The sequence below is a fragment of the Scyliorhinus torazame genome, unplaced genomic scaffold (assembly GCF_047496885.1).
Source record: "Scyliorhinus torazame isolate Kashiwa2021f unplaced genomic scaffold, sScyTor2.1 scaffold_567, whole genome shotgun sequence".
NCBI classification, from domain to species: Eukaryota; Metazoa; Chordata; class Chondrichthyes; order Carcharhiniformes; family Scyliorhinidae; genus Scyliorhinus; species Scyliorhinus torazame.
The window spans coordinates 57,940-129,301 of record NW_027308294.1 but is presented as its reverse complement, the minus strand read 5'-3'; the positions used below and the strand labels follow the sequence as shown (position 1 = coordinate 129,301).

At 54.7% G+C, this 71,362-nt stretch overlaps 1 long non-coding RNA gene across 1 annotated transcript; it reads right to left on the bottom strand.

The window, feature by feature from the left end:
- Positions 1–11,547: 11,547 nt before the first annotated feature.
- LOC140406494 (uncharacterized) lies at positions 11,548–24,842 on the bottom strand. Its single transcript, XR_011939170.1, has 4 exons — positions 24,191–24,842; positions 22,460–22,645; positions 12,408–12,550; positions 11,548–11,604 (listed from the first exon to the last, which is right to left on the bottom strand). It is a non-coding gene; the product is annotated as an uncharacterized lncRNA (long non-coding RNA).
- Between the last annotated feature and the right edge of the window lie 46,520 nt (positions 24,843–71,362).

Sequence of the window (71,362 nt, the reverse complement as noted above, 5' to 3'; positions counted from 1 at the left end):
TTGGGGACAGTGGGGAAGCGAGGAGGGGTGGGGACAATGGGGAAGGGAGGAGGTGGTGGGGACAGTGGGGAAGGGAGGAGGGGGTGGGGACAGTGGGGAAGGGAGGAGGGGGGTGGGGACAGTGGGGAAGGGAGAGGGGGGTGGGGGACAGTGGGGAAGCGAGGAGGGGGTGGGGACAGTGGGGAAGCGAGGAGGGGGTGGGGACAGTGGGGAAGGGAGGAGTGGGGTGGGGACAGTGGGGAAAGGAGGAGTGGGTGGGGACAGTGGGGAAAGGCGGAGTGGGTGGGGACAGTGGGGAATGAGAGGAGGGAGTGGGGACAGTGGGGAATGAGAGGAGGGGGTTGGGACAGTGGGGAAGGGAGGAGGGGGTGCGGACAGAGGGGAAGGGAGGAGGGGGTGGGGACAGTGGGGAGAGGGGGGGTGGGGATAATGGGGGAAGGGAGGTGGGGGTGGGGACAGTGGGGAAGGGAGGAGGGGGTGGGGACAGTGGGGAAGGGAGGAGGGGGTGGGGACAGTGGGGAAGGGAGGAGGGGGTGGGGACAGTGGGGAAGGGAGGAGGGGGTGGGGACAGTGGGGACGGGAGGGGGGTGTGGACAATGGGGAAGGGAGGAGGGGGGTGGGGATAGTGGGGAAGGGAGGAGGGGGTGGGGACAGTGGGGAAGGGAGGAGAGGGTGGGGACTGTGGGGAAGCGGGGAGGGGGTGGGGGACAGTGGGAAAGCGAGGAGGGGTTGGGGACAGTGGGGAAGGGAGCAGTGGGTGGGGACAGTGGGGATGGGAGGAGGGGGTGGAGTCAGTGCGGATGGGAGGAGGGGGTGGGGACAGTGGGGAAGGGAGGAGGGGGTGGGGACAGTGGGGATGGGAGGAGGGGGTGGGGGCAGTGGGTTAGGGAGGAGGGGGTGGGGACAGTGGGTAAGGGAGGAGGGGGGTGGGGGACAGTGGGGAAGGGAGGAGGGGGTGGGGACAGTGGGGGAAGGGAAGAGGGGGTGGGGACAGTGGGGAAGGGAGAAGGGGTTGGGGACTGTGGGGAAGGGAGGAGGGGTTGGGGACAGTGGGGAAGGGAGGAGGGGGTGGGGACAGTGGGGAAGGGAGGAGGGGGTGGGGATAGTCGGGAAGGGAGGAAGCGGTGGGGACAGTGGGGAAGGGAGGAGAGGGTGGGGACTGTGGTGAAGCGAGGAGGGGGGTGGGGACAGTGGGGAAGCGAGGAGGGGGGTGGGGACAGGGGGGAAGGGAGGAGTGGGTGTGGACAGTGGGGATGGGAGGAGGGGGTGGGGACAGTGGGGACGGGAGGAGGGGGTGGGGACAGTGGGGGAAGGGAGGAGGGGGTGGGGGACTGTGGGGACGGGAGGAGGGGGTGGGGGACAGTGGGGAAGGGAGGAGGGGGTGGGGCCAGGAGGATGGGGGTGGGGGCAGTGGGTTAGGGAGGAGGGGGTGGGGACAGTGGGGAAGGGAGGAGGGGGTGGGGACAGTGGGGGAAGGGAAGAGGGGGTGGGGACAGTGGGGAAGGGAGGAGGGGGTGGGGACAGTGGGGAAGGGAGGAGGGGGTGGGGACTGTGGGGAAGGGAGGAGGGGATGGGGACTGTGGGGAAGGGAGGAGGGGGTGGAGACAGTGGGGAAGGGAGGAGGGGGTGGGGACAGTGGGGAAGGGAGGAGGGGGGTGGGGACAGTGGGGAAGGGAGGAGGGGGGTGGGGACTGTGGGGGAAGGGAGGAGGGGGTGGGGACAGTGGGGAAGCGAGGAGGGGGTGGGGACAGTGGGGAAGGGAGAGGGGGTGGGGACAGTGGGGAAGGGAGGAGGGGGGTGGGGACAGTGGGGAAGGGAGGAGGGGGTGGGGACAGTGGGGAAGGGAGGAGGGGGTGGGGACAGTGGGTAAGGGTGGAGGGGGTGGGGACAGTGGATAAGGGAGGAGGGGGTGGGGACAGTGGGGAAGGGAGGAGGGGCTGGGGACCGTGGGGAAGGGAGGAGGGGCTGGGGACAGTGGGGGAAGGGAGGAGGGGGCTGGGGACAGTGGGGAAGCGAGGAGGGGGTGGGGACAGTGGGGGAAGGGAGGAGGGGATGGGGACAGTGGAGAAGGGGAGGAGGGGTGGGTCAGTGGGGAAGCGAGGAGGGGGTGGGGGACAATGGGGAAGGGAGGAGGTGGTGGGGTCAGTGGGGAAGGGAGGAGGGGGTGGGGACAGTGGGGAAGGGAGGAGGGGGTGGGGACAGTGGGGAAGGGAGGAGGGGGGGTGGGGACAGTGGGGAAGGGAGGAGGGGGTGGGGACAGTGGGGAAGGGAGGAGGGGGGTGGGGATAGTGGGGAAGGGATTAAGGGGTGGGGACAGTGGGGAAGGGAGGAGGGGGTGGGGACAGTGGGGAAGGGAGGAGGGGGGTGGGGACAGTGGGGAAGGGAGAAGGGGGGTGGGGACTGTGGGGAAGGGAGGAGGAGTTGGGGACAGTGGGGAAGGGAGGAGGGGGGTGGGGACAGTGGGGATGGGAGGAGGGGGTGGGGACAGTGGGGACGGGAGGAGGGGGTGGGGACAGTGGGGAAGGGAGGAGGGGGAGGGGACTGTGGGGACGGGAGGAGTGGGGTGGGGACAGTGGGGGAAGGGAGGAAGGGGTGGGGACAGTGGGGAAGGGAGGAGGGGGTGGGGACAGTGGGGAAGGGAGGAGGGGGGGTGGGGACAGTGGGGAAGGGAGGAGGGGGGTGGGGATAGTGGGGAAGGGGAGGAGGGGGTGGGGACAGTGGGGAAGGGAGGAGGGGGGTGGGGACAGTGGGGAAGCGAGGAGGGGGTGGGGACAGTGGGGAAGGGAGGAGGGGGTGGGGACAGTGGGGAAGGGTGGAGGGGGTGGGGACAGTGGGGAAGGGTGGAGGGGGTGGGTCAGTGGGGAAGTGAGGAGGGGGGTGGGGACAGTGGGGAAGCGAGGAGGGGGTGGGGACAGTGGGGAAGGGAGGAGGGGGTGGGGACAGTGGGGAAGGGAGGAGGGGGTGGGGATAGTGTGGAAGGGAGGAAGGGGTGGGGACAGTTGGGAAGGGAGGGGAGGGTGGGGACTGTGGGGAAGCGAGGAGGGGGTGGGGACAGTGGGGAAGCGAGGAGGGGGTGGGGACAGGGGGGAAGGGAGGAGTGGGTGTGGACAGTGGGGATGGGAGGAGGGGGTGGGGACAGTGGGGATGGGAGAAGGGGGTGGGGACAGTGGGGAAGGGAGGAGGGGGTGGGGACTGTGGGGACTGGAGGAGGGGGGTGGGGACAGTGGGGAAGGGAGGAGGGGGTGGGGCCAGTGGGGGACGGGAGGAGGGGGGTGGGGGCAGTGGGTTAGGGAGGAGGGGTTGGGGACAGTGCGGAAGGGAGGAGGGGGTGGGGACAGTGGGGAAGGGAGGAGGGGGTGGGGACAGTGGGGAAGGGAGGAGGGGGTGGGGACAGTGGGGAAGGGAGGAGGGGGGTGGGGACAGTGGGGAAGGGAGGAGGGGGTGGGGACAGTGGGGAAGGGTGGAGGGGGTGGGGACAGTGGGGAAGGGAGGAGGGGCTGGGGACAGTGGGGAAGCGTGGGGACAGTGGGGAAGCGAGGTGGGGGTGGGGACAGTGGGGAAGCGAGGAGGGGGTGGGGACAGTGGGGAAGGGAGGAGGGGGTGGGGACAGTGGGGAAGGGAGGAGGGGGTGGGTCAGTGGGGAAGCGAGGAGGGGGTGGGGACAGTGGGGAAGCGAGGAGGGGGTGGGGACAGTGGGGAAGGGAGGAGGGGGTGGGGACAGTGGGGAAGGGAGGAGGGGGTGGGTCAGTGGGGAAGCGAGGAGTGGGTGGGGACAATGGGGAAGGGAGGAGGTGGTGGGGACAGTGGGAAGGGAGGAGGGGGTGGGGACAGTGGGGGAAGCGAGGAGGGGGTGAGGACAGTGAGGAAGAGTGTAGGGGGTGGGGACAGTGGGGAAGCGAGGAGGGGGTGGGGACAGTGGGGAAGGGAGGAAGTGGTGGGGACAGTGGGGAAGGGAGGAGGGGGTGGGGACAGTGGGGAAGCGAGGAGGGGCTGGGGACAGTAGGGAAGGGAGGAGGGGGTGGGGACAGTGGGGAAGGGAGGAGAGGGTGGGGACAGTGGGGAAGGGAGGAGGGGTGGGGACAGTGGGGAAGCGAGGAGGGGGTGGGGACAGTGGGGAAGCGAGGAGGGGGTGGGGACAGTGGGGAAGGGAGGAGTGGGTGGGGACAGTGGGGAATGGGAGGAGGGGGTGGGGACAGTGGGGAATGAGAGGAGGGGGTTGGGACAGTGGGGAAGGGAGGAGGGGGTGGGGACAGTGGGGAAGGGAGGAGGGGGTGGGGACAGTGGGAGAGGGTGTGGGGATAATGGGGAAGGGAGGAGGGGGTGGGGACTGTGGGGATGGGAGGAGGGGGTGCGGACAGTGGGGAAGGGAGGAGGGGGTGGGGACAGTGGGGAAGGGAGGAGGGGGTGGGGACAGTGGGGAAGGGAGGAGGGGGTGGGGACAGTGGGGAAGGGAGGAGGGGGTAGGGACAGTGGGGACGGGAGGGGGTGTGGATAATGGGGAAGGGAGGAGGGGGTGGGGATCGTGGGGGAGGGGGTGGGGACAGTGGGGAAGGGAGGAGAGGGTGGGGACTGTGAGGAAGCGAGGAGGGGGTGGGGACAGTGGGATAGCGAGGAGGGGTTGGGGACAGTGGGGAAGGGAGCAGTGGGTGGGGACAGTGGGGATGGGAGGAAGGGGTGGAGTCAGTGGGGATGGGAGGAGGGGGTGGGGACAGTGGGGAAGGGAGGAGGGGGTGGGGACAGTGGGGAAGCGAGGAGGGGGTGGGGACAGTGGGGAAGGGAGGAGGGGGTGGGGACAGTGGGGAAGGGAGGAGGGGGTGGGGACAGTGGGGAAGGGAGGAGGGGGTGGGTCAGTGGGGAAGCGAGGAGGGGGTGGGGACAATGGGGAAGGGAGGAGGGGGTGGGGACAGTGGGGAAGGGAGGAGGGGGTGGGGACAGTGGGGAAGCGAGGAGGGGGTGAGGACAGTGAGGAAGAGTGGAGGGGTGGGGACAGTGGGGAAGGGAGGAGGGGTGGGGACAGTGGGAAGGGAGGGAGGAGGGGTTGGGGACAGTGGGGAAGCGAGGAGGGGGTGGGGACAATGGGGAAGGGAGGAGGTGGTGGGGACAGTGGGGAAGGGAGGAGGGGGTGGGGACAGTGGGGAAGGGAGGAGGGGGTGGGGACAGTGGGGAAGGGAGAGGGGGTGGGGACAGTGAGGAAGCGAGGAGGGGGTGGGGACAGTGGGGAAGCGAGGAGGGGGTGGGGACAGTGGGGAAGGGAGGAGTGGGTGGGGACAGTGGGGAAAGGAGGAGTGGGTGGGGACAGTGGGGAAAGGAGGAGTGGGTGGGGACAGTGGGGAATGAGAGGAGGGAGTGGGGACAGTGGGGAATGAGAGGAGGGGGTTGGGACAGTGGGGAAGGGAGGAGGGGGTGCGGACAGTGGGGAAGGGAGGAGGGGGTGGGGACAGTGGGAGAGGGGGTGGGGACAGTGGGGAAGCGAGGAGGAGGTGGGGACAGTGGGGAAGGGAGAGGGGGTGGGGACAGTGGGGAAGGGAGGAGGGGGTGGGGACAGTGGGGAAGGGAGGAGGGGGTGGGGACAGTGGGGAAGGGAGGAGGGGGTGGGGACGGGAGGGGGTGTGGACAATGGGGAAGGGAGGAGTGGGTGGGGATAGTGGGGAAGGGTGGAGGGGGTGGGGACAGTGGATAAGGGAGGAGGGGGTGGGGACAGTGGGGAAGGGAGGAGGGGCTGGGGACAGTGGGGAAGGGAGGAGGGGCTGGGGACAGTGGGGAAGGGAGGAGTGGCTGGGGACAGTGGGGAAGCGAGGAGGGGGTGGGGACAGTGGGGAAGGGAGGAGGGGATGGGGACAGTGGAGAAGGGAGGAGGGGTTGGTCAGTGGGGAAGCGAGGAGGGGGTGGGGACAATGGGGAAGGGAGGATGTGGTGGGGTCAGTGGGGAAGGGAGGAGGGGGTGGGGACAGTGGGGAAGGGAGGAGGGGGTGGGGACAGTGGGGAAGGGAGGAGGGGGTGGGGACAGTGGGGAAGGGAGGAGGGGGTGGGGATAGTGGGGAAGGGAGGAGGGGGTGGGGATAGTGGGGAAGGGATTAAGGGGTGGGGACAGTGGGGAAGGGAGGAGGGGGTTGGGACAGTGGGGAAGGGATGAGGGGGTGGGGACAGTGGGGAAGGGAGAAGGGGGTGGGGACTGTGGGGAAGGGAGGAGGAGTTGGGGACAGTGGGGAAGGGAGGAGGGGGTGGGGACAGTGGGGAAGGGAGGAGGGGGTGGGGATAGTCGGGAAGGGAGGAAGGGGTGGGGACAGTGGGGAAGGGAGGAGAGGGTGGGGACTGTGGTGAAGCGAGGAGGGGTGGGGACAGTGGGGAAGCGAGGAGGGGGTGGGGACGGGGGGAAGGGAGGAGTGGGTGTGGACAGTGGGGATGGGAGGAGGGGGTGGGGACAGTGGGGACGGGAGGAGGGGGTGGGGACAGTGGGGAAGGGAGGAGGGGGTGGGGACTGTGGGGACGGGAGGAGTGGGTGGGGACAGTGGGGAAGGGAGGAAGGGGTGGGGACAGTGGGGAAGGGAGGAGGGGGTGGGGACAGTGGGGAAGCGAGGAGGGGGTGGGGACAGGGGGGAAGGGAGGAGTGGGTGTGGACAGTGGGGATGGGAGGAGGGGGTGGGGACAGTGGGGATGGGAGGAGGGGGTGGGGACAGTGGGGTTGGGATGAGGGGGTGGGGACAGTGGGGAAGGGAGGAGGGGGTGGGGACTGTGGGGACTGGAGGAGGGGGTGGGGACAGTGGGGAAGGGAGGAGGGGGTGGGGCCAGTGGGGACGGGAGGAGGGGGTGGGGGCAGTGGGTTAGGGAGGAGGGGGTGGGGACAGTGCGGAAGGGAGGAGGGGGTGGGGACAGTGGGGAAGGGAGGAGGGGGTGGGACAGTGGGGAAGGGAGGAGGGGGTGGGGACAGTGGGGAAGGGAGGAGGGGGTGGGGACAGTGGGGAAGGGAGGAGGGTGTGGGGACAGTGGGGAAGGGAGGAGGGGCTGGGGACAGTGGGGAAGCGAGGAGGGGGTGGGGACAGTGGGAAGCGAGGAGGGGGTGGGGACAGTGGGGAAGGGAGGAGGGGGTGGGGACAGTGGGGAAGGGAGGAGGGGGTGGGTCAGCGGGGAAGCGAGGAGGGGGTGGGGACAATGGGGAAGGGAGGAGGGGGTGGGGACAGTGGGGAAGCGAGGAGGGGTTGAGGACAGTGAGGAAGAGTGGAGGGGGTGGGGACAGTGGGGAAGGGAGGAGGGGGTGGGGACAGTGGGGAAGGGAGGAGGGGGTGGGGACAGTGGGGATGGGAGGAGGGGGTGGGGACAGTGGGGAAGGGAGGAGGGGGTGGGGACAGTGGGGATGGGAGGAGGGGGTGGGGACAGTGGGGAAGGGAGGAGGGGGTGGGGACAGTGGGGATGGGAGGAGGGGGTGGGGACAGTTGGGAAGGGAGGGGAGGGTGGGGACTGTGGGGAAGCGAGGAGGGGGTGGGGACAGTGGGGAAGCGAGGAGGGGGTGGGGACAGGGGGGAAGGGAGGAGTGGGTGTGGACAGTGGGGATGGGAGGAGGGGGTGGGGACAGTGGGGATGGGAGGAGGGGGTGGGGACAGTGGGGTTGGGAGGAGGGGGTGGGGACAGTGGGGAAGGGAGGAGGGGGTGGGGACTGTGGGGACTGGAGGAGGGGGTGGGGACAGTGGGGAAGGGAGGAGGGGGTGGGGCCAGTGGGGACGGGAGGAGGGGGTGGGGGCAGTGGGTTAGGGAGGAGGGGGTGGGGACAGTGCGGAAGGGAGGAGGGGGTGGGGACAGTGGGGAAGGGAGGAGGGGGTGGGACAGTGGGGAAGGGAGGAGGGGGTGGGGACAGTGGGGAAGGGAGGAGGGGGGTGGGGACAGTGGGGAAGGGAGGAGGGTGTGGGGACAGTGGGGAAGGGAGGAGGGGCTGGGGACAGTGGGGAAGCGAGGAGGGGGTGGGGACAGTGGGGAAGCGAGGAGGGGGTGGGGACAGTGGGGAAGGGAGGAGGGGGTGGGGACAGTGGGGAAGGGAGGAGGGGGTGGGTCAGCGGGGAAGCGAGGAGGGGGTGGGGACAATGGGGAAGGGAGGAGGGGGTGGGGACAGTGGGGAAGCGAGGAGGGGTTGAGGACAGTGAGGAAGAGTGGAGGGGGTGGGGACAGTGGGGAAGGGAGGAGGGGGTGGGGACAGTGGGGAAGGGAGGAGGGGGTGGGGACAGTGGGGATGGGAGGAGGGGGTGGGGACAGTGGGGAAGGGAGGAGGGGGTGGGGACAGTGGGGATGGGAGGAGGGGGTGGGGACAGTGGGGAAGGGAGGAGGGGGTGGGGACAGTGGGGATGGGAGGAGGGGGTGGGGACAGTGGGGAAGGGAGGAGGGGGTGGGGACAGTGGGGCAGGGAGGAGGGGGTGGGGACAGTGGGGATGGGAGGAGGGGGTGGGGACAGTGGGGAAGGGAGGAGGGGGTGGGGACAGTGGGGATGGGAGGAGGGGGTGGGGACAGTGGGGAAGGGAGGAGGGGGTGGGGACAGTGGGGAAGCGAGGAGGGGGTGGGGACAGTGGGGAAGCGAGGAGGGGGTGGAGACATTGGGGAAGGGAGGAGGGGCTGGGGACAGTGGGGAAGCGAGGAGGGGGTGGGGACAGTGGGGAAGCGAGGAGGGGGGTGGGGACATTGGGGAAGGGAGGAGGGGGTGGGGAAATTGAGGAAGGGAGGAGGGGGGTGGGGGATCTTTTCACATCCTGAGTCTCTCGTTCTGTGTCCCAGTCTCTCTTCAGGAACAGAATTTCTCAAAGTCAGCAGCGGCGATGTGGGGCAGAGCCGATTTCTCACAGATAAAAAGATGATCTTTTCCACAATTGTCGTCATTCCAGCCAAATGTACCGTCCATGATAACTTTACGGATTGTGACACAGTCTTCACTATTGTGAAAATTATCTGGTTGGCTGAACTCCCAAAAAGAAGAACTGGGGAATATGGAAAAAATAATATCCATTAACATCACACACAAATCTTCCATAAAATGGAAAACGTTCCAACAGCCTTACATCAATCTCAAACTAATCCCACTGCCCCACCCTCTGCTCATAGCCCTGTAACAATCCCAAATTAATCGCAATGTCCCACTCACTCCCATTGTCCGGTATCAATTCCAAACAAATGCGAATTGTAGGAGCGTTTCCAAGGATTCAGTATTGAGATAGCTTTTATGTGGGGTTCCTCCCTCGTAGCTACAACTCACAGCTCACCTGAACACAGAGATCTGCAGATACATCAACTCCGGTTACGATGGCTTTATTTTTCCAAGCTTTGTCCATGTATGTGGGAGAGTGATCTGGATCAATGCCAAAGTCACTCTGCCTGACACTGGTACAGTTACACCAATTATATAGTTCTCCAAAAATCAATAGCCCACCCCAGTTGAACTTTTCATATTTTTATATTGGTCAGTAAAATTTACGTTAAGCAAAATTCTGACTGTGATCAGCTCTTGGTTTAACCCCATCCTACCACCTGTTGTTTACTAGGATACTGTATCCATTATAAAGTTGTTTTTCTGACATTCCCATCTTATTTATCGCAGCCAGTTCCTGCACACCTCATTGTTCATTTAGGGGCAGAGTGCTAAAGTTGATTCCTCTGAACACCATGGATTGTCTAAAATAGGATATTGGGGGCACTGATAAGAACTGTTTACTGAGCTGACTGTGTTATTGCTGACCACACTATTTCTGTCTAATCCTGTTTGTCTCATAAACATGGGCAAGTTAGCTAGCTTAAGTCCCATCATGCATTGTGGCCACTGTTTGTAGCAAGAGTTTGAATGCTTATTACTGCTATGTCTTAAAAATACATCTTTAATGTTTAATAATGATTTCTGGGTATACTTTCTATGATTAATCTTAAACCTTAATAAACTAATTTGTGTAGAACTCTTCTAGTGTTATCCTAGCTATTCAGTTTTAAGGGGTCTCATCTCCGGACACCCCCCTTCACCAATGTCCCGCTTTCTTCCCATAGTCTGGTATCAATCCCCAAATTAATGCCACTGCCCCCACTCACTCCCCTTAGCCATGTACCAATCCCAATCTGATCCCAATATTCCACTCTCTCCATAAAGCCGAGTATCAATCCCAAACAAATCCCACTGCCCCACTCTCCACATTGCCCTCATTAATCCCAAACAAATCCCACTGCCCCACTCTCCCCATTGCCCTCATTAATCCCAAACAAATCCCACTGCCCCACTCTCCACATTGCCCTCATTAATCCCAAACAAATCCCACTGCCCCACTCTCCCCATTGCCCTCATTAATCCCAAACAAATCCCACTGCCCCACTCTCCACATTGCCCTCATTAATCCCAAACAAATCCCACTGCCCCACTCTCCACATTGCCCTCATTAATCCCAAACAAATCCCACTGCCCCACTCTCCACATTGCCCTCATTAATCCCAAACTAATCCCACTGCCCCACTCTCCACATTGCCCTATATAAATCCCAAATTAATCCCACTGCCCCACTCTCTCCCCATAGCCCTCATCAATCCCAAACTAATCCCATTGCCCGACTCTCGCTATTGCCCTGTATCAATCCCAAATTAATCCGACTGTCCCACTCTCTCCCCATAGACCTGCATCAATCCCAAACGATTCCCGCTGCCCCACTCTCCCCATTGCCCTGCATCAATCCCAAATTAATCCCACTGCTACACACTCTCCCCAAAGTCCTGTGTGAATCTCCTAACTAATCCCTCTGCCCAGCTCTCTCCCCGTAGACCTGTATCACTCCCAAACTAATCCCATTGTCCCGCTCTCTCCCCATAGCCCTGTATCAATCCCAAACTGATCCCACTGTCCCGCGCTCTCCCCATAGCCCTGTATCAATCCCACACTAATCCCTCTGCCCAACTCTCTCCCCATAGCCCTGTATCAATCCCAAACTAATCCCACTGTCCCGCTCTCTCCCCATAGCTCTGTATTAATCCCAAACTAATCCCTCTGCCCAGCTCTCTCCCCATAGCCCTGTATTAATCCCAAACTTATCTCACTGTGGCTCTCTCTCCCCAAAGCCCTGTATCAATCCCAAACTAATCCCACTGTCCCCCTCTCTCCCCATAGCCCTGTAGCAATCCCAAACTTATCCCACTGTCCCACTATCTCCCCATAGCCCTGTATCAATCCCAAACGAATCCCTCTGCCCAGCTCTCTCCCCATAGCCCTGTATCAATCCCAAATTTATCCCACTGTCCCGCTCTCTCCCCATAGCCCTGTATCAATCCCAAACTTATCCCACTGTCCCGCTATCTCCCCATAGCCCTGTATCAATCCCAAACTAATCCCTCTGCCCAGCTCTCTTCCCATAGCCCTGTATCAATCCCAAATTTATCCCACTGTCCCACTCTCTCCCCATAGCATTGTATCAATCCCAAACTTATCCCACTGTCCCGCTATCTCTCCATAGCCCAGTAACAATCCCACACTAACCCATCTCTCCTGTTTTCTCACCTCACTGTGCTTCCATCCACCCATTTCCATCTCCCTTGCTCAGCATGAACTGTTAGTCCAATCCAATAATCTCCGTTCTTCCCCTTGATGGATTCGATGATAAAATTCTGCAGCCAAAATAAAAATGGAATTTGAGCAGATTTTGTTACAGCCTCAATTCACACAGCTCTGTATCTCTGTATTCACACTGTACTTACCTGTGTCGTATGTCCTGGGAGTGTTTGATGGGGACAGTGGAGAGGGAGCTTTACTCTGTATCTAACCCCGTGCTGTACCTGTCCTGGGAGTGTTTGATGGGGACAGTGTAGAGGGAGCTTTACTCTGTATCTAACCCCGTGCTGTACCTGTCCTGGAAGTGTTTGATGGGGATAGTGTAGAGGGAGCTTTACTCTGTATCTAACCCTATGCTGTACCTGTCCTGGGAGTGTTTGATGGGGCACTGTGTAGAGAAAACTTTATTCTGTATCTAACCCTATGCTGTACCTGTCCTGCGAGTGTTTGATGGGGACAGTGCGGATGGAGCTTTACTCTGTATCTAACCCCGTGCTGTACCTGTCCTGGGAGTGTTTGATGGGGACAGTGCGGATGGAGCTTTACTCTGTATCTAACTCCGTGCTGTACCTGTCCTGGGAGTGTTTGATGGGGCACTGTGTAGAGAAAACTTTATTCTGTATCTAACCCTATGCTGTACCTGTCCTGCGAGTGTTTGATGGGGACAGTGCGGATGGAGCTTTACTCTGTATCTAACTCCGTGCTGTACCTGTCGTGAGACTGTTTGATTGGACAGTGCCGAGCTAGATTTACCCTGTATCTAACCCCGTGCTGTACCTGTGAGTGTTTGATGTGGACACTGTAGAGGCAACTTTACTCTTTGTCCAACCCTTCTGACAGGTGCTGGCGTCATTCTCACCTGTTCTTCTGGTGTATTTATGATGGCGAGGTGTGAGTTTAGGGATTCACATTCTTGTTCTGAGTTGTTCCAGTCTCTTTTATCCGTTGAGAATTTATAGCATTTTTGGCTTTGAACTTGTCAACCACTCGGACATTGATTCTCTGGGAATAATAAAGAATTCAATCAGTGAGCTACATTGGAACAGAGAAGGTCATTCAGCCCTTCTCGAGGCTATTACACAGGAACAGGAGGAGACCATTCAGCCCATCTCGAGGCTGTTACACAGGAACAGGAGGCCATTCAGCCTCTTTCGAGTCTGTTACAGAGGAACAAGAGACGCCCGATTGATTTTTTTGGGGGGGAGAGAGTTCCTGGCTTCTGCTCCCTTTCATGTGAAGAAGTAATTCCTGACATCACCCCTGAATGTCCCGCCAGATACAAGCTCTCCAGGTATGGACCGGAGGCCACCTAGCCAGATCTCGTTAATGACTACACATAAAAAATGACCCAAAGCAGGGCCAGGTGTGGTTGGTTGTCCCAGTGAGGACTGGATTGGGAAGAGAGTTACTCCCATGGGCAGAATATTGTAGACAGCTCAATCCATCCTTGTTCCACTCCCACTGGCTTCCTCCAGTTACTAAAATTGAGATGTTCAAAATAGCGAGGGTGCTGGACAGAGTCGACGGGGAGAAACTGTCCCCGCTCGTAAAAGGATCCGGAATAAGAGGGCACAGATTTAAAGTGATTTACAGAAGAAACAAATGTGATGTGAGAAAGCACTTTCAAGTGGGTCGAGTCTGGAATGCATGGCGTGGGAGCGTGGTGGAGGTAGGTTCAATCGAGACATTCGAGGGGGCGTTAGATGATTACTTGAGTTGAAACAATGTACAGGGTTACACTCCCACAAACTGCACGGTGATATCGCCCTGGGGAACTGAATTGGGGCAGTTAATATCTGACTTTTCAACTTGAGCAGATCCCCAGGCAATTGCGCTGTCGACCATCAAACTGGACGCGGCAGGATGACCTCCGACCCCTGTCAAGCCTGCCAACTGCCGGAACCTCAGAACCCGTGCCTCCTGACTGAATCATTGTCCACGCCTCCTCCTGTCATACCAGCCTCACTCTGAGAAAGACATTCAACAATCAGCCAACCTCCCCTCCCCCTCGGAACGAACATTTCCAGTTAACTCATGATTCTGGACTCTGGACACGTGTAAATCTGACATTCGTGTTTTATTGCTGTGGTGCCCAGAATCCTGTTCCTTTTCCCACAATTCCCATTTATTGTGTGTGTGTAAAATGGGATGGAATGTGTGAAAAAATAAACCAACTCTTTCATTTACAGCTTGCCTCGAGTGTGCGATGCAAGTTATGAACAGAGGATTGGAAACTTTCCAAATTAAGGGTTGGGGAAAATATGTGACCATTTATAAAGGGGGAATAAGAATTTTTTTAAACTTCTGTTTACAGATGGGTAGAGAGCAGAGAAATTAGGGGGGTTTAAATTGACCCCCACCTGTCCATGACAAATACTTCCGACTGTGAGACTGATTCATCTCTGCATGCCTTCCTCATTGTGAAAGTTATCTCTAATGGAAATGTCAATTATCCAGCATCTATCCTCAACCTGCTGACCTCTCCGAAGGAATACACTGTGGTATTATAGGTATTACGGTACCTGATAGGCTAAAGCACCATTGGTGGAAACTGTATGCTTTCTATTGGTTAGAATGTATGATAGCTCCGCCCTGCTAGGCGGGGTATAAGAACCTGTGCCATCACAGCAGCCTTCATTCTGTACCTGAGCTGCTGGGGTAAACATCTAGCTTATTAAAGCCTTCAGTTGGACTACAACCTCGCTTTAGTGGTCATTGATCGTGCATCAATTTAATAAGCTAGTTTTTTTAAGAAGAAAGGATGGAGCTTCGAATCAAGCCGGAGTGTCTGCAACTCAGCCCCCACGCGGCAAACTCAGCGGCAATCTTCAAGCACTGGCTGGCGTGCTTTAAAGGGTATCTCGGGACGGCCAAAAACGCACCCACGGGAGAGCAGAAACTGCACGTCCTGCACTCAAGGGTGAGCCCGGAGATTTACACCCTCATCGAGGAAGCGGAAGACTTTGATGCAGCAATAGAGCTGCTAAAAGGACAGTATATTCGCCCGGTAAACCAGGTCTACGCCCGGAACCTGCTTGCAACAAGGCGACAAACCGCTGGGGAATCACTGGAGGAATTCTACCATGCACTCCTGGTGTTGGGGAGAAACTGCAGCTGCCCGCAAGTTTCGGCGAGCGAACACACGGAACTCTTAGTCCGGGACGCTTTCGTGGCAGGTATGCTGTCCTCCCAAATCTGCTAGCGACTGTTAGAAAAAGACACCCTGGGTCTCAGGGAGGCACGGGCCCTTGCAGGCTCTCTGGACGTGGCCTCCAGGAACGCCCGCGCTTATGTTCGTGACTGCGATGCAGCCGCCTGGGCAGCGTGGAACACCTCCGCGGCCGACCCCAAGACTTCCCCCACGGGCCTGCAAGGCGGCCTGGCAACCCCGAGGGGCCCCGCTGCTACTTTTGCGGGCAGGCCAAGCACCCCCGCCAGCGCTGCCCAGCAAGGGATGCGGCAAAAAGGGCCATTTCGTGAGGGTATGCCAGGCCCGTGCGGTTGCCGCGGTCTCCGGCGGTGAATGCGGACCGCAACCACAAACTCTTCCACAACCCCGTGCGGCCAGTGGTCGCCGCCACCTTCATAATCTAGGGCCACGTGCGGACCCCGGGCGCGGCCATCTTGTTCTGCGGACGCCACATTGGAGGGATGGGCGCCGCCATTTTGTGCACCCCCAGCCATGTGTGACCAATGGGAGCCGCCATTTTGGGTGAACCCCCAGGACCCCAGCTCAGCTGACCACGCACTGCCCGAAGAGAACTCTCAACTGCTGCGATTAGCCTCGGTGACTCTGGATCAGTCTCGGCCTCGAACACTCTCAATTGCTACGACGACCGTATTCATCAGCGGGCACGAGACGTCCTGCCTAATCGACTCTGGGAGCACGGAGAGCTTCATACACCCTGACACGGTAAGGCGCTGTTCTCTCCTCATCCACCCCATTAATCAAAAAATCTCCCTGGCCTCCAGTTCACACTCTGGAGATAAAGGGGTTTTGTGTAGCAAACCACACAGTCCAGGGAAGGGAGTTCAAAAATTTCTGTCTCTACGTCCTTCCCCACCTCTGCGCGGCTACACTCCTGGGTTTAGACTTCCAGTGTAACCTTCAAAGTCTGACCTTCCAGTTCGGCGGCTTCGCGACCCTTAAGGTCAAACCGCCTTCCCTGTTTGCGAACCTCACCCCGGATTGCAAACCCGTCGCCACCAGGAGCAGACGCTACAGTGCCCAGGACCGGACCTTTATTAGGTCAGAGGTCCAAAGGCTTTTGAGGGAAGGGGTCATTGAAGACAGCAACAGTCCCTGGAGAGCTCAAGTAGTAAAGACCGGGGAGAAGCATAGGATGGTCATCGACTACAGTCAGACTCATCAACAGGTTTACGCAGTTGGACGCGTACCCTCTCCCCCGCATATCCGACCTGGTAAACAGGATCGCGCATTATAAGGTCTTCTCCACGGTGGATCTCAAGTCCGCCTACCATCAGCTACCCCTCCGTACTAGTGACCGCAAATACACTGCCTTCGAGGCAGATGGGCGGCTCTATCACTTCTTAAGGGTTCCCTTCGGTGTCACCAATAGGGTCTCGGTCTTCCAGCGCAAGATGGACCGAATGGTTGGCCAGTACGGTTTACGGGCTACATTCCCGTATCTCGATAATGTCACCATCTGCGGCCACGATCAGCAGGACCACGACTCCAATCTCCGAAAATTTCTCCAGACCGCTAAAATCCTTCACCTTACATACAACAAGGATAAATGCGTGTTTAGCACCGACCGTCTAGCCATTTTCGGCTACGTAGTGCGAAATGGAGTTATAGGCCCCGACCCTGAACGCATGCGCCGCCTTATGGCGTACCCCTCCCTCACTGCTCCAAGGCCCTGAAACGTTGCCTCGGGTTTTTTAGCTACTATGCCCAGTGAGTCCCCAACTACGCGGACAAGGCCCGTCCCCTGATCCAATCCACAGCTTTTCCCCTGTCGATAGAGGCCCGCCAGGCCTTCAGCCGCATCAAAGCAGACATTGCAAAGGCCACGATGCACGCCATCGACTAGTCCCTCCCCTTCCAGGTCGAGAGCGATGCGTCCGACGTAGCTCTGGCGTCCACCCTCAACGAAGCGGGCAGACCTGTGGCCTTCTTCTCCCGTACCCTCCATGCTTCCGAAATCCGCCACTCAGTCGAAAAGGGGGCCCAGGCCATAGTAGAAGCTGTGCGACATTAGAACATAGAACATTATAGCGCAATACAGGCCCTTCGGCCTTCGATGTTGCGCCGACCTGTGAACCACTCTAAAGCCCATCTACACTATTCCCTTATCATCCATATGTTTATCTAATGACCATTTGAATGCCCTTAGTGTTGGCGAGTCCACTACTGTTGCAGGCAGGGCATTCCACGCCCTTACTACTCTCTGAGTAAAGAAACTACCTCTGACATCTGTCCTATATCTATCTCCCCTCAATTTAAAGCTATGTCCCCTCGTGCTAGACATCACCATCCAAGGAAAAAGGCTCTCACTGTCCACCCTATCCAATCCTCTGATCATCTTGTATGCCTCAATTAAGTCACCTCTTAACCTTCTGCTCTCCAACGAAAACAGCCTCAAGTCCCTCAGCCTTTCCTCATAAGGGGCGTCATTCTCCGACCCCCCAGCGGGTTGGAGAATGGCCGTTGGCCGCCGTGAATCCCGCCCCGCAGGTTGCCGAAGTCTCCGGTACCGGAGATTAGGCGGGAGCGGGATACGGGCCGCGCCGGCTGGCGGGCCCCCCCGCTCGATTCTCTGGCCCGGATGGGCCGAAGTCCCGCCAATAAATTGCCTGTCCCGCCGGCGTAAATTAGAGTAGCTATTTACCGGCGGGACAAGGCGCCGTGGGCGGGCTCCGGGGTCCTGGGGGGCGCGGGGCGATCTGACCCCTGGGGGTGCCCCCACGGTGGCCTGGCCCGCGATCGGGGCCCACCGATCCGCGGGCGGGCCTGTGCCGTGGGGGCACTGTTTCCCTTCTGCCTCCGCCACGGCCTCCACCATGGCGGAGGCGGAAGAGACTCCCTCCACTGCGCATGCGCGGGAAACTGTCAGCGGCCGCAAACACTCCCGCGCATGCACCGCCCGGAGATGTCATTTCCGCGCCAGCGGGCGGGGCAACAAACGCCGTTTCCGCCAGCTGGCGGGGCGGAAATCCCTCCGGCGCCGGCCTAGCCCCTCAATGTTGGGGCTCGGCCCCCAAAGATGTGGAGCATTCCGCACCTTTGGGGCGGCGCAATGCCCGTCTGATTGGCACCGTTTTGGGCGCCAGTCGGCGGACATCGCGCCGTTTGGGGAGAATTTCGCCCAAGATCTTCCCTCCATACCAGGCAACATTCTGGTAAATCTCCTCTGCACCCTTTCCAATGCTTCCACATCCTCCCTATAATGCCGCAACCAGAATTGCACGCAATACTCCAAATGCGGCCGCACCAGAGTTTTGTACAGCTGCAACATGACCTCATGGCTCCGAAACTCAATCCTTCTACCAATAAAAGCTAACACACCGTACGCCTTCTTAACAACCCTCTCAACCTGGGTGGCAACTTTCAGGGATCTATGTACATGGACACCGAGATCTCTCTGCTCATCCACACTGCCAAGAATCTTACCATAGCCCAGTACTCTGTCTTTCTGTTATTCCTTCCAAAATGAATCACCTCACACTTTTCTGCATTAAACTCCATTTGCCACCTCTTAGCCCAGCGCTGCAGCTTATATATGTCCCTCTGTAACTTGTAACATCCTTCCGCACTGTCCACAACTCCACCGACTTTAGTGTCATCTGCAACTTTACTCACCCATCCTTCTACGCCCTCCTCCAGGGCATTTATAAAAATGACAAACAGCCGTGGCCCCAAAACAGGTCCTTGTGGTACACCACTAGTAACTGACTCCAGTCTGAACATTTCCCATCAACCACCACCCTTTGTCTTCTTCCAGCTAGCCAATTTCTGATCCAAACTACTAAATCACCCTGAATCCCATGCCTCCGTATTTTCTGCAGTAGCCTACCATGGGGAACCTTATCAAACGCTTTACTGAAATCCATTTCAGTTACAAGTGGAGTACCACAAGGATCTGTTCTGGGGCCGTTGCTGTTTGTCATTTTTATCAATGACCTAGAGGAAGGCGCAGAAGGGTGGGTGAGTAAATTTGCAGACGATACTAAAGTCGGTGGTGTTGTCGATAGTGTGGAAGGATGTAGCAGGTTACAGAGGGATATAGATAAGCTGCAGAGCTGGGCTGAGAGGTGGCAAAAGGAGTTTAATGTAGAGAAGTGTGAGGTGATTCACTTTGGAAGGAATAACAGGAATGCAGAATATTTGGCTAATGGTAAAGTTCTTGGAAGTGTGGATGAGCAGAGGGATCTAGGTGTCCCATGTACATAGATCCCTGAAAGTTGTCACCCAGGTTGATAGGGTTGTGAAGAAGGCCTATGGAGTGTTGGCCTTTATTGGTAGAGGGATTGAGTTCCGGAGTCAGGAGGTCATGTTGCAGCTGTACAGAACTCTGGTACGGCCGCATTTGGAGTATTGCGTACAGTTCTGGTCACCGCATTATAGGAAGGACGTGGAGGCTTTGGAGCGGGTGCAGAGGAGGTTTACCAGGATGTTGCCTGGTATGGAGGGAAAATCTTATGAGGAAAGGCTGATGGACTTGAGGTTGTTTTCGTTGGAGAGAAGAAGATTAAGATGAGACTTAATAGAGGCATACAAAATGATCAGGGGGTTAGATAGGGTGGACAGTGAGAGCCTTCTCCCGTGGATGGAAATGGCTGGCACGAGGGGACATAGCTTTAAACTGAGGGGTAATAGATATAGGACAGAGGTCAGAGGTAGGTTCTTTACGCAAAGAGTAGTGAGGCCGTGGAATGCCCTACCTGCTACAGTAGTGAACTCGCCAACATTGAGGGCATTTAAAAGTTTATTGGATAAACATATGGATGATAATGGCATAGTGTAGGTTAGATGGCTTTTGTTTCGGTGCAACATCGTGGGCCGAAGGGCCTGTACTGCGCTGTATCGTTCTATGTTCTATGTTCTATATACACCACATAAACTGCTTTACCCTCATCCACCTGTTTGGTCACCTTCTCAAAGAACTCAAGAAGGTTTGTGAGGCACGACCTACCCTTCACAAAACCGTGTTGACTATCTCAAATCAAATTATTCCTTTCCAGATGATTATACATCCTATCTCTTCTAAACCTTTCCAAGATTTTGCCAACAACAGAAGTAAGGCTCACTGGTCTATAGTTACCAGGGTTGTCTCTACTTCCCTTCTTGAACAAGGGGACAACATTTGCTATCCTCCAGTCTTCTGGCACTATTCCTGTAGACAAAGATGAACGAAAGATCAAAGCCAAAGGCTCAGCAATCTCCTCCCTAGATTCCCAGAGAATCCTCGGATAAATCCCATCTGGCCCACTTTCCAGAATTGCTAACACCTCCTCCTTGTGAACCTCAAGCCCTTCTAGTCTAGTAGCCTGAATCTCAGCATTCTCCTCGACAACATTATCTTTTTCCTGTGTGAATACTGACGAAAAATATTCATTTAGCACCTCTCCAATCTCCATGGACTCCATGCACAACTTCCCGCTACTGTCCTTGCCTGGCCCTACTCTTACCCTAGTCATTCTTTTATTCCTGACAATGGAGGCATTACCTGGCCAGCAGGAGATTCACTTTCCTCACGGACCAACGGTCGGTTGCTTTCATGTTCGATAATGCACAGCGGGGCAAGATAAAAAACGACAAGATCTTGCGGTGGAGGATCGAACTCTCCACCTACAGCTACGAGATCTTGTATCACCCCGGGAAGCTAAACGAGCCTCGTGACGCCCTGTCCCGCGGCACATGTGCCACCGCACAAGTGGACCGCCTCCGAGCCCTCCATGAGGACCTCTGCCACCCGGGGGTCACTCGCTTTTTCCATTTTGTCAAGACCCGCAACCTGCCCTACTCCATCGAGGAGGTCAGGACAGTCACCAGGGACTGCCAAATCTGCGCACTTCTACCGACCTGATAAAGGCTTCCCGTCCCTTTGAACGCATCAGCAAGGACTTCAAGGGCCCCCTCCCCTCCACCGACCGCAACACGTACTTCCTGAACGTGATTGACGAGTACTCCCAGTTCCCATTCACCATCCCATGCCCCGACATGACCACAACCACCGTCATCAAGGCCCTCCATAGCATCTTTGCACTATTTGGGTTCCCCGCTTACATACACAGTGATAGGGGGTCCTCCTTTATGAGCGACGAACTGCGTCAATTCCTGCTCAGCAAGGGCATCACCTCGAGCAGGACGACCAGTTACAGCCCCCGGGGTAACGGACAGGTAGAGAGGGAGAACGGAACGGTCTGGAAGACCGTCCTACTGGTCCTACGGTCCAGGAACCTCCCAGTCTCCCGCTGGCAGGAAGTCCTCCCGGATGCCCTCCACTCCATCCGGTCACTGCTTTGTACAACCACCAATCAGACACCCCACGAACATCTCCTTGTCTTCCCTAGGAAGTCCTCCTCTGGGACCTCGCTCCCGACCTGGCTGGCAGCACCCGGACCATCCTGCTCCGAAAATACGTTCGGGCGCACAAGTCAGACCCGTTCGTCGAGAGGGTCCATCTGCTAACCCCCAGTACGCCTATGTGGCGTATCCCGACGCCCGACAAGATACGGTCTCCCTACGGGACCTGGCGCCTGTTGGAACCCCACGCACATCCCAGCCACCAGTCCCACCCTCCCCTCCACCGCAGCATCTTACAGGCGGATCGGTCCTTCCTCCGGCCCCGTCTAGGCCCCCCCCCCACCCACCGGCGCCCCCCACAGGCGCTCCCTTCCCAGGTCAACTGTTTTCCCACCAGCGCCGTCGATGGGTGCCGAAGCTGCCATGGAGATCGAAGCCACGCTCCCGGAGTCACAGACGCCCGAGCCTCTACCAGAGTCACCACCGAAGCTCCGACGATCGCAGAGGATGACCAGGGCCCCCGATCGACTGATTGCTTCATTTTAATTGTAAACTGTAAATATAAACCATCAAATGTACATAGCTATCAGAATTGTAAATAGTTATTAAACACTGTACGGCGGTATTACGGTACCTCCATAACTAATTATACCACGTTGCCATGATTTGTAGTTTCAGGCCACCACCCCCGCCGGACTCTTTTTTAACAGGGGGTGAATGTGGTATTATAGGTATTACGGTACCTGATAGGCTAAAGCACCATTGGTGGAAACTGTATGCTTTCTATTGGTTAGAATGTATGATAGCTCCGCCCTGCTAGGCGGGGTATAAGAACCCAGCAGCCTTCATTCTGTACCTGAGCTGCTGGGGGAAACATCTAGCTTATTAAAGCCTTCAGTTGGACTACAACCTCGTTTTAGTGGTCATTGATCGTGCATCATACACCATTGGATTTTTGATACTGAACTTTGGACTGGCAAGAAACAGTAATTATTTTCACTGGGGTCTTTACCCTGTATCTCTTACATTCTCTATTCATCCCCTCCCCCATCCGCTGTCTTTTATTGTGTTAGCCGAGCAGCAGGCAAATTTGCAACCCTTCGCCAGTGTTGGAGTTTGCCCAAATAAACGAACCCTCTGAGTTCATCCTATTTCAGGATTCCGATGGGATGATTGCCAGGAAATTAGAACACCCCAAAAATGTTGAGGTTGCCCTTAGGAAGGAGGGAAGCGAAAACACATTTATCTCCATGGGTGGCTGCTCAGAGACGATATTAGGGCTATTATGAATTTTAGAAAAAAAGGTCTCTACGTAACAGCTTTGAGAGGCAGTTGGGGGGAAACAGGGTGTCCGGAATCCCAGAAAGGAACAAACTGTGGGAGGTGCACTGGGAAAAGGGGAACTGTTAGCTTGTACGCACCTGGTAAGATTCGGAAGGTATTGCAGAGCATGTTTACCCTCTCGCTGTTTTGGGCAAGAGTCGCGGACACATTCTGGAACTTTCCCTTCAGCATTGTCTGGTTCCACAGAGACTCAGCAAATGCCCTGTTCAACTGGCGTTCGATTGCATTTTGACACGCGTCTAACTTCTGGTTCGATAGCAGAACTGAGGGATGGAGAAAGAGGGAGAGAGAAGAATGTAGGATATATCAGTGTGTCACAATGAGGGATGTGGGATATATCAGAGTGTTACAGTGAGGGGTGTGGAGTATATCAGAGTGTTACAGTGAGGTGTGTGGAGTATATCAGAGTGTTACAGTGAGGGGTGTGGGGTGTATCAGAGTGTCACAGTGAGGGGTGTGGGGTATATCAGAGTGTTACAGTGAGGGGTGTGGGATATATCAGAGTGTTACTGTCCTTAAGCCATGAAATAAATCATAAAATGTTGAAATCTAACTACTTTTTTGTATATTTATTCTTTGAATCCTGCCAACAAATGGCAGCTACATGTGATATGATTCAAACATTTTTGCGGTATCTTCTGTTAATTCCCAATATCTTTTACTCAACAAAATCAATTCCCTCACTCTTGTTGGTGTTGAGCAACCTCATCTCGCTGTGTCCCCATCAACTTTACACTAATTCTGTGAATCCTGTTTCAGCTGACTCATCCAACCTGAACAGTAACTCACCCGTGAAGGTGTCCTCACTGGGCTCTGAGATTCTGGCCTCTGTTACTCACGTCAGATATTACATAGAATTTACAGTGCAGAAGGAGGCCATTCAGCCCATCGAGTCTGCACCGGCTCTTGGAAAGAGCACCCCACCCAAGGTCAACACCTCCACCCTACCCCCATAACCCAGTAACCCCACCCAACACTAAGGGCAATTTTGGACACTAAGAGCAATTTATCACGGCCAATCCACCTAACCTGCACATCTTTGGACTGTGGGAGGAAGCGGAGCACCTGGAGGAAACCCACGCACACACGGGGAGGATGTGCAGACTCCGCACAGACAGTGACCCAAGCCGGAATCGAACCTGGGACCCTGGAGCTCTAAAGCAATTGTGCTATCCACAATGCTACCGTGCTGCCCCCAATATATCCATATCTGTGGTAACTTGTTAAAAAGGTGTCAAATCTCCTCTCTCCTACCTTGTTATCATCAGTCTGTGTGTGTGTATAACGCTCTGAGAATCTATCCCGGGTTTGAATGAGTAAACTATAGCTCTAATACTGCCCTAAAGAGAGTTTGCTGCAAATCACTTTAACATAAGGGCAGCATGATGGTGCAGTGGTTAGCACTGCTGCCTACCGCACTGAGCCACAGCTTCTGCAATGGTTTTTGCATGATCCTCATGCATTTCTTTCCCCTGTTTACGGAAGTCCTCCTTGATAAAAGTCATCAGTTCCTGTATCTGGGGCCTTACACCTTGCCCCTCCCCCGCCTGCATGCTGGAAGAGACTTTCTGTGAAGCACAAGTCTGTTTCAACTTTCCAGCCAAATCTCTCACTGTTTTCTGCCGGGTCCGGTGATCAGAAGACCTACCGTTCCAGGGGTAAACTACTCCTCTAACATTCACCTACGCCTTTTCATCAAAATTCCCCCCGGATCTGGGTAAAAAGAACCCTTTTCTGTGACTTTGAACAGGAACAGCCCTTTATGTGATCAATCACTCCATGGTCACAAGCGGAAGTCATGAAGTTACCTCCTTTAGTACTGTAGCACCATCGATCACACACGAGGCGAGACGTAAAGAACTTCAATCGAGGCTTTATTGAGCAGACTTGTTCAGACACGTTCCCCCAGCAGCTCAGTGACAGAATGCAGCTGCGGGGATTAAACCCAGGTTCTTATACCCCTCTATCTGGGTGGAGCCCAGTAGGTGGAGGATCCAATCGGGATCCAGCATCTGTCCTCCAATAGCTCCTCGGCATTCCTGGTGTACCGTATTACCCCTAATACATACCACCACATTCTCCCCTTGTTAAAAAGGAACCCGGCGGGGTGCTGGGTGGTATGGTGGTAGGGGTTTACAGGGTCGGTACCTTAACCATTGAACTATATACAACCATGCCGCTTTTACTGGGCCACCGAATTATTCACATTTTACCCGATTTGCAGTGTTAACTATTTACAACAATGCCGCTTTACTGGGCCACTGAATTATATACATCTTAAGTCGATTCGATGAGTCGAGATGGTGCTCTGGTCGCCCTTTCCGATCGTCTCAGCCCGGGTGGTGGTGGTGGTGCTGGCTCGGGTCCGGTCGACTCTGGGAGCATCGCGCTGTCCCCTTCTGTTTCCTTACTCCTAGACGGGCCTGGGAGGAGCACCGATCCCGCCGGGAAGGGGGTGGCTGTGGGGTGCACCGGCGGGAGTGAGGGGGAGGTGATTTGTGTTGGGGGGGGGGGGGGGTGGGGAGCTCCGGCGGGCGGCAGGTCCCGCAGAGAGACCGTGTCCTGTCGGCCGTCTGGGTACGCCACGTAGGCGTACTGCGGGTTTGCGTGGAGTAGATGTACCTTTTCCACCAGTGGGTCTGATTTGTGCGCCCGCACATGTTTCCGGAGTAGGATGGGTCCCGGGGCCGCCAGCCAGGTCGGAAGTGACGTTCCAGAAGCGGACCTCCTAGAGAAGACAAGGAGGCGCTCGTGAGGCGTTTGGTTAGTGGTGGTACACAGCAGGGACCGGATAGAATGAAGGGCATCCGGGAGGACTTCCTGCCAGCGGGAAGTTGGGAGACTCCTAGACCGTAGGGCCAGTAGGACGGTCTTCCAGACCGTTCCGTTCTCCCTCTCTACCTGCCCGTTCCCCCGGGGGTTGTAGCTGGTCGTCCTGCTCGAGGCTATGCCCTTGCTGAGCAGGAATTGACGCAGCTCGTCACTCATGAAGGAGGACCCCCTGTCGCTATGGATGTAGGCGGGGAAACCGAACAGGGTAAAGATGGTGCCGAGGGCTTTAATGACCGTGGCCACGGTCATGTCGGGGCAGGGGATGGCGAAGGGGAAGCGGGAGTATTCATCAACGACGTGTTGCGATCGGTGGAGGGGAGGGGGCCTTTGAAATCCAAACTGAGGCCTTCAAAGGGACGGGAAGCCTTTATCAGGTGCGCTCTATCTGGCCTGAAAAAATGCGGTTTGCATTCTGCGCAGATTTGGCAGTTCCTGGTGACTGTTCGGACGTCCTCAATGGAGTAAGGGAGGTTGCGAGCCTTTATGAAGTGGTAGAAAAGAGTGACCCCAGGGTGGCAGAGGTCCTCGTGGAGGGCTTGGAGACGGTCCACTTGTGCGTTGGCACAAGTGCCGCGAGATAGGGCATCGGACGGCTCGTTCAGCTTTCCGGGACGGTACAAGATCTCGTAGTTGTAGGTGGAGAGTTCGATCCTCCACTGCAGGATCTTGTCGTTTTTTATCTTGCCCCGCTGTGCATTATCGAACATGAAGGCTACCGACCGTTGGTCAGTGAGGAGAGTGAACCTCCTACCGGCTAGGTAATGCCTCCAATGTCGCACAGCTTCCACTATGGCTTGGGCCTCCTTTTCTACTGAGGAGTGGCGAATTTCCGAAGCATGTAGGGTCCGGGAGAAAAAGGCCACGGGTCTGCCTGCTTGGTTGAGCGTGGCCGCCAAAGCTACGTCGGACGCGTCGCTCTCGACTTGGAAGGGGAGGGACTCGTCGATGGCGCGCATCGTGGCCTTTGCAATATCCGTTTTGATGCGGCTGAAGGCCTGGCGGGCCTCTGTCGACAGGGGAAAAGTAGTGTATGGATTAATGGGCGGGCCTTGTCTGCGTACTGGGGGACCCACTGGGCGTAATAAGAAAAGAAGCCCAGGCAGCGTTTCAGGGCTCTGGTACAGTGGGGGAGAGGGAACTCCATGAGGGGGCGCATGCGTTCGGGGTCGGGGCCTATCACTCCATTACACACTACGTAGCCAAGGATGGCTAGATGGTCGGTGCTAAACACGCATTTTTCCTCGTTGTAGGTGAGGTTGAGGGCGTTAGCGGTCTGGAGGAATTTGCGGAGGTTGGCGTCGTGGTCCTGCTGATTGTGGCCGCAGATGGTGACGTTGTCGAGGTACGGGAACGTGGCCCGTAAACTGTGCTGGTCAACCATTCGGTCCATCTCTCGTTGGAAGACCGAGACTCCGTTCGTGACGCCGAATGGAACACTTAAGAAGTGGTATAGCCGCCCATCTGCTTCGAAGGCAGTGTACCTGCGGTCACTGGGGCGAATGGGGAGCTGGTGGTAGGCGGACTTAAGGTCCACGGCGGAGAAGACCTTGTACTGTGCAATCCGATTGACCATGTCGGATATGCGGGGGAGAGGGTACGCATCTAGCTGCGTGTACCTGTTGATGGTCTGACTGTAGTCTACGACCATCTTTTGCTTCTCCCCTGTCTTCACTACTACCACCTGGGCTCTCCAGGGACTATTGCTGGCCTGGATTATGCCTTCCTTCAGCAGCCGCTGGACTTCGGACCTGATAAACGTCCGGTCCTGGGCGCTGTACCGTCTGCTCCTAGTGGCGACGGGTTTGCAGTCCGGGGTGAGGTTCGCAAACAGGGAGGGCGGTTCGACCTTGAGTGTCACGAGGCCGTAGATAGTTAGTGGGGATATAGGGGCGCCAAATTTGAATGTTAAGCTCTGGAGGTTGCATTGGAAGTCCAACCCCAGGAGGGTGAGAGCGCAGAGGTGGGGAAGGACATACAGCCGGTAATTTTTGAACTCTCTCCCCTGCACCGTTAGGTTTGCGATGCAGAACCCTTTGATTTCAACGGAGTGGGACCCCGCCGCCAGGAAATTTTTTTGAGTGCTTGGCCGAATTACAAGGGAACAGCGTCTTACCGTGTCCGGATGAATAAAGCTCTCCGTGCTCCCAGAGTCGATCAAACACGGCGTCTCGTGGCCGTTCACCAGCACCTTTGTCGTTGTCGTCTGGAGCGTCCGGGGCCGCGACTGGTCGAGGGTCACCAATGCCAAACGTGGTTGGGGTATCAGATCGTTGTCTTCAGGCAGTGTGGAACCGTCCATGCCGGGGTCCTTGCCTGTCAGCCAAGATAGCGGCGTCCATGGATCGCACGCAGTTGGGGGTGGACAAAATGGCCGCTCCCACGGATCGCACGCGGCCTGTGGGTAGGAAGATGGCGGCGCCCACCCCCCCCTCGTGGTGTCTGGGGTCCAAAATGGCGGCGTCCGTTAGCCGCCCGTGGGTCGCTGGGGGGGTTGAGCCCGTGGTCCCATTTGTTCCCCGGAGATAGCGGCGACCCCATGGGACTGGCACACCGCTGCGTAGTGCCCCTTTTTACCGTAGCTTTTGCAGGTGGCCGAGTGGGCCGGGCAGCGCTGGCGGGGGTGTTTTGACTGCCCGCAAAAGTAGCAGCGGGGGCCCCCCGGGTGGTCTGGGATTCTGGCTGCGCACGCTTGCGGAGGGGTTGGGGTTGCCGGGGGGGTCTGTCGTGGTGGGGGTCCACAGAGCCCAAGGGGTTGCAGCGCGGTCGGGGGCATAGGCGTGGGCGTGCGGAGGGGTTGGGGTTGCCGGGGGGTCGTTCGCGGAGGGGGTCCACAGAGCCCAAGTGGCTGCTGCGCGGTCGGGGGCATAGGCACGGGCGTTTTGGGAGGCCACGTCGAGGGAGGCTGCGAGGGCCCGTACCTCTGTGAGACTCCGAGAGAGTCTTTCTCTAAAAGTCTCTGGCGAATTTGCGACGATGCCAAACCTGCTACGTAAGCGTCTCTGATCAGGAGGTCTGCATGTTCGTTCGCTGTAACCGCTGGGCAGTTGCAGTTTCATCCCAGGATCGTTAGAGCGTTGAAGAAATCGTCTAGCGATTCCTCGGGGATTTGTCGTCTCGGCGCGAGCTGGTCGCGTGCGTAGACCTGGTTGACGGGCTTAATGTAGATCTCCTTCAGCAAGTTGATCGCCTCTGGGAATTCCGCGCCCTCGATGAGTGAGTAGATTGCAGGACCTGCATCTTCTGGTCTTCTGTTGGTCTGCCAGGGGCTGTTCGGAGGTATCCCTCAAAACACACCAGCCAGTGTTTAAACGCGGATGTTGCGTTTGCTGCGTGGGGGCTGATTCGCAGGCACTCCGGGGTGATCCGGAGCTTCATATTCCTTTTTAAGTCTGCTCAATAAATTGTAGCACCATCGATCACACACGAGGCGAGACGTAAAGAACTTCAATCGAGGCTTTATTGAGCAGACTTGTTCAGACACGTTCCCCAGCAGCTCAGTGACAGAATGCAGCTGCGGGGATTAAACCCAGGTTCTTATACCCCTCCTATCTGGGTGGAGCCCAGTAGGTGGAGGATCCAATCGGGATCCAGCATCTGTCCTCCAATAGCTCCTCGGCATTCCTGGTGTACCGTATTACCCCTAATACATACCACCACAAGTACTAACTTCAACACAATTTTATCGATCCCCACTGACAACAGTTGCATTAATCTCCAATATGTTCTGTAAGGTTTTCGGACAATTCGGCCCTTTTGGAGAAACTCAGAGACTGTAAACCGACTTTCCAGCCAAGGGAACAGAACCAGTTTTCCCAGCAGGCTTGGCCCGCTGAGCTGAGTAGGGACATAAATACATAAATATTTCCACAAACACCCCCCTAGGAGCTACAAGGAAGAAGGAGCCAGACAACAAGATAACATCAAAACACAGACAAAGGGGCACGGGAATACACAGGAGGCTTGCATGCAAGCAGGACAATGGGATGGTCATAGCCCCATGCAAATGTAAATGACCTGGCCTCCACCAGAGCAGAATCCAATCAACACCCCATCAACATAGCAGCTATCTCCGGAGCAGATGGAAGTCTTTGAAAATCTTCAAGGGAGCTCAACCTCGTTATCTCGAAAGGCAGACTGGAGGCGGACCTAGGGGAGGTACTCCCATCTCGACAGGTCTGACCGGCTCAAAGGGGGCAGGACCAGCGGGAACTTTAAACCTTACCTTTTTCAATGCAAAAGGGGCTGGCCGACCACAGGAAAAGCCAGGTAAAACAATATAAAAGGGGCTGTGTTTTCGATTGGGGGTCTCTTCGTTCTTGGCTCGACCTCTGCACCCCTGACTTGACCTCTGCAGCCTGTGACCGTAAGTAACCCGCAGCAGCTTGCGAAACTCCCTTGATTTTAATAGTGGTTGAGGCTTTGGGGAAGGGAACTTGTTTTGTGCCTTGTGATATTGCTAAAACCTGTGTAACCATAAGAATTTTCGTTGTGTCCGCTATATTACTTTTGAATAGACTTAGTTGTATTAGAGCATAAGATTTTATTGTGTTTCTTCTGTTGATGATTTTGACCTGGGTTTTACAATAAATCTTGATTTGATGCTAATTGGAGTCGTTTAAATTCTTCAATCCTTCACCAGCGATCTCTGACCAAGTCATTGTTAAAAATACTCCTCACCTTAATTCCGGGTTCAAGAATCGAGGGTCATCTTGAGCGGTTCACTCAGGACAGACTGCTGGTTAGGAAATAAACAGCAGTGTCCTATTCTCTCTCTTGGGAAAGCTACTCTAGTGGAGTAGGAACCGGGTGGGGGTTGTACCACCGGCAAGAGAGAGAATCACCTGGGTATTGGTAGGGGTCTGGAGATCTGTGTGATATAAGTCTCAGGCTGTCGGTTAGGAATAAACGGCAGGCTTGAATCAGTGCTCTCTTCAGTGGAAGTGTCCCAGTGCGACATCCCCTGGCCTCTGAAGTTTCAGTGCCAGCTGGAGAGAGACACACACAGATATTCAAACCCCAGATATCGGCCCAGTAGTGGAGTAGCGGAGATGGCACCCTCTACAATGGCGACCGCGGCAGGACCCCGGTGGTTTGGAGTATGTGACTTGGCAGAGGGGGTGAGGGAACGAAACAAAATGGAGGAGAGAATATCCTCGTATTTGTGGCAAAAGGTCAACCTCACCAAACCTTGGGTTTCAGAATTGATCAATGCGGAGCAACCGGTAATGGCAGCGGCTGCATGGACAGACAGTAAGGCGCACAAAAAGCACTTGGAGAAGGCAGTTTGGCTGGTTTGCCTGTCCGAGCAGGTAGTCAAAACAGAGGATAGGGTCGAAGAGTTAGAGCAGGAGTTGAGAGAAGTGAGGGCCAGCGCAGGGGACAGCGCTAGCGCAGCGGAACGACTGCGGGGAGAAATGACAGAAATGAAACAGGAAAGCGAGTCTAACCGGTGTGAGAAGGACTATCTCCACTGCCAGATAGTGGAGGGTAAAGAAAAGGAACGGAGGCTCCAGGAACTCTATGCTCGGAGTACAGAGCAGTGTAGGAAGCTGGAGGGGAAGTTCCGGGACATCCAGGCAGCGTACCGAGTGGCTCGCGAGGAAGTAGGGGACTGTGCCCATGGGCCGTGCCAGGCACGAATAACGGAGTTGGAGGAGGCCTTGTCCAAGGTCAGGGGACAGATACACCTGGTAGGTCCAGGGGGGTCCCCAAGGGGCAAGGTGCTCCTCGCAGCGGATGATTCCCCACAGGCCAAGGGGAATAGACCGCCTCCTGAGGCACCGGGATCGTGCCCGGGTCGGCAGGCGGGGAGCGGACTGCACGTTCAGGGGCAAGTCCAAGGGGGGTCGGCAGGGTACCCCCAGCTGGAGGCGTGTCCGCCTGGTTTCGTATGTGGGTCCCCATGGGATGGGGACAGGCCACTGCCTGGGATGCCGGTGACGGGGCCGGGTCAGCAGGTAGGGTTTGGACCGCCCGGTCAGGGGCAGGTCCAAGGGGGGCCAGTGGTGTATCCCCAGATAGCGGCGTCTCCTATATGGGTAGTTAGCCCGGGGACAGGGGGGCTACCCAACGAGGCAGGAGAGCTGGACAGTGGGGAGGAGGAGCAGGAACCCCAGGTAGGGCAGATGTGCCCTGTCAGGCAAAGAAGGTATGGTCCCCCGGCGGGGATGGCAAACAGGGGACCGGTTGAGGGCGACATTATCGTTCCTCATGGGGCATCCGCGCTCAGGGGGATGGTGGCCCACGTTCCCAGACTAACTCCAAAGGGGGATCCGTCGCTGCATTTTATGGAGGTGGAACAGGCTGCCAACATCAATGACTGCGACGAAGGGGAGCAAATAAAGATGCTCCTGATAACCCTAGATGCCCAGCTATGCAGGACAGTGACCTCTGGGAATGGGGGAAGACCTGACACCTGGGCGGCAGCACGGACTGCTGTTCTGGAGGCAATGGGCTTGAATCTGGGGAGCCCTTTCATGAGGGTGGGGGAAACCAAGCAGCAACCAGGGGAATCTCCCACCATGTTCGCAGACAGACTGTGGACTGTCTATATGGAGGCATGCGGGGTTCAAGCGGATAGACGGAATTTAGGGGAAAGAACCGCCCACTGGCTGAAGACCCTAGTTGCCAACTGTCTCCCTAACGTTAGGGCAAAAGCCGAACACTGGTTCGACCCGCAGAGTCCGGACCTTAATGAGGAAGAGGTCCTTAGGAAACTTACCCTCGCATATCGTAATGGGGAGAGGGGTGAGGACAAGCCCCTTAAGGGTAGGGTGCATGAAATCGCGCCAGCAGCCCCTAAGAGAGAGTGGAAGCATGAGGGCACCCGGACCTCGGACAAGAAACCGGTATGCTACGGGTGTGGGAAGGCCGGGCATTTCAAGAGGGAATGTAAAAACCCCAGCAAGCAGGAGAGGGCTCCCGCAGTAGAGAGTCAGACCCCGATGGCAGGAGCAGCTGCTCCGGAAACCTTCGAGGTAAAGAAACTTTTAGCCTTTTTGCAAGGCTCAGGACAGGTGGCCATGGCAACGGGCCAGGGTCAGCCCGCCCCCGCACCCAGGGAAGCCTCCGAATGACTAGCCCCTCAGCAGCCCACCTTTCTATGCCCACTGGAGTATGGCCCGTGCGGGAGACCCTGGGTCAAAATGGAGGTCCAGGATACGGTCGGGAGTTACCTACTGGACACAGGTGCTTCCAGTACTATAGTCCACACGGACAATCCCCGAGCATCCCCTCTGTCTAGCGGGGTACCCTATAGTCTCATTGGCTTTACCGGGAACGAAAAAGTGGGTTTTTTCTCTGTTCCCCTGTCTATCAGGTTAGGGGCACTCCAGGCGCACTGGAAATGCGTCCTGATGAGATGGGAACAGGAGGGGAAAGGGATCCTAGGAGCTGACTTCATAGTGGCTCATCAGATCCTGGTGGACCTAAGAAATCACTGCCTGTGGGGTGCAGCAACGGAAGGGGCTGAAAGGGAGTTGAGGGTAATAGACAGAGCCCAGGAGAAGGGGGCTTTGTGCGTGGTACAGCCAAAGGAAGGGTACGATCTAGAAGCCCTGGAGAGGAATACCCCGGAAGAATTCAGGGAGTATGTCCGCAAGAATCTGGCTGCTTTTGCCACCCACAAGCATGATTGTGGGAGAGTAACTGGGACAGAGGTCAGGGTAGATGGGGACCCCATGTCCCAGCCCCAGAAACAGTACCGCTTCCCCCGGGAAGCAGAGGCAGACTTGGAGGTGGCCCTAAACTCACTGGTGCGGCAAGGAGTGTTGAGGACAATTGCCACCCATGTAAACTCCCCGCTCTGGCCGGTGAGGAAGCCGGACAACTCCTGGAGGGCCACCGTGGACTACAGAGTCCTGAATAAACACATTCCAGCCTGCGCCCCAACGGTGGCGGCCGTGGCAGACTTGCTAGGAGAAATTCCAGCATCCGCCTCAATTTTTACGGTGCTGGATATTTCGAATGGATTTTGGTCAGTCCCGGTCAGAAGGGAAGACCAATACAAGTTTGCATTTACTTTTAAGGGGCAACAATACACCTGGACCTGTCTCCCGCAGGGATTCCACAACAGCCCGAGCATTTTCCATCAATGTATGGCAGAATGCTTAAAGGGCTTCAGTGAGCCACACAAGCTGGTGCAGTATGTGGACGACATCCTGTTGTTCACCAGTACTAGGGAGGAGCATGGGCCCCTAGTGGACGAGCTGTTGGGAATGTTACACAAAGGAGGGCTGAAAGTTAACCCTAAAAAGGCACAGATCGGGCTGGGAGAGGTGAAGTTCCTGGGATTAACCCTGAGAGCTGGGGAGAGAGGGATTGACACCGCCAGGAGACAAACAGTGCAGGAACTCCCAGTCCCCGTAGATGTAAAGGGGATACGGTCCTTTTTAGGAATCACCGGCTACTGCAGGGATTTCATTGAGGACTATGCCACCACAGCAGCGCCTCTGCTTAGGCTGCTGCACAAGGGGGTGGAGTGGGACTGGGACAGCAAATGTGAGACGGCGTTCGTCCAACTCAAGCAGGACTTGCAGAAAGCCCCAGCCCTGGGAGCCATTAACCCCCGGGAGGAGTTTTTCCTGGAGGTGGCCGCAGGCAGCGATGGCCTGAGTGCTGTGCTCCTCCAGACCCGACATGGCAAATTGAGGCCGGTGGTGTACTCCTCTCGGGTCCTCACAGACGTGGAGCGGGCATACTCCAACTGTGAGAGGCATCTGCTGGCCACCCACTGGGCGGTAAAACGAATGCAGGTATTTGTTAGGATGGGCCCCATCACTCTCCTGACACATCACACCCCGACCCAGATGCTGCTGGACGGCCGGATTAAGGACGGCACGGTCAGCAGCGCCAGGATCACCAGGTGGACCCTCCTGCTGTCTCAGATGGCCCTTCAGGTAAAAGGGCTGAATGAGCCGCAGCTCGCAGCCAACCTGATATACCCCGGGGAGCCACACCACTGTTCCGTAGAAGGGGTATGGGAGGTAGGGTTCGGACTCCGGGCAGGGCTGCACCCGACAGGGAGGGAGATCTATGTGGATGGGTCCAGTATGGTAGCGGAGGGCGTCAGGCTCACGGGCTGCGGGATCTGGGACCCCGATGCCGACATAGCCCTGGCCCTTAAACTCCCCCATACACTCAGCGCCCAGCAGGCAGAGCTGGCTGCAGTGATGTATGTGGTGACCCACCCCGACCGTTTTCCCACGCCGTATACCATCTGCTCAGATAGCATGTTTACATGCAACTCCTGCACGGAGTACCTGGCTATCTGGTCCCGCCGAGGATACACCTCCTCGGATGGAAAACCACTGGCCACAAAACCCCTCCTTGAGAAAATCGTGGCGGCAGTTGGGCAGGGGGAGGACAGGTATATCTTCAAGGTGAAAGCTCACTCCAAAACAGAGCCACGGGGCGAGGGGAACCAGAAAGCAGACGGCCTGGCTCGAGAGGGGGCTAAGAATGGGATAGCGTGGGACCCGTACGAAGAGGGACAGGTAGCGGCCGTTACAAGACAGCCCCAGAGGGGGGATGGGACGAGTTTGGCCCCAGATCTGGCCACTGCCCAGGGACAGGACCCCGAGCTGAAAAAAGTCATAACGGCCATGGGTAAACAGGAAAGGATAGAGGGGCCCTATGGGGGAAAGGACATCACACTGAAGGAGGGCATGCTCTTCAGGGGGGACCAGTGGATAGTGCCTTCCCAGCATCATAGGGAATTTATCGAAATGGCCCATGAAAGCCCCGGAGCGGGCCATCCCGGCCCCGAGACCACCTGGCAACGGGTGGAGAGGGTGGGGTGGTGGCCGAGCCTCCGGGAGGATGCTCGCGATTTTTGCGCGAGCTGCCTGGTGTGTGCTACCAATAACCCGGATCCCAAGAAGAGAAAGGTCTCGTTGGGGCACATCCGCAGGGTGGAGGGGCCCTGGCAGTCGATACAGATCGACTATATTGGACCCCTTCCCCCAGCGGCGGGGGGTTACAAGTACTGTCTGGTGTTGGTGGATATTTTCACCAAGTGGGTGGAAGCCTTCCCCTGCCGAACAGCCACCGCAGCAGGCACAGCCAGGATACTGGTCAGGGAGGTATTCTCGCGGTGGGGACTCCCACAGTTTGTGGAGTCAGATCAGGGGAGTCACTTCACGGGACAAGTGATGCAAGCGACCCTGAAAGTCCTGGGGATTAAGGCAAAATGGCATGTGGCTTATAACCCTCAATCCTCAGGTCCTGTGGAAAGGTTAAATAGGACCATAAAGGAGAGGATCAGGAAAGAAACAGGCAGCTCGCCCAACCGGTGGGTAGAAATCTTACCCTTAGTTTTAATGGGGATCCGGGCAAGCCAGTCCAGAAGCACAGGGTACTCCCCGCACGAGCTCATGACAGGGAGAGTCATGAGAACCCCGATCCATGTCAGGGTACCTTCCCTGACGGAGGGGCAGCTTAGGGAGGTAAATCGAGACAAGTTTGCTAAGAAGCTGATGGAGCAGCTAAAGGAAATTAACTGGCAGGCAGCGTTTAATATGGGGACCCAGCACCGGAGGAACAAGCTGCTGCTCGAGCCCCACACTACCCAGGAATGGGCCATAGGGGACCAAGTAATGGTCCGGAATTTTGCACGGGTAGGAGCCTTTGAGCCACTGTACGCGGGACCGTACAGTATAGTGGACAAGGCCAGCCCCATGGTTTACGCAGTACAGCTCCCCCGGAAGATTAAATGGTTCCACGTGAATCAGTGCAAACTTTTCGACCCCACCAGGGCCGGTAAGAGCAAGTTGGGGGGGGGGCTGGGGGTGATAGTGGAGAAGCCGCCTGCAGAATTGACGACGGTGGGGGAGGTCCCTGACCCCACGACCACACAACCGGTGACAAGGTACTGTCCCCAAGGGGCAGTCCCAAAGAGACCGACAGTGCTGCAAGCACCCAACCCAGGGACAGTGATGATTCCCAAGCCCTTCCCTGTGGGTCAGGTGGCCTGCCTTAGTATAGAGGCTAAGGAGGCGGAGGAAGTGGAGGTATCACCTTGGGTTTGGGAACCAGTCAGGGGACGAAGGAGCAATCGGGTCTCCAAGCCCCCGGTAAGATGGTCCCCATCCCATCTCCCTGTCACCCGGTCCCGCAGTAAGGGGACCCGAGTAGAAGGGAGCGATGAGGGATCACCGAACCCTGTTGGGAAAGGAGAGGCAAGGGGCAGCCCGAACCCCCGGGAGGGGACGGTCTGGCCCGAGCCGTTGGACCAAACAGGTGGACTGCCCCAGTTTAGCGGGGCACAGTTTTAATTTGGCCACCCGGAGACGGGTGGCATTGTATATATCATATTCCTTTTTCTTTCCCCCTGCTAGTTCTAATTAGTGTGTAGTTGTGTGTAAAGTATTTAGGATCGTGGGAACACAGAAGCGCCTGGTGCAAGGGTAAAATGATGAAGCACCAGGCACTAGGACCCTGGGGAGCCGGGCTGTGGACACAGAACCACAGACAGGCTGCGGCAACTTCAAAGCGGGAGCTGCTGCTGCCACTGGATAGAACCCATGCACTTTAAGGTAGGTAGGGCTGTAGAGGCAAGAATGTGTTTTGTTTTTTACAGATGGGGCACCCGACGATGTGGAGTTTGATGATCTTGGCGATGGTGGGACCGGGAGAACTCCGCAGAGGCGAGACAGAAGAGTCCTTCGACTGACCGGGTTAGGGTGACTGAGGGCAGGAGGGTGTGTTTAACCTGTGAGGGGGACGTTCCTTTGGGGAGATGGTGGTGGCCCAGGAAGCTGAGGCTGGACATGAGGGATCGGTCCTCGGACTGGGAACGGACTGGACAACACCTACCGGACCATCACGGGGTCACCGGGTAGGATCACCGTTTGCGGGGATAAGGGGTGGGCTTCTGACCAGGGCATTTATTTGTGTTCATGGGGATCTACCAAGGCGTGCCCACAAGGGGCATTAATCACTTTTGTAAGGTGGTGGCAGAACCCAGGGAACGGGATAAATTGACCACAGTGGGGAGGGATGTGTAACGCCCAGGGAAGGGATGACTGTAGAAGCTACCGAACTGCTGGTTCAGGTAAAGCGACCCCTGCCCACAGCCCAACCGATCGACCCTCACAACTGTCCGATCACCACCAGGGGGGGGCCTGAGAATGGTTTAGTGTTTGCCCCACAAAGGAAATGTTGTACAGGGGGTACATTGTGCTGTCGCCTCAGTTGGACTAAACCTCTCAGCTGCAGGTATCGACGATGGAGAGTAAATGAAGAGCCCTCATCGGGAAGAAGCGAAGTGCAGCCAAGAAAGGAGGATCCTTGGTGAAATAAACAGATGCAATTGTAAATAGTTGTATGGATTCGCGGGTTACAGGGACCCTTACGTTTGGGGTTCCGGTGAAATGTGTACTTGATTGTGATATATGTACAGGGACCCTTACGTTTGGGGTTCCGGTGAAATGTGTATATGTTACTGTCTGCTTGAATTAAGTATGGTCTTGTCTTTCCCTTTCATTAAAATCAGGGGTAGCCTAGATTAAGGGAACTGTCTTGGGACTTGTAGTTTCGCATGTTGTTGAGGGGGGGACCTACGGTCCACACAAAGGCAAACAATTGCCCTTCACCTGTGTCGATACGGTCCAAGCAGGTAGGGACGTATCGAAGGGGCATCTGTAAGGTTTTCGGACAATTCGGCCCTTTTGGAGAAACTCAGAGACTGTAAACCGACTTTCCAGCCAAGGGAACAGAACCAGTTTTCCCAGCAGGCTTGGCCCGCTGAGCTGAGTAGGGACATAAATACATAAATATTTCCACAAACACCCCCCTAGGAGCTACAAGGAAGAAGGAGCCAGACAACAAGATAACATCAAAACACAGACAAAGGGGCACGGGAATACACAGGAGGCTTGCATGCAAGCAGGACAATGGGATGGTCATAGCCCCATGCAAATGTAAATGACCTGGCCTCCACCAGAGCAGAATCCAATCAACACCCCATCAACATAGCAGCTATCTCCGGAGCAGATGGAAGTCTTTGAAAATCTTCAAGGGAGCTCAACCTCGTTATCTCGAAAGGCAGACTGGAGGCGGACCTAGGGGAGGTACTCCCATCTCGACAGGTCTGACCGGCTCAAAGGGGGCAGGACCAGCGGGAACTTTAAACCTTACCTTTTTCAATGCAAAAGGGGCTGGCCGACCACAGGAAAAGCCAGGTAAAACAATATAAAAGGGGCTGTGTTTTCGATTGGGGGTCTCTTCGTTCTTGGCTCGACCTCTGCACCCCTGACTTGACCTCTGCAGCCTGTGACCGTAAGTAACCCGCAGCAGCTTGCGAAACTCCCTTGATTTTAATAGTGGTTGAGGCTTTGGGGAAGGGAACTTGTTTTGTGCCTTGTGATATTGCTAAAACCTGTGTAACCATAAGAATTTTCGTTGTGTCCGCTATATTACTTTTGAATAGACTTAGTTGTATTAGAGCATAAGATTTTATTGTGTTTCTTCTGTTGATGATTTTGACCTGGGTTTTACAATAAATCTTGATTTGATGCTAATTGGAGTCGTTTAAATTCTTCAATCCTTCACCAGCGATCTCTGACCAAGTCATTGTTAAAAATACTCCTCACCTTAATTCCGGGTTCAAGAATCGAGGGTCATCTTGAGCGGTTCACTCAGGACAGACTGCTGGTTAGGAAATAAACAGCAGTGTCCTATTCTCTCTCTTGGGAAAGCTACTCTAGTGGAGTAGGAACCGGGTGGGGGTTGTACCACCGGCAAGAGAGAGAATCACCTGGGTATTGGTAGGGGTCTGGAGATCTGTGTGATATAAGTCTCAGGCTGTCGGTTAGGAATAAACGGCAGGCTTGAATCAGTGCTCTCTTCAGTGGAAGTGTCCCAGTGCGACATCCCCTGGCCTCTGAAGTTTCAGTGCCAGCTGGAGAGAGACACACACAGATATTCAAACCCCAGATATCGGCCCAGTAGTGGAGTAGCGGAGATGGCACCCTCTACAGTTCGGCATCGCATTGCCTCTTCTGTCTAACTGCAACTAACACCAGCTAGGAAGTACTGTATAATTGTGTTATCGTTTGTATATGACACGTGTGTAATGTGTCTTTTGGACCCATTTTTGCCAACCTTCTGCACTGTATGTTCTATATATATGTTCTATATGTGCAGGTTAGGTGGATTTGCCGTGCTAAATTGACCCTTAGTTGGAAAGAAATAATTGGGTACTCTAAATTTTAAAAAAATAACAAACAGATGGTTTTGCAAATCACGTCACAGCTTATTTCAAAGATTAAGATGCCTCTGCTTACTGACAGAGGGAGGGTAAATAACTGAGTTCAGTTCTGCCTTCCCTCCTCTGTCTGTCACAGTTAAAGTGGGAGGCTCATTTTCCTACCATGGACCCTCAGTCCGATAGCAATTGCCAAAGTGAAGATTAAGACATTGAGGGCGACCAGGCCAAGATGTATCGAAGTTATTGAGCACCTTCCTCCAGCTGTTTCCTGTCCGGTTTTACCTGGAATAGAGAAATTGAGAATGTTCGGAATCTTGCGTAATTTCATGGAACAGTCATAGAATCCCTTCAATGCAGAAGGAGGCCATTCAGCCTATTGAGTCTGTACCAACCCTCCAAAAAGGTATCCTACCTATGCCCACACCCCCATCCTATCCCCATAACCCAGTAACCCTACCTAACCTTTTGGGCACTAAGGGACAATTTAGCAAGGCCAATCCACCTAACCTGCACAACTTTGGACTGTGGGAGGAAACCGGAGCACCCAGAAAAAACCCACGCAGACACTGGGAGAACGTGCAAACTCCACACAGACAGTGACCCAAGGCCAGAAATGAACCCGGGTCCCTAGCGCTGCGAGACAGCAGTGTGAACTACTGTGCCGTCAATGTTGACAGGTCCACATCTCTTATCGAGATTGATAAGCAGCATTTCGTTTTTTTTCTTTATTAGTTTATGGGATGTGGGTGTCGCTGGCTGAGCCAACATTTACTGTCCAACCCTGAGGGTGTTTTAAGAGTCAACCACATTGCTAGATCTGGAGTCACATGTCGGCCAGACCGCGTAAGGATGACCAGGGGCTGGTTTAGCACAAGGCTAAAGAGCTGGCTTTTAAGGCAGACCAAGGCAGGCCAGTAGCTGTTTTGTTATGCTCTTGTCGTAGCATAAGCTGCTTCCTTGATGTGCACTCTGACAAAGGAAGGTTCAGACTTGGAGAAAGCTTTAACACATTTATTAAACTATTAATAATTCTCCTACTCAGATTCGACACTACTGTTAATCCTGATATAGCTACTCAGACTGACAAACCAGTCTGCTACAATCCATGTGGTGGGAGTGATGTTCAATCAACCCTGTGTCTGTTCTCACTGAGTGTCTCCACTGGAAAGAGACTGAGCATGTATGATGTGTCCTTTTATATGGGTGGGTGTAATGCCCTCCTGTGGTAGTGTCACCTCTGTGTGTATCGTGAATGCCCATTGGTCGTGTCCTATCTTACTGACCTATTGGTTGACTGTCTGTGTGTCATGTCTCTGGTGCTCCCTCTAGTGTCTAGCTAGGTGTAGTGTATGTACATTAACCCTTTGTGTACTTACAGTGATGTATATCACCACAGTAGCGAGGGTTCAATTCCTGTACCCGCCTCCCCGAACAGGCACCGGAATGTGGCGACTAGGGGCTTTTCACAGTCACTTCATTTGAAGCTTACTTGTGACAATAAGCGATTTTCATTTCATTTCATTTTCATTTCCTTCCCTAAAGGACATTATTGGGCTTTTAATTCGAGATTTACTTATTGAATTCAAATTCCACCATCTTGCCCTGGTTGAACTCAGAGCTTTACCCCAGGTCTCTGGATTACCATTCCAGTGACATTAGCAAAATACCACTGCATCCCTACCATATAACCCTCCCAGGAAAGGTACAGCACCGGCGTAGATACAGAGTAAAGCGCCCTCTACACTGTCCCCATCAAACACTCACAGGACAGGGGCAGCATGGGATTAGTGTGGTAAACCACTGTGTTCTTATATTAAGGGTTGTCCGGTATAACCTGCACGACAGGTTCACCTGGGCCCCTCCATGCTGGCTCCACCCAGGAGCCAGGTTATAAATATGCGTGGCCTTCAGCTCGCAGCCATTTCGCCAGCTGCTGTGGGAGGCCACACATCTGGGGCGGGATTCTCCCAACCGCGCCACGCCGTTTTGGCAGGCCCCTCCCCCCCCCGCGATTCTCCGGCCCAGATGGGCCGAAGTCCCACTGCTGGAATGCCTGTCCCGCCGGCGTCGATTAAACCACCTCTCTTACAGGCGGAGGCGGAAGAGACCCCCTCCACTGCGCATGCGCGGGGATGCCGTGAGCGGCCGCTGACGCTCCCGCGCATGCGCCACCCGGCAATGTCATTTCCGCGCCAGCTGGCGGGGCACCAAAGGCCTTTCCCACCAGCTGGCGGGGCGGAAATCAGTCCGGCGTGGGCCTAGCCCCTCAAGGTAAGGGCTCGGCCCCTCAAGGTGCGGAGGATTCCGCACCGATTACGGAGAATTTCGCCCAAGATACTAATAAAGCCTCAGTTTGAATTCAACTTCGTCTCCAGCCAAATTGATCGTGCCTCAATTTATTAGTATCAGATTCAAAAGATGGACCTCCAGATTAAACCAGATCGACTGCAGCTGGATCCAAACTCAAGCGACGCCAGAAAGGACTTCCAGCACTGGCTAGCTTGTTTTGAAGCGTATATCAACGCGGCGCCGACCCCTGTTCCAGAGGCTCAGAAGATTCAAATATTGTATTCCAGACTCAGCTCTAAAGTCTTCCCCCTGATCCAGGATGCGCCCAATTACGCTGATGCCATGATACAACTCAAAGAAAATTATGAGCAGAAGACGAACACGCTCTTCGCCAGACACGCGCCCGCAACGCGTACTGTAGCGCACAAAGACTCCGAGAGACGAATAGAGTGAAGTCGATGAGGCGTTATTAAGCGTGACTGTTTCCCCCGCAGTTCAGTAGTAGACTACCTGCGGGGGAGGGCTCCAGGTACTTATACTCCGCCTTCAGGGCGGAGCTAGAGGTCAACGTCCAACCAGGACCCGGGATCTGTCAGCCAATGACATCATGGCTTCACAGTCCCACATGACCCCTAATGCATACTACCACATTCACCCCTTGTTAAAATGAACCCGGCGGGGTGATGCTTCGCATGGTGGTAAGGGTTTACAAGGCTGGTCCTGGGAGGAAAACTTTCAATATAACAGTATGTACAAGGTTTTTTTTTTTTGTTTCAACTATTTACAGCAATCGTCAGGAAAAGACAAAATGTTCTCGTTAAAAGTCCACATTGTACTGTTAGATCGACGCCACGAGTCGGTCGGGCGGTCTGGTCGTCCGTGTCGATCGCCTCGGCCCCGGTGGTGGTGGTACTTGTTCTGGTGTTGTCTTCTCCGGGAGCCTTACGGTTTCAGCTTGGGCTTTATTCCTGGTCGGGCCTGGGAGGAGGACTGATCCTCCTGGGAAGGGGGCGGTCGCGGGGTGCGGCGGTGGCAGGAAGGGGGGGGGTTGGGTGATTGGTGTCGGGGTGGTGTGTGTGTTGCCGGCGAGCGCCAGATCTCGCAGAGAAACCGTGTCCTGTCGGTCGTCGGGGTACTCCACGTAGGCGTACTGCGGGTTCGCGTGAAGGAGGTGAACCCTTTCGACCAACGGGTCCGACTTGTACGCCCGCACGTGCTTTCGGAGCAAGATGGGTCCTGGGGCCACCAGCCAGGTCGGCAGCGACGTTCCAGAGGAGGACTTCCTGGGGAAGACAAGGAGGCGCTCATGAGGCGTTTGATTAGTGCTAGTACACAGTAGTGACCGGATGGAGTGGAGGGCGTCTGGAAGGACCTCCTGCCACCGGGAAACTGGGAGGTCCCTGGACCGTAGGGCCAGTAGGACGGTCTTCCAGACCGTGCCGTTCTCCCTCTCTACTTGCCCGTTCCCCCGGGGGTTGTAGCTGGTCGTCCTGCTCGAGGCTATCCCGTTGCTGAGCAGGAACTGGCGCAGCTCGTCACTCATGAGAGAGGACCCCCTGTCGCTGTGGACGTATGCGGGGCAACCGAACAGTGTGAATATGGTGTTCAGGGCTTTAATGACTGTGGCCGCGGTCATGTCAGAACAGGGGATGGCGAATGGGAAGCGGGAGTACTCGTCCACCACATTAAGGAAGTATATGTTACGGTCGGTGGAGGGGAGGGGTCCTTTGAAGACCAGACTAAGGCGTTCAAAGGGGTGGGAAGCCTCAGGTGCGCACCATCCGGCCTGAAAAAATGCGGTTTGCACTCTGCGCAGATGTGGCATTCCCTTGTGACTGTACGGACCTCCTCTAAGGAGTATGGGAGGTTGCGGGACTTGATTAAGTGGAAAAACCGAGTGACCCCCGGGTGGCAGAGGTCCTCGTGGAGGGTTTGGAGGCGGTTAATTTGTGCGTTGGCACATGTGCCGCGGGATAGGGCATCGGACGGCTCGTTCAGCTTTCCGGGACGATACAAGATCTCGTAGTTGAAGGTGGAGAGCTCGATCCTCCACCTTAAGATCTTGTCGTTTTTGATTTTGCCCCGCTGTGCATTATCGAACATGAAGGCTACCGACTGTTGGTCGGTGAGGAGAGTGAATCTCCTGCCGGCCAGGTAATGCCTCCAATGTCGCACAGCTTCCACTATGGCTTGGGCTTCCTTTTCCACTGAGGAGTGGCGGATTTCTGAAGCGTGGAGGGTTCGGGAGAAAAAGGCCACGGGTCTGCCCGCTTGGTTAAGGGTGGCCGCTAGAGCTACGTCGGAGGTGTCGCTCTCGACCTGGAAGGGGAGGGACTCGTCGATGGCGCGCATCGTGGCCTTTGCGATATCCGCTTTAATGCGGCTGAAGGCCTGGCAAGCCTCTGTCGACAGAGGGAAGGTCGTGGTCTGTATTAGGGGGCGGGCCTTGTCTACGAACTGGGGGACCCACTGGGCGTAATATGAAAAGAACCCCAGGCAGCGTTTCAGGGCTTTTGGGCAGTGCGGGAGGGGAAATTCCATGAGGGCGCGCATACGTTCGGGATCGGGGCCTATTATCCCATTGCGCACTACGTAGCCCAGGATGGCTAGCCGGTTGGTGCTAAAAACGCACTTGTCCTCGTTGTACGTGAGGTTCAAGGCTTCAGCGGTCTGGAGGAATTTTTGGAGGTTGGCGTCGTGGTCCTGCTGGTCGTGGCCGCAGATGGTTACATTGTCGAGATACGGGAACGTGTCCCGCAACCCGTGTTGATCAACCATTCGGTCCATCTCTCATTGGAAGACCAAGACCCCGTTTGTGACGCCAAATGGGACCCTTAGGAAATGGTATAATCGCCCGTCTGCCTCGAAGGCTGTGTACTTGCGGTCACTTGGGCGGATGGGGAGCTGATGGTAGGCGGACTTGAGGTCCACGGTGGAGAAGACTTTATATTGGGCAATCCGATTGACCATGTCGGATATGCGGGGGAGAGGATACGCGTCTAGTTGTGTGTACCTGTTGATGGTCTGGCTATAGTCTATGACCATCCTTTGCTTCTCCCCTGTCTTCACTACTACCACCTGTGCTCTCCAGGGACTATTGCTGGCCTGGATTATGCCTTCCTTTAGTAGCCGCTGGACTTCGGACCGAATGAAGGTCCGGTCCTGGGCGCTGTACCGTCTGCTCCTAGTGGCGACTGGTTTGCAATCCGGGGTGAGGTTCGCAAACAAGGACAGGGGTTGCACCTTGAGGGTTGCGAGGCCGCAGATAGTGAGTGGGGGTATTGGGCCGCCGAATTTGAAGGTAAGGCTCTGTAGATTGCACTGGAAATCTAATCCCAGCAAGGTGGGGGCACAGAGTTTGGGAAGGACGTGGAGCCTGTAGTTTTTGAACTCCCTCCCCTGCACCGTTAGGGTAACTATGCAGGAACCTTTGATCTGTACGGAGTGGGATCCTACAGCTAGGGAAATCTTTTGTGCGCTGGGATAGGTGGTCAAGGAACAGCGTCTTACCGTGTCGAGGTGGATAAAGCTCTCCGTGCTCCCGGAGTCGACTAGGCATGGCGTCTCGTGCCCGTTTATCAGCACCGTTGTCGTCGTCGTCTGGAGTGTCCGGGCCGAGTTTGGTCCAGCGTTATTGAAGCGAGACGTGGTTGTGGTAGTGGAGTGTCTTCTTCGAACCCCGTGGAGCCGTCGACACTGGAGTCCGTTGTTGCCATCCAAGATGGCATCGGGGATGAACAAAATGGCTGCCCCCATGCATCGCACATGGCTGGGGGGTCACAAGATGGCGGCGGCCTTCCTCCCCTCGTGGTGGCCGGGACCCAAAATGGCGGCGTCTGCGGGTCGCACATGGGGCGCTGGGGGGGTTGGGGAGCGTTAGGAACGCGCGGGGCTCCCTCATCTCTGGGGACAGCGGTGGTCGGGACCCAAATTGGTAGCGCCGGCGGGTCATACGTGGGGCGCGGGGGGGGGGGGGTTTGGGGGGCGTTAGAGACGCGCAGAACTCCCTCTTCTCCGGGGAGAGCGGTGGTCGGGACCCAAAGTGGTAGCGCCGGCGGGTCATACATGGGGCGCGGGGGGGGGGGGGGGGGGGTTGGGGAGCGTAAGCGGCGTGCAGGGCTCCCTGTTCTCCCGGGACCGCGGTGGTCGGGACCCAGAGTGGCTGCGCCTGCGGGTCGTACATGGGGCGCTGGGGGGGTTGGGGAGCGTAAGCGGCGTGCAGGGCTCCCTGTTCTCCCGGGACAGCGGCGACCTCGCGGGACCAGCACACAACCGCAAAATGGCCCTTTTTCCCGCAGCTCTTGCAGATCGCTGCGCGGGCCGGGCAGCGTTGCCGGGGGTGTTTCGCCTGGCCGCAGAAATAGCAGCGGGCGCACCCGGTGCGACTTGGTGTTTGGACCGCGCAAGCCTGTGGGGTGTCCGGGGGGGGGGGTGGGTTTGTCGCGACGGGTACGTACGGAGCCCAATGGGCTGCCGCGCGGTCGGGGCCGTAGGCGCGGGTATTACGCGCGGCCACGTCTAGGGAGGCTGCTAGGGCCCGTGCCTCTGAGAGTCCTAGCGACTCTTTTTGTAGAAGTCTTTGGCGGATTTGGGAGAGTTCATACCTGCCACAAAAGCATCGCGCATTAACATGTCCGTGTGTTCATTTGCGTTCACCGACGGGCAGCTGCAGGCTCGTCTCAAAATTAGTAGCGCGGCGTAGAATTCATCTATCGATTCTCCGGGACTTTGCCGTCTCGTTGCGAGTTGATAGCGAGCGTAGATCTGGTTTACTGGGCGGACATAGAGACTTTTCAGTGTTGCGAACACCGTCTGGAAATCCTCTGCGTCTTCGATGAAAGAGAAAATCTCCGTGCTTAACCTCGAGTGCAGGACCTGTAGTTTTTGGTCTTCTGTGACCCGGCCGGTGGCCGTTCTGAGGTAGGCCTCGAAACAAGTCTGCCAATGCTTGCCGCGTTCACTGCGTGGGGGCTGATCCTCAGGCATTCCGGGATGATCCTGAGCTCCATAGTCCTTTTTAGTCACGCTTAATAAATTGTAGCGCACAAAGACTCCGAGAGACGAATAGAGTGAAGTCGATGAGGCTTTATTAAGCGTGACTGTTTCCCCCGCAGTTCGGTAGTAGACTACCTGCGGGGGAGGGCTCCAGGTACTTATACTCCGCCTTCAGGGCGGAGCTAGAGGTCAACATCCAACCAGGACCCGGGATCTGTCAGCCAATGACATCATGGCTTCACAGTCCCACATGACCCCTAATGCATACTACCACACGTACTCAACTACCTGGTGAGTCAATCGAGGACTTCTGGAGGGCCCTGACCTCACTAGTTCGGGACTGTGACTGCCAGGACGTTACAGCTAAGGAGCACTCAGATCTCCTTATGAGGGACCCTTTTGTAACTGGGATTGGGTCTGATATTATCAGGCAGCGGCTCCTAGAAGGGGCCACGCGCGACCTCGCAGAGACTAAAACACTAGCACTTTCCATGATGGTCGCCCTGTGCAATGTACAGTCCTACGCCCCCAACCGCGCGACCAACCCCTCCAACACATCATGGGCCCCACAGGCAGCCGCCCCAGCGGGGGCGCTACCCACCCAATACGCCTGCGCTACGCACCAGCCAGTGATCTCCGGGGGGCCCCGATGCTATTTGTGCAGCCAGCAAAGACACCCCTGCCAATGCTGCCCGGCCCGCGCTGCCCTTTGTAAGCCCTGCGGGAAGAAGGGTCACTATGCAGCGGTGTGCCAGGCCTGCTCAGCGGCAGCGGTCGCCCCCACCCCCCCGGTCACGGACAATGGGCCCGGCTATCCTCCCCTCCTCTCCAGGTCATGTGCGAGCAATGGGCGCCGCCCTCTTCTCACCCGCACAACACGTGCGTTTCATGGGCGCCGCCATCTTGTTCCACCCCCGCAATGTGCGTTCCATGGGCGCCGCCATTTTGTGATCCCCAGGACCTCCGGGCGCCGCCATCTTGTCCACCCCGCAGCACATGGAGACCAATGGCATTTCAGGACCCCAACTCAACGGCCGCCTCGCTATCCGATGGTCAACCCCGACTCGTATCCATGGCAATCGACCAGTCCAGACCACACAGTCTGATCAACGCATCCACTAGCGTGAAAGTCAATGGCCATGTGACCTCCTGCCTACTGGACTCCGGGAGCACCGAGAGCTTTGTACATCCAAATACTGTAAAGCGCTGCTCCCTTAAGGTACACCCTACCAATCAAAGTATCTCCCTGGCCTCTGGATCCCATCGCGTAGCGATCCGGGGTACTGCACGGTCACGCTCACAGTCCAAGGCGTAGAGTTCCACGGTTTTCGCCTCTACGTCCTCCCTAACCTCAGCGCTGCACTTATCCTCGGCCTGGATTTTCAGTGCAACCTCCAGAGCCTGACCCTTAAATTCGGCGGACCCTTACCACTTCTCACTGTGTGCGACCTCGCGACCCTAAAGGTCAATCCTCCTTCCCTCTTTGCCAATCTAACTCCAGATTGCAAACCCATCACCATCAGGAGCAGATGGTACAGCACCCAGGATAAGGCCTTCATCAGGTCCGATGTCCAGCGGTTGCTTCAGGAGGGAGTCATCGAGGCCAGCAACAGCCCCTGGAGAGCTCAAGTGGTAGTGGTTAAGTCTGGGGAGAAACATCGAATGGTCGTGGACTACAGCCAGACCATCAACAGGTACACGCAGCTCGACGCGTACCCCCTCCCACGCATATCTGACATGGTTAACCAGATTGCACAGTGCCGGGTCTTCTCAACGGTGGACCTGAAATCCGCTTACCACCAGCTCCCCATCCGTAAATCGGACCGGCCATACACCGCCTTCGAGGCAGACGGCTGGCTATATCACTTCCTTGGGGTCCCCTTCAGCGTCACCAATGGGGTTTCGGTCTTCTAAAGGGAGATGGACCGAATGGTCGACTGGTACGGCTTGCGGGCCACGTTTCCGTCCCTAGACAATGTGACCAGCTGCGGCCATGATCAGCAGGACCACGACGCCAACCTCGCTAAATTTCTCCGCACCGCCACTCTCCTCAACCTCAGGTATAACAAGGAGAAGTTTGTGTTCCATACAAACCACTTAGCCATCCTCGGCTATGTGTTCTGGGGCCCGATCCCGACCGCATGTGCCCCCTCATGGAGCTCCCCCTCTCCCACTGCCCCAAGGCCCTCAAACGCTGCCTGGGGTTCTTCTCGTATTACGCTCAGTGGGTCCCAAACTATGCGGACAAGGCCCGCCCACTCATACAGTCCACTCATTTTTCCCCTGACGACCAAGACCCAACAGGCTTTCGCCCGAATCAGAGCTGATATTGCCAAAGCTGGAATGCACGCTGTAGATGAAACACTTCCTTTCCAAGTAGAAAGCGACGCATCGGACGTCGCCCTTGCCGCCACCCTCAACCAGGCAGGCAGGCCCATGGCATTCTTTCCCCGCACCCTCCATGCCTCCGAAATTCGGCACTCATCCGTCGAAAAGGAGGCCCAGGCTATCGCTAGTCATAATGAAGTGCTTCGAGAGGTTGATCATGAAGCGCATCACCTCCATACTCCCAGAACGCCTTGCTCCACTGCAATTCGCATACCGCTGCAACCGGTCCACATCAGACACCATTTCCCTGGCCCTACACTCATTCCTAGAGCATCTCAAAAACAAGGACTCCTACAGTAGACTCCTATTTATTGACTACAGCTCCGCCTTCAACATCATAATCCCAGCCAAGCTCATATCAAAGCTCCAAAACCTAGGACTTGGCTCCCCACTCTGCAACTGGATCCTCGATTTTCTGACCAAAAGACCACAATCAGTAAGAATGAACAACAACACCTCCTCCACAATAGTCCTCAACACCGGGGCCCCGCAAGGCTGCGTACTTAGCCCCCTACTCTACTCCCTGTACACACACGACTGCGTGGCAAAACTTGGTTCCAACTCCATCTACAAGTTTGCTGACGATACGACCATAGTGGGCCGGATCTCGAATAACGATGAGTCCGAATACAGGAGGGAGATAGAGAATCTAGTGGAGTGGTGTAGCGACAACAATCTCTCCCTCAATGCCAGCAAAACTAAAGAGCTGGTCATTGACTTCAGGAAGCAAAGTACTGTACACACCCCTGTCAGCATCAACGGGGCCGAGGTGGAGATGGTTAGCAGTTTCAAATTCCTAGGGGTGCACATCTCCAAAAATCTGTCCTGGTCCACCCACGTCGGCGCTACCACCAAGAAAGCACAACAGCGCTATACTTCCTCAGGAAACTAAGGAAATTCGGCATGTCCACATTAACCCTGACCAACCTTTACAGATGCACCATAGAAAGCATCCTATCGGGCTGCATCACAGCCTGGTATGGCAACTGCTCGGCCCAGGGCCGCAAGAAACTTCAGAGAGTCGTGAACACCGCCCAGTCCATCACACAAACCTGCCTTCCATCCATTGACTCCATCTACACCTCCCGCTGCCTGGGGAAAGCGGGCAGTATAATCAAAGATCCCTCCCACCCGGCTTACTCACTCTTCCAACTTCTTCCATCGGGCAGGAGATACAGAAGTCTGAGAACACGCACGAACAGACTCAAAAGCAGCTTCGTCCCCGCTGTTACCAGACTCCTAAATGACCCTCTTATGGACTGACCTCATTAACACTACACCCTGTATGCTTCATCCGATGCCAGTGCTTATGTAGTTACATTGTATATGTTGTGTTGCCCTATTATGTATTTTCTTTTATTCCCTTTTCTTCTCATGTACTTAATGATCTGTTGAGCTGCTCGCAGAAAAATACTTATCACTGTACCTCGGTACACGTGACAATAAACAAATCCAATCCAATCCAATTACCTGGCCGGCAGGAGATTCACTCTCCTCACAACGGTCGGTAGCCTTCATGTTCAACACACAGCGGGGCAAGATCAAAAATTATAAAATCTTGCGGTGGAGAATCGAGCTCTCCACCTATAACTACGAGATTAAGTGTCGCCCTGGCAAACTCAACGAGCCCCCAGATGCCCTATCGCGAGGTACACGTGCCAGCGCACAGGTAGACCGACTCCGGACCCTGCACGACAGCCTTTGTCACCCAAGGGTCACTCGGTTGTACCACTTCGTGAAGGCACAAAATTTGCCCTATTCCGTCGAGGAAGTAAGGACGATCACCAAGGACTGCCAGGTCTGTGCGGAGTGCAAACCGCACTTCTACCGGCCGGACCGCGCGCACCTGGTGAAGGCCTCCCGCCCCTTTGAATGCGTCAGCGTGGATTTCAAAGGCCCCCTCCCCTCCTCCGATTGACACACACATTTCCTCAGTGTGATCGATGAATACTCCCGTTTTCCCTTCGCCATCCCATGACGTCTGCCACCGTCATTAAAACCCTTAATTCTTTCTTCACTCTGTTTGGCTTCCCTGCCTACAGTGACAGGGGATCCTCATTCATGAGTGGTGAGCTACGTCAGTTCCTGCTCAGCAGGGGTATCGCTGCCAGCAGAATGACAAGCTACAACCCCCGGGGAAACGGACAGGTAGAAAGGGAGAATTAGACGGTTTGGAGGGCCATCCAGCTGGCCCTATGGTCCAGAAATCTCCCTGCCTCCCGCTGGCAAGCGGTCCTCCCTGATGCACTTCTTTCCATTCGCTCATTACTTTGCACTGCTACTAACAGTACACCGCATGAACGCCTTTTTGCCTTCCCCAGGAAGTCCACATCCGGGGTATCACTCCCAACTTGGCTCACAGCTCCAGGAACCGTGCTTCTCCGTAAATATGTACGGCTCCAGAAGGCGGACCCGTTGGGGGAAAGGGTGCACCTGCTCCACGCAAACTCACAGTACGCCTACGTGGCGTTCCCCGACGGCCGCCAGGATACCGTCTCACTCAGGGACCTGGCACAAGCAGGTTCCACCCCCACACCACCCCCGGTGCCACCCTCCCCTCCCCCGCCATCCCCATCACCCGCCCTAGGACTGTCCGTCCTCCCCCTGCCCAACCCCGTCGATGAAGAGGATTTTGGCACGCTCCCGGAGTCAACTTCGACCACGACAGCACCAACATCGCCGGCTCCACTTCGTCGATCTCAGAGGACGATCAAGGCGCCGGACCGGCTGAACCTCTGACCGGCCCACCGGATGACCAGAGACATTTTTGTGACTGTTCTGTAAATATTAAAGATTGCGAATTGTATATAGTTATCCACCACCCCCGCCGGACTCAATTTTAACAGGGGGTGAATGTGGTAAACCACTGTGTTCTGATATTAGAGGTTGTATGATAGAACCTGCACTGCAGGTTCACCTGGGCCCCTGTATGCTAGCTCCGCCCAGGAGCCGGGTTAGAAATATGCGTGACCTTCAGCTAGCAGCCATTTCGTCAGCTGCTGTAGGAGCCCACACTTCAGATACTAATAAAGCCTCAGTTTGAATTCAACTTCATCTCCAGCCAAATTGATCGTGCCTCAATTAGATAAAAAGTAAATCTCCCTCTACACAGTCCCCATCAAACACTCCCAGGACAGGTACAGCGTGGGGTTAGATACAGAGTAATGCTCCCTCTACACTGTCCCCATCAAACACTCCCAGGACAGGTACAGCACAGGGTTAGATACAGAGTAAAGCTCCCTCTACACTGTCCCCATCAAACACTACCAGGACAGGTACAGCACGGGGTTAGATACAGAGTAAAGCTCCCTCTACACTGACCCCATCAAAAACGTACAAAAAAGATACATCACAGAGTTAGACAAAGAGATACACTGTCCCCATTAAACACTCTATCTTCCTCTCCCTGTTTCTCTCCCTCTCTCTCTCCCTGTCTGACTCTCTTTGTCTCTCTATCTCTGCCTCTCTGTGTCTGTCTTTCTATCTGTCTCTCTCTCTCTGACACACCTCTGTTCCTCTCCTATTTCCTTCGCTCTTACCTCAAACTAAGATCAGAATGAGAGGCTGAACTGAATCCTGGGGCAACAAGCCTCTCCGTGTGTCCCTCACCATCTCTCAAACTCTCTCTGTCTCTCACTCTCCGTCATCTCTCTCTTTCTATATCTCCCTCTCTCTCCCTCTCTGTCTCTCGGTCTCTCTCTCTCTCTACTTCTCTCACACCTTCTTTCAAACTTTATCTCTCTGACTCTCTCTGTCTCTGTTACTCTCACATCATCTTTCAAACTCTGTCTCTCTCTATCTCTGTCTCCCTTTCTCAGTCCCTCTCTCACCCTCTTTCTTTCTCTCAATCTCTTTCTCATTGCCTCTCATCGTCTCTCCCTCTCCCAGTCTGTGTCTCTCTCTATCTCTGCCTATTTCTCTACCTCTCTGTCTCTCCATCTCTCTCTCTCTGTCTCTCTGTAAAATTCCCTGCCCTCTCTCTTGATCCCTGTTTTTCTCCCCGTCTATCTTGCTATACTCCTCTCGCGCTCTTTCTCGGTCTCTCTCTCTCTCTCTCCCACTCTCTGTCTCTATCTTTGCCTCTCTCTGTCTCCTCTCTCCCCTCTCTGTCTCTCCCTGTCTTTCTCTCCCTCTCTCCCTCGCTTTGTCTCTCTCTCTGTCTCCAGGTAAATCTTACCCGGACTGGGTGTTGTATCTTTGCTGATGTTTCTCATATTGATGTAGGTGCTGTCCTGCTCCATGATTTATGTCTGAGGGTCTCCCTCTCTCTGCTCCGTTCCTGTGTTGTCACTATCTCTCTCTCTCAGATGTGTCTCAATCTTTCCTCTGACTCGATGCCTGCGTGAGAACTTCCTCAAAGCTGTTTGTGCCTCTATGTACCTTTTCGCATTGACACTTCCCGTGATATAAAAGTCTGTGGTTGTTCTGCCTCCGTGTCCAGCAGTTTCCCAGCAACAATCTCTCACTCCATATTTCACACTCCATTGGGTGGGGGTGCGAAAGGAGCCATCCCCTGAGGACCCCCCGTCACCTGGCGCTGCCAGTTCTGGAGGCCCGCTCTTGTCTCAACCAGGGTCTGCATGCTCGCGGCAATGGATCACAGGGAGTGGACCATCTCTATCTGGGACTGCACCACATGACGATGAGGGCCTGTGCCACATCAGCCAGTGACTGGGCCACCTCCCTCTGGGATTGGGCCACCTCCCTCTGGGATTGGGCCACCTCCCTCTGGAATTTGGCCACCTCCCTCTGGGACTGGGCCACCTCCCTCAGCGACTGGGCCACCTTCCTCTGGGACTGGGCCACTTCCCTCTGGGACTGGGCCACCTCCCTCTGGGACTGGGCCACCTCCCTCTGGGACTGGGCCACCCAGCCCACTGTCTGCGCCATGCTGGCGAGCGCCTGGGCAAAGCCGCCGAAGTTCCCAGCCATGGCCTGCTGGGACTGGGCCATGCTGAAGAGCGCCAGTGCAATGTCCAGGTGGCTCCGGCACATGGCTGCCTGTGAGAGGTCAGCCCTGTCCTGGGCCTTGGCCCCCGCCTGCACAGAATGTCCCAGGTCTTGGACATGCTGATCCATAGCCAAACCGTCGCCCCAATGCCTCCACCGCGGACGCCACCCGTGCGGTGTCGGCCTGGGTGGCACGCATGACTGGCACCACCCCCTGCTGCACGCGGATGGAGTCCTCCACCTGCAGGTGCAGGGTGCCCGCCGTCACCCCCTCCTGTGGTCCCTGCGTCTCTGACTGCATCTGCACTGTGGCTGGGACTGGAAGTTCCAGAAGCCCGGGACCCTTCTGGACATCACTGCTTCCTGGGGCTGGCCTGCCCTCTGACCGTCCAACCCCCTGGCTGCTCCTACCTCCACCTGCTGTACCGGGTGTTTTGTAAGGGCCACGAAGAATCCAGCACGAGTTTGAAGGATACAAAGTAATAACATTTATTTTCTATAACATATATACACAACAGTAGCAGTAACTTCCCTTGCTACATACTCCTTCCTGCTGGTTCCTGAACTGGCCAGCTTTATTTATACTAAGAGTTTACTAGTGGTTTCTCCGCCCCCCTCATTGGGGAAGCTCATACTCCCACAGGATTGTGGGATAGTCATTAGTCCCCAGCCAATGGTAAGTAGGCAGGTTATAACATCCCTCCCCCACAAAGTCCAAGGAATCCACCGAAGACACTGGCGAAGGAGGGCGTTGGACTCGTTAAGCCGCAGGCCGGACACCATTTGCACGCGGCGTTGGATCAGGCGGCGTGTAACGAGATGGAGACCGGTGCTTCCGTGATGAACGGCGCGGTTGTGCATCCACGGCCCGTGGACCCGAGGATTCCCCCTCTGATGCATCCTGTGTCTCCATCTCGGAGTCAGAGTCTGCTGCCTCCGTCATGTCAGCGTCTCTATCTCCATTCGGTCCCGTAACGACCTACGTAGGCTTCGAGTGAGGCACAAGTGGAAGATTATGAGGACTACCTTCCCTTGTCTCTGGTCTCTGCGGCTGTTGAAATGAGCTCCGGGGGCGGGGAATCTTTTGAGGGGATGATCTTCTGGACCGAATGTGGTCTACATGTTTTCACTGGAGACGACCCTGGACTTGCACTTGGTAAGATATAGGGCCCGTTTGGCGAAAGATTACACCAGGAACCCATTGGGCACCACCAGCAAAATTCCGAACGAACACTGGGTCACCGGGTGCAAACTGCCAAATCGGCCGATGCTGAGAAAATCCCTGTCCCTGCCGTTCTTGTGTGCAGTGTACTTTTGCGCCAATGTCCGGGAAAACCATACTAAGGCGGGTGCGAAGTCTCCGGCCCATTAGGAGTTCTGCGGGAGCTACCCCAGTCACTGCATGGGGGGGTGGTCCTGTACGTAAACAAAAAGCGAGCCAGTCTCGTGTCCATTGATCCGGAGACTGGTTCTTTAGGCCTCTTTTGAATGTCTGCACTGCGCGCTCTGCCAACCCATTTGAAGCTGGGTGGTATGGGGCAGTGCGGATATGGCGGATGCCGTTCATCTTCGTGAACCTCGCAAACTCCTCACTCGTGAATGGAGTGCTATTATCCGTGACCAGCACCTCGGGGAGGCCATGCGTACTAAACGATAAACGCATCTTTTCAATTGTTGCGCAGGACGTTGTCCCCTGCATCTTATGCACCTCTAGCCATTTGGACTGGGCGTCAATTAGTAGAAGGAACATGGATCCTTGAAAAGGGCCTGCGAAATCTGCATGCAAGCGTGCCCAAGGCCGCCCTGGCCATTCCCAGTGATGTAGGGGCGCGGCCGGCGGACGCTTCTGATGCTCCTGGCAAATGGAGCAGTTTTGGGCCACCTTCTCAATGTCAGTGTCGAGGCCTGGCCACCAGACATAACTCCAGGCCAACATTTTCATTTTGGTCACGCCTGGATGCCCATTGTGCAAGTCTGTTAGTATCAGCTCCTGGCCTTTTTCCGGGACAATCACACGCGTCCCCCACGAGAGGATGCCGTCTTCCACGCTGAATTCTGACAGCTTGGAGAAAAATGCCCGCAACTCGCCTGGGAGCTGTCTATGCTGCCCACCATACAGGACTATGTGCCGAATCTTTGACAGGACTGGCTCCGTCTGGGTCCACTCACGGATCTGTGATGCCGTGACAAGCAAGGTGTCCATAAAATTTAGGGTTGCAACCACCTCACCGGTCGTGGGGGTCGACATGGGGCCGGTCGATAAAGGCAATCGGCTCAGTGCGTCGGCATTTGCTATCTGCGTACCTGGTTTGTGCTCCAGAGAATACTCGTATGCAGCAAGCAACAAAGCCCAGCGCTGGATCCGTGCAGAAGCAATGGGCGGTATTGGCTTATCCTCTCTGAAAAGTCCCAGCAGGGGCTTATGATCAGTCACGATGGTGAAATGGCGGCCGTACACGTACTGGTGGAAGCGTTTCACCGTAAAAACCACTGCCAGGCCCTCCTTCTCGATCTGCGCGTACTTTTTCTCCGCTGCAGTCAATGTGCGGGAGGCGAAAGCTATCGGTCTTTCGGCCCCGTTCTACATCTTGTGGGACAGGACGGCCCCAATACCATACGGGGATGCATCACGTGACGAGCAAAGGCTATCCCGGATCATAGTGGGTTAGTAATCCAGACAACGACAATTGTTGCTTTACCCGCCGGAAAGCGGTTTCTTGCGGCTGACCCCAAACCCAGGTGTGATTTTTCTTTAGCAGAAGGTGCAAAGGGGCCAGCGTAGTTGCCAGATTGGGGAGGAACTTCCCGTAATAGTTTATGAGACCGAGAAAAGAACGAAGTTGCGAAGTGTCAGTCGGGGTGGGGGCATGTTGAATTGCACGCACCTTCTCTGCGACGGGGTGCAGACCGTCGCGGTCCACCCGATAACCTAGGTAGACTACTTCCTTTGCCTGAAATACGCACTTTGTGCGACGTAACCGGACTCCAGCCTCCGAAAGGCGTCTAAGGACAGCCTCCAGATTTTCCAAATGTTCCTGCTCCGACCTCCCTGTAATCAAAACGTCATCTAAGTAGACAGCCACACGTGGTGAACCTCTCAAAATGCCCTCAATAACACGTTGAAAAATTGCGCAGGCAGAGGATACTCCAAAGGGCAACCGTGTATATTCATACAGGCCCCGGTGTGTATTAATCATTACATATGGTCGGGAGGCAGGGTCCAGCTCCAACTGCAGGTAGGCGTGACTCATATCTAATTTTGTGAACGAGAGTCCACCTGCACGTTTCACGTAGAGATCCTCTATGCGAGGCATTGGATATCGGTCGAGTCGGGAAGCCGTATTCACTGTAAGTTTATAGTCGCCACACAAGCGAACTGTGGCATCTGGCTTCATTACAGGTACAATTAGTGCTGCCCAGTCAGCAAAACGGACGGGCTTGATAATACCCAAATTCTCCAAACGAGTTGAGCTCCCCTTCTACCTTCTCGAGCAAGGCGTAAGGCACTGGGCGTGCCCGGAAATAGCGCGGCGTGGCTCCTGGTTCAACTTGGATACGGGCTACGGCCCCTTTTATTTTCCCCAAACCAGGCTGGAATACATCTGGGTATCATCCTAGCACCTCAGTCAACCCTTCAGAAACTGTTTGGAGGATGTGCTGCCATTGCAACCGCAAATGGCGCAACCAGTCCCGACCCAACAGGCTGGGCCCATGGCCGCGCACCACGATAAGTGGGAAACGCCCCTCCTGGCGTCCATAGACAACAGGGGTCATTGTAGTTCCTGCAATGTCCAGTGGTTCCCCCGTGTAGGTGGCCAACCTGGCCTGTGAGTCGGTTAATGTAAGGGTCTGTATACCCTGCTTGATGCGGTCGAATGTCCTCTGGGCGATCACGGAGACCGCTGCGCCAGTATCCAACTCCATCTCAAGCGGGTGGCCATTGACCCGTACTGTCACCTTAATGGGGGCCACACGGGGAGCTGCCACACAATGCAGCTACAGGCAGTCGTCCTCCGTTTCCACATCCTCAGGAGTAGTCGCCGCAGGTTCATCCACATGGAAGGTAGGGCCTCTGGGCTGGTCCCAGTTACGGCCCCTGGGCTGGTCCCAGTTTCGGTAGGAATGACGGCGCCTCTGGCGCCCTCAGGACCGCCGTCCGCGACGGGGTCGGCGCCTACAAGTCTGACACGGACATGGCTCCTCATCCATTGGCTCTGGAGAAGGCTCCCTTCGGGGAGGAATGTCCGACGGCCACTGGCGTCGGTCCGGACGTTGCCTCGCCCAAGGTACCGCAGGAGTGCGGGGGGACGTTTTCGGACGGAAGGGGTTGCGCCCCAAGGCATGCACTTCCATTCCCTGTAGCTCCTGTACTCCTCGCTCTGCGCTCTCTCGGGACAATGCTATTTGAATGGCCTGTTGAAAAGTCAATGTTGGCTCCGCTAACAACTTTCTCTGGGTGGCCGCATTGTTAATACCGCAAACCAAACAGTCGCGTAACATTTCTGACAAGGTCTCACCATAGTCACAGTACTCCGCAATCCTGCGTAGCCTGGATAGAAAATCGGCAAGGGATTCTCCAGGGGTCCTCTCAGCAGTATTAAACTGGTAACGCTGGACTATCGTGGACGGGGTTGGGTTAAAATGTTGCCCCACTATATTCACAAGTTCATCAAACGTTTTGGTGTCCGGCGCAGCTGGGTACCTAAGGCTCCTAATCACCCCAAACGTATGCGGGCCGCAGGCGGTGAGCAATATGACCACCTGGCGCTCGTTTTCGGTGATATTGTTTGCCCGGAAATAGTAACGCATCCGTTGTGTGTAGTGGTTCCAGCTTTCCAGCGCAGCATCAAAAACATCCAAATGTCCGTACAGAGGCATGGTATAATAGAAAACAACTTCCAACCTGTATCCAACAAAAATCCAGGGAGGTGGCTTCAGCAGTGTAGACAGCTATTCACTTTAACCCTCATCGCCAGTTTTGTAAGGGCCACGAAGAATCCAGCACGAGTTTGAAGGATACAAAGTAATAACATTTATTTACTATAACATATATACACAACAGTAGCAGTAACTTCCCTTGCTGCACATTCCTTCCTGCTGGTTCCTGAACTGGCCAGCTTCATTTATACTAGGAGTTTACTAGTGGTTTCTCCGCCCCCCTCATTGGGGAAGCTCATACTCCCACAGGATTGTGGGATAGTCATTAGTCCCCAGCCAATGGTAAGTAGGCAGGTTATAACAGGGTACGATGTGCGGTGTGTGATCCCGCCCGATCTTTCTACCTGTCCCTCTCACAAAATTATTTGAACTCTCGCGAAATGCGATTGGGCGGAGAATCGATCGTGAAGCCAAAATCGTGGCTTGTGTCGGGCACACGGCAGAATGCCATGCTCTGGTGCCTCAACAGTGACACCAATGCATTCTCCTCTGTACGTACAGTAAACGTCGTTCGCATATCAGTCGCGGGCCTGACCCGGAATCTCTGGGGCCACTGCGATGTTCCGCCTCTTCCGAAGCGAATTACCAGCAGCGAGCTTCACATGTGTTTTGAAAATAAATACATTTAGAGTACCCAATTAATTTTTTCCAATTAAGGGGCAATTTATCGAGGCCAATCCACCTACCCTGCACATCTTTGGGTTCTGGAGGCGAAACCCACACAAACACGGGGAGAATGTGCAAACTCCACACGGACAGTGACCCAGAGCCGGGATCGAACCTGGGACCTCGGTGCCATGAGACAGCAGTGCTAACCACTGAGCCACTGAGCTGCCCTGACTTGTGGTTTTAATAATCGGGAGTGAGGCGCTGTGGCTGATGTGGGTAATGCGACCATCAATTCACACGAAACCAGGAGCAGAAGTAAACTGTGGCTTTAATCAACTAGAACAGTGCCTGCCTGCGACTGATCTGTTAGTGGGAGCCGCTTACAGGGCGACGGCTCTTTCTACCTCCACTCAAGGGGTGGAGCCAGGGGCGGAGCCCACACAGGCCCCAACATGCTACATCATCGGTAATACCTACAATGGTCCACAGGTGGAGCTCACATGGGCAACAGCGTAATACAGATAAGCACATGGTGAATTGTTACAGCAATACATTCACCACAGTGGGAGAGAGAGAGGAGGTAGAACATGCAGAGGCGTGGCTGTGGGCTGCTTGCCCTGCCGCTGGCAGTGCTGACTGGGGAGGGGGTTGGAGACTTCTGTCAGACCTGGTGGGGGAGGCAGCAGAGGGTGACCAGGGGATGGGCTGTGAGTGGGGGGGGGGGGGGGGTGACTCCTGTCATGATATCCACATCAGCATATCATGGTGCAATCACACACACACTGATGGTCAGGCAGTTGGACCAACCAGCGCACACATAACATCGCAGCCAATCACCAGTGAGAGCACACGCACTATAAAACAGGGAACACCACAGTTCCCGCTCGTTCTACCAGGAGATAGCTCAGAGCACAGAGCTCACAGCGTGCCACTCAGACATACACCATGTGCTGAGTGCCTCACTGAGATAGTGATAGGGCTGAGTCCACAGGTTAGCTGGTGAAGCACGGACCCAAGCCCGCAGTTAGTTGTTACCGTTGTTAAGACAATAAAACAGAGTTGTACCATCTGCAGCCATGTTGGATCATTTGTGCATCGGACACCCAGCACGACAACCCCCCTGAGTCGGGGGCATCCAGGCACAGACCGCCATTGCCACGAGGTGAGTGCCTCTGGATGGTGGAGGGGGTTGGAGACAGCTGTGCTGGGAAGTCAGTGTTGGCCTCGAATGGTGCTCCGGGATATCTTTGGCTGAGGGCCGAGGGGTCCCTCGCTGCCCGTATCCTCCTCCTTGCTGCTCTCCTCCTGGGGATGTGGTTGGGGTTGGAGGTGGGAAGCACCAGAAGTGCCCGCCTCATCGCCAGGAGATCCTGCAAGACACAAGACAAGACGCATGAGTGGATCACAAGTTGTTGTGGTAGAGGAGGGGTGAAGGGGTGATGGTGGAGGGGTGACGGTTTGAGGGGTGAGGTGTGGGGAGGAGGTGATGAAAGGGGTGGTGGAGAGGGGTCTTTTCCCTCTCCTGATGGTTGTAGGCCCTCCTCCCATGGAGAGGGGGGTTGAGGGGAGGCAGGAGACAGTAAATGGACAGTGTTACGCAATCAAATGCAGGAAGCACAGTGGGTGGGTACCTGGCAGCCTTCATGGCCAGGGCACCCGGCCATGGCGGCCGGTATGGGAGCAGGGCAGGGGTTCGGTCGCCCACTGGGTGGGGGGAAGGGAGGGGTGGGGTTATGGGTGTGTGGGTCGGGGGGTAGTGGCAGGGGCACAGTGCTGCCTACTCACCCTGGCCGCCCTGAGGAGGTTGTGCAGTTTCTTCCTGCACTGCTGGCCGGTCCTGGCAATGTTGCCCACGGCGCTCACGGCCTCTCCCACCTGCGCCCAGGCCTGGTGCATGGCGACGGGTAGCAACCCCCTCCCCACCGCTTGGTACAGGTGGCCCGTCTCTCCTCCACTGTGTCCAGCAGTGTCTCCAGTTCTGCATTGGTGAAACGGTGTACCACTCTTCGTGCTGCCATCTTGTTGTCTGGGATGAGTGCGTGTGGGGAGCAGAATGTTTACATGTGGTTGCAACTTGTCAGCCTCTTGACTGTCAATCCCGACTCAAGCCCTCGAACCGCAGCCCGGGACATCCCGGAACTCCAGTCCGGGGACGACACTGACCTCCCAGCTGTCTCCAACACCCTCCACCATTCAGAGGCACTCACCTCGGTGGGGCACCTTAGTGAAGAGGCTCCTAGGGCACAATCTGGTGTACACCACACTCGTGCTCCGGTGCAGCAGGTGGATGTAGGACCCCCCCCTAGGGCACGGACAGCCAGGGAGCAGCCCAACCCCAGGGACTAGCAGCCACCCGGACGGGTTTCAGGCTTTGGAAGGGGTGGTCCCATTGATAGTGGAGATACAGTCTCAGAGCCAGGGACTGCATGAGGGGCTGTCGACAACCATCCAGCACCTGTCGGTGCAGCTGGAGGAGTCCAACCGCCTGCAGGGGCAGGAGGCGGTGCCAACCATGCATGCCACCCCAGACCAACACCGCACTGGTAGCGTCCGTGGTGGATGCCTTGGGGGCAAAAGTATCAGCCATGCAGGATGGCCAAGGCCTGGGGCACCCTGTGCGGGCGGTGGCTGTGGCACAGGACAGGGCTGCCCTGTCACAGGCAGCCGTCTACCAGGGCCACATGGACATTGCAGCAGTGCTCCAGTGCGTGGCACAGTCACAGAGGGTCATGGCTGAAGGCGTTGGCGGCATTGCCCGGACGCTGGCTGACCTGAGCCAGGTGCAGAGGGTGGTGGCACAGTCATTGGGTGATACGGCACAGTCCCAGAGGGGCCATGTGGCACAGTCACTGGGCTATGTGGCTCAGTCCCAAAGGGAGATGGTCCACTCCCTGTGCTTCATTGCCTTCAGCATTGAGCCCCTGGTCGAGATGGGAGCAGGTCTCCAGGACTAGTAGCGCCAGGTGGCGGGGGAGCCTCAGGCGTTAACTCCATTTGCACCCCCATCCCAAGGAGTAGCCTGGGGCCCATCGGGAATCCCGGCAGGGGTGATTCCGGAACGACAGAGCGCCTCGGACTCCCCCATCTTTTTTCTGGCACACTTGATGGGCAGCGGGAAGAACAGGATGGCATCCACACCACCTGGGACACCCGAGCAGCAGCTGTGTTCAACCTAGCCTGGTCACCCCAACCGACAGCTGCCAAAGGGGACCCAGGACACAGGGGGAAACTGCAGCAGGCCGCCTCTACTCTTGGTATACCACCTGCGGATGTAGCATTAGGGCCAGTAAGGCCAGAAAGGTAGACATCAGATAATTTGGTACAGGTGCGACACACAGTATGGTGATGGGGCTAGGGCATAAACCTGGACATATATATTCACCGTTTCACAATAAACACCTGTTCACAATGTCTCAGCCTGTCTCGGTGCTCTGTCAGTAGGGTGTGAGGTGTGGCCTGGGCTGGGCTGTCTGCAGAGTGAGCGCTGGGGGGCGGGTGGGTGATGGGCAGATATTGGGGGTGGGCTTGAGCCAAGGACCCAGTTCAGCCAGCGCTCCCCGCTTCGGTGCCCACCCCATCCCTCTCCATCGCTTACCCACCTGCCTCCTCCCCCGCCATCAGCCCAGCTCCGTTACCTCAAGGATTCGGTGGGACCATGTGATATACTGGCCAGTTCACTTGCAGAGACCACCCCGGTCATAGAGTCATAGATGTTTGCAGCATGGAAACAGGCCCTTCGCCCCAGCATGTCCATGCTGTCCAGTTGCTATTATTAAGCTAGTCCCACTTGCCCGCGTTTGGCCCATATCCCTTTATATCCACCTTGTCCATGTAACTGTCTAACTGCTTTTTAAAGGACAACATTTTACCCGCCTCTACCACTGCCTCTGGCAGCTCGTTCCAGATGCTCACCACCCTCTGTGTGAAGATATTTACCTCTGGTCTCTTTTGTATCTCCCCCTCTCACCTTAAACCTATGCCCTCTAGTTCTAGACTCCTCTACCTTTGGGAAAAGATGTTGACTATCTACATTATCTATGCGCCTCATTATTTTATAGACCTCTATAAGATCACCCCTAAGCTTCCTATGCTCCAGGGAAAAAAGTCCCAGCCTATCCAGCCTCTCCTTATAACTCAGACCATCAAGTCCTGGTAGCATCCTCATAAATCTCTTCTGCACTCTTTCTAATTTAACAATATAGAAGAATCATAGAATCATAGAAGTTTACAGCATGGAAACAGGCCCTTCGGCCCAACCAGTCCATGCCGCCCAGTTTTTTACCATTAAGCTAGTCCCAGTTGCCCGCACTTGGCCCATAACCCTCTATACCCATCTTACCCATGTAACCATCTAAATGCTTTTTGAAAGACACAATTGTACCCGCTTCTACTACTACCTCTGGCAGCCCATTCCAGACACTCACTACCCTCTGAGTGAAGAAATTGCCCCTCTGGGCCCTTCTGAATCTCTCCCCTCTCACCTTAAACCTATGCCCTCTAGTTTTAGACTCCCCTACCTTTGGGAAAAGATGTTGACTATCTACCTTATCTATGCCCCTCATTATTTTATAGACCTCTATAAGATCACCCCTAAGCCTCCTACGCTCCAGGGAAAAAAGTCCCAGTCTATCCAGCCTCTCCTTATAACTCAAACCATGAAGTCCCGGCAACATCCTAGTAAATCTTTTCTGCACTCTTTCTAGTTTAATAATATCCTTTCTATAATAGGGTGACCAGAACTGCACACAGTATTCCAAGTGTGGCCGTACCAATGTCCTGTACAACTTCAACAAGACGTCCCAACTCCTATATTCAATGTTCTGACCAATGAAACCAAGCATGCCGAATGCCTTCTTCACCACCCTGTCCACCTGCGACTCCACCTTCAAGGAGCTATGAACCTGTACTCCTAGATCTCTTTGTTCTATAACTCTCCCCAACGCCATACCATTAACTGAGTAGGTCCTGGCCTGATTCGATCTGCCAAAATGCATCACCTCACATTTATCTAAATTAAACTCCATCTGCCATTCGTCGGCCCACTGGCCTAATTGATCAAGATCCCGTTGCAATCCTAGATAACCTTCTTCACTATCCACTATGCCACCAATCTTGGTGTCATCTGCAAACTTACTAACCATGCCTCCTAAATTCTCATCCAAATCATTAATATAAATCACAAATAACAGTGGACCCAGCACCGATCCCTGAGGCACACCACTGGTCACAGGCCTCCAGTTTGAAAAACAACCCTCTACAACCACCCTCTGCCTTCTGTCGTCCAGCCAATTTTGAATCCAATTGGCAACCTCACCCTGGATCCCGTGAGCTTTAACCTTCTGTAACAACCTACCATGCGGTACCTTGTCAAAGGCTTTGCTAAAGTCCATGTAGACAACGTCTACTGCACTACCCTCATCTACCTTCTTGGTCACTCCCTCAAAAAACTCAATCAAATTTGTGAGACATGATTTTCCACGCACAAAGCCATGCTGACTGCCCCGAATCAGTCCTTGCCTCTCTAAATGCTTGTAGATCCTGTCTCTCAGAATACCTTCTAGCAACTTACCTACTACAGACGTTAGGCTCACCGGTCTGTAGTTCCCAGGCTTTTCCCTGCTGCCCTTCTTAAACAAGGGCACAACATTCGCCACTCTCCAATCTTCAGGCACCTCACCTGTGGCTGCCGATGATTCAAATATCTCGGTTAGGGGACCCGCAATTTCCTCCCTAGCCTCCCACAACATCCTGGGATACATTTCATCAGGTCCCGGGGATTTATCTACCTTGATGCGCTTTAAGACTTCCAGCACCTCCTCCTCTGTAATATGCACACTTCTCAAGACATCACTATTTATTTCCCTTAGTTTGCTAACATCCATGCCTTTCTCCACCGTGAATACCGATGAGAAATATTCATTCAGGATCTCACCCAACTCTTGTGGCTCTGCACATAAATGCCCTTGTTGATCCTTAAGAGGCCCTACTCTGTCCCTAGTTACTCTTTTCCCCTTTATGTATCTGTAGAATCTCTTTGGATTCTCCCTTGCATTATTTGCCAAAGCAATTTCATGTCCCCTTTTTGCCCTCCTGATTTCCCTCTTAACTCTATTTCGACAATCTCTATACTCTTCAAGGGATCTACTTGATCCCAGTTGCTTATGTACGTCATATGCCTCCTTCTTCTTTTTGACCAGAGTCTCAATATCTCGAGTCATCCAGGGTTCCCTACTTCTACCAGCCTTGCCCTTCACTCTAAAGGGAATGTGCTTACCCTGCACCCTGGTTAACACATTTTTAAAAGCCTCCCATTTACCAGCCATCCCTTTGTCTGCCAATAGTCTCCCCCAATCTACCTCTGCAAGTTCCTGTCTGATACCATCAAAATTGGCCTTGCCCCAATTAAGAATTTTAACTCTTGGGCCAGACCTATCATTCTCCATAGCTATCTTAAAACTAATGGAATTATGGTCACTTGTCCCAAAGTGATCCCTCACTAGCACTTCTATCACTTGCCCTTCCTTATTTCCCAAGACGAGGTCAAGTTTTGCCCCCTCTCTAGTCGGTCCATCCACATACTGAATGAGAAATTCCTCCTGAATACACTCAACAAATTTCCCTCCATCCAAGCCCCTAATGCTATGACTGTCCCAGTCAATGTTGGGAAAGTTAAAGTCCCCTACTACTACCACCCTATTATTCTTGCAGCTATCTGTAATCTCCTTACATATTTGCTCCTCAATTTCCCGCTGACTATTTGGGGGCCTGTAGTACAGTCCTACCAAGGTGATCTCTCCCTTCTTATTTTTCAGTTCCACCCATATAGACTCAGTGGGCGAACCCTCGGATATATCCCCTCTAAGTACTGCCGTGATGTTCTCCCTAATCAAAAACGCCACTCCCCCTCCTCTCTTACCTCCTGTTCTATCCTTTCTATAGCATCTGTAGCCCGGAACATTGAGCTGCCAGTCCTGCCCCTCCCTTAGCCATGTTTCAGTCATAGCTATAATATCCCAGTCCTTCCTATAATAGGGTGACCAGAACTGAACGCAGTAGTCCATGTGTGGTCTTACCAATATCTTGTACAACTTCAACAAGACGTCCCAACTCCTGGATTCAATATTCTGCCCAATATGCTGAATGCCTCCTTCACCACCCTGTCCACCTGCGACTCCACCTTCAAGGAGCTATGAACCTGTACTCCTAGATCTCTTTGTTCTATAACTCTCCCCAACTCCTATCATTAACTGATTTGATCTACCAAAATGCATCACCTCACATTTATCCAAATTAAACTCCATCTGCCATTCATCGGCCCACGGGCCCAATTGGTCAAGATCCTGTTGCAATCTTATATAACCTTCTTCACTATCCACTATGCCACCAATCTTGGTGTCACCTGAAAACTTACTAACCATGCCTCTTACATTCTCATCCAAATCATTGAGATATATCACAAATAACAGTGGACCCAGCACCAATCCCTGAAGCACACCGCTGGTCACAGGCCTCCAGTTTGAAAAACAACCCTCTACAACCACCCTCTGTCTTCGGTCGCCAAGCCAATTTTGTATCCAATTGGCTACCTCACCCTGGATTCCGTGGGATTTTAACCTTTTGCAACAATCTACCATGAGGTACCTTGTCAAAGGCCTTGCTAAAGTCCATGTAGATAACATCGACTGCACTGCCTTCATCTACCTTCTTGGTTACCCCTTCAAAAATTCGTGAGACACGGCTTTCCCCTTACAAAGCCATGCTGACTTTGCCTAATTAGCCCTTGCCTGTCTAAATGCCTGTAGATCCTGTCCCTCAGAATACCTTCTCACAATTTACCCAACAGAAGTAAAGCTAACCGGTCTGTAGTTCCCAAGCTTATCCCTACAGCCCTTCTTAAACAAAGGCACAGCATTTGCTCCCCTCCAATCTTCAGGCACTTCTCCTGTGGCTGTCGATGATTCAAATTCTCCTGTGGCTGTCGATGATTCAAATATCTCAGCTGGGGGGGTGGGGGGGGGGGGGGGGGGGGTGGCGGTGGGGGGGGGGGGGGGGGACAATTTCCCCCCTTGCCTCCCGCAACATCCTGGGATACATTTCATCAGGTCTCGGGGATTTATCTATCTCGATGGGCTTTAATACTGTTGCTGAAAACTCACCACTATTCTTAGAAGTCCCCCTATACCAAAAAGGGCCAACATTCTAAATGGTGAACAGGGATTCTCACTCACCAACTCCGATGCATGCTTCAGTGGGTGCTATTCAGGTCAAACTATGTTTTCAAGTTATCCCCTGGTATAACCCATACCTTCACCGAAGATTTCATCTACTTACCACTTAGTAGCACCGATCCTGGTTCCCGCATTGCTAAGTAAGTAAAGTAGATTTTGGAATAACCACTATTTCAGGTTAAATTAAGTTATTTTATTATTATATTTTTTCTTTTAAATGCTGCAATTACTGCCTTTACAGAAAAGTAAAAGATCTTGCTTCTGGATCCTTCTGGTTGGTTGAAGGGACCTTCAGGCCCAACTTGACAATCAATCTTCTTTTTAAAGTCTGGTCTTCTTTAGATGTATTCGCTGGTTATCTCGGTTGGTATGTCCTATCTTTCCCAGGTACCGAGCTGTGAGAGCTGGCTCTGCTGATTGTCTCTGAGCTGACTGTGAGCTGACTCTGCCTATTCTTTAAATTGTAGTCTTCCTTAGATGTGTTAGCTATTTTAGCTCGGCTGCTTTGTCCTGTCTCTTTCCCATGGCCGAGCTGACTGTAATCTGACTCTGAGCTGCTTGTTCCTTTTCTGCTTATCTCTCTCTCCCCTGAGTTCTGGTTCTGGTAGTTCCTGCTCTGGTCTCCAGGTTTATATTCTCTTTCTAACAGTTATCTAGTTTTTATGACTTTATTGTAAAGTAACTTGACTTTCTTTGATTGTAAAAAATATCATTGATCTAAACATTCTAATCCAACTAAGTATTCATTTTGACATAACCTCATCTCATAGATCTGATTACATTGTGTCCTTTGTGATGTTCAAAGTTCCTTTGTGCTATTCAAAAATGCTTTGACTTCAAGAGGTGTTACTTTTGGTTTGCTTCCTGTCATTTCTATAGTTTTATTTTCCAAGTGTGTCCTCGGCTCATAATTTTGACTTTGATTTTGGCTTTGAATTATGTTTCTCGTAGACTGATAGTCTCCAGTTTTCCTTAATTTACCTGGTATTAGCAAAATTTCACACCTAGAATTGTCACCAAATTCAACTGAACCTCGTCCTTTCTTTTCCAGCTGCTGACTAAGATAGTTACTTTCAATGAAGGTGTGCGCCACTGTTTCTGGCTTCATTCAAAATCCTGTTTGTCTTATTTGCTAAGCCTGCTTGACCAAGGATATCTGCATTTAACAATCCTGCTCTTTGCAGCTGCTGTTCAACCTTTGTGGGATCTTTCCCTGTATCCTCTCATGTTTCTCTCAGACCAGATATTGCCAGACTTCCATGTTTCAAATGACACATGTTTCCATATTTTCAATAACAATACCTCCAGCACCTCCTTCTCTGTAATATGTAAAAGACATCACTTCTTATTTCCCCAATTTCCCTAACATTCATGCCTTTCCCAACAGTAAACTTGGTCTCTAATTGCTCTTGGGCTTCCTGACAAGCTCCTGTGAGCCTTTCCAGGAATGTTAACACATGATCCACTTTTGAGGAATTGTCCTCTGGTTTTAGAAACCTCTCTTTCATTAATTTTGATGGACCCCATATTTTGTGGCCATAAATGAACTCAAATGGGCTAAACCCAATAGATTCGTTCGGAGAATCTCTGGTGACAAATAGTAAAAAAATTCAATCCCTTGTCCCAACCTTTTGGATATTCATATGGCAATGGGCTTAATCATAGTTTTGAGAGTCTGATGATAACTCTCTAAAGCTGTCTGAGTTTGTGGGTGATATTGTTATTAGTTGTTTGATACCCAAACTAAAAATTATGTCCTGGTGTTAAAGATACATGTCCATTAATTACCCATGGTTCAAAAATGATAACGGCAAAAAGGAGAAATAAGAGAATAAATAGGAAAGACCCTTTCCTACCCCCCCCCCCCCCCCCGCAAAAGAATGAAACAGCAGTGCATGGACATTTCACCACGAGATGAGGTATGCCAGACATAAATCACAAACCAATATCCATCCAACCCTATTATACAAGTTTCCTTCCCACTTTCTACATTGGTGACGAGTCAGCTCTTAAACCTCAGGGTGAGGTCTGATTTATAGAAGTGGGATAACCTCCTTCTGTCCTTGACGGATAGGATCCAGACTCTAAAAATGACTATTCTCAAGAGGTTTTTAGTTCTTTACTAGTCTCTCCCTATATTTATTTCTGAATCTTTTTTTGCTGAGATTAATAAATTAGTCACCTCCTCCATTTGGGTGGGGAAGACCCCAAGAATCCATAGGGCATTCCTTCAGACGTACCGGCATTCGGGGAGTCTAGTGTTACTCAACTTGCACTTTTATTATTGGGCGGCCAACATGGAGAAGGTGCTGGAGTGGGTGGGGAGCCGAGCTCCATATGGGGAAAGACAGAGGCGGGTTCCTGCAGGGGGCCTGGTTTTAGGGCTTTGGCAATGGCCCCACATCCCTTCTCTCCGGTGAGGTACTCTTTGAGTCCGGTGGTGGTGTCCATTTAAGGAAATGGAGGCAATTTTAAGCAACGTTCTAAACTGAGCTCCATGTCATTGCTGCTCCCTATTTATCATAACCACCTATTTGTACTGTTGAGTCTGGACACAACATTTAGGGTGTGGGAGGGAAGGGGCCATGAGAGCTTTTGGGGACCTGTCTGTGGAGGGGCAGTTTGCTAGTTTGGAGCAGCCGTCGACGAAGTTTCAACTGACAGGGTGAGCTCATTCCATTACTTCCAAATACCTGATTTTATTCGGAAGACATTTCCTACATTTCCCTCAGCTCTGTAACCCTCTTTGTGGAAAAGGAACCTATCACTAACAGGGTCTGTGGGGGGGGGGGGGGGGGCAATCTCAGGTATCTTGGGGCTGACCCTGTCTATGGAGGTAGCCCCACTGGATGAGGTGCATTCAAAATGGGAGTGTGATGAATGATTACTGTACCCTTATCATCATGTAAGGTGATGTCCCCTTTAAGACCGGGCTTGGAATCCTGGGGGACTCCGCCTCCTGCTCCGCCCACCTGGGAGCCGTATCGCCTTGTGGGCGGTATCCAGTAAGCACCCGTCTCGGCACCAGGCTAGTTCTTAGCTTATTAAAGCCTTCTTTACCGTTTACTCTCTAAGCATTGTTATTGAGGGTACAACAATTTAATAAGCTAAACTACATCAGGATGGACGCAGGTCTAAAACCAGAGACGCTCAATCTGGAAGCACGGACACCGGAGGCAAAGGACATTTTTAAATGCTGGCTCCGATGCTTCGAGGCCAACCTGGTCTCCTCAGGGACTCCTATCCTGGGCCACGCAAGCTGCGCCTACTCCACGCCCGGGTGAGTCACAGAATCTCCGCCACGCTCGAAAAGGTGACTACCTACGAGAGGCGGTCGAGTTACTACGCAAGCGGTTTGTCAAACCCATCAACGAGGTACATGCCCGGCATCTGCTCTCTACCTGCCGGCAGCGCTCAGGGGAATCACGAGACGAATTTGTAGAAAAACTCACTGCGCTCGCCAGGAACTGTGACCATCAGGATGTGACAGGGGAAATCCATATGAACTTGCACATCAGAGACGCTTTTGTGTCCAGCATCCA